This window comes from Kogia breviceps, chromosome 8 (assembly GCF_026419965.1).
Source record: "Kogia breviceps isolate mKogBre1 chromosome 8, mKogBre1 haplotype 1, whole genome shotgun sequence".
NCBI lineage: Eukaryota > Metazoa > Chordata > Mammalia > Artiodactyla > Physeteridae > Kogia > Kogia breviceps.
This window is the reverse complement of record NC_081317.1, coordinates 52,823,858-52,895,946: the sequence shown is the minus strand read 5'-3', so window position 1 is coordinate 52,895,946 and position 72,089 is coordinate 52,823,858. Positions and strand designations below refer to the sequence as shown.

General features: G+C 41.5%; 4 protein-coding genes and 4 pseudogenes across 4 annotated transcripts; all 8 read right to left on the bottom strand.

Annotated features, from left to right (window-relative positions):
• Positions 1-19,850: 19,850 nt before the first annotated feature.
• Positions 19,851-20,540, bottom strand: LOC131760813 (interferon omega-1-like). The gene is given in 1 exon segment (XM_059070922.2): positions 19,851-20,540. A coding segment is annotated over 1 exon segment (690 nt).
• A 10,821-nt stretch (positions 20,541-31,361) lies between these two features.
• On the bottom strand, positions 31,362-32,101 carry LOC131761595 (interferon alpha-1-like; annotated as a pseudogene).
• A 4,526-nt stretch (positions 32,102-36,627) lies between these two features.
• LOC131761605 (interferon alpha-13-like) lies at positions 36,628-37,140 on the bottom strand. The gene has a single exon (XM_059072518.2). It carries the CDS (start codon positions 37,138-37,140, stop codon positions 36,628-36,630), a length of 513 nt encoding a protein of 170 aa, XP_058928501.1.
• Positions 37,141-44,584: 7,444 nt separating this feature from the next.
• LOC131761594 (interferon alpha-1-like) lies at positions 44,585-45,324 on the bottom strand (annotated as a pseudogene).
• A 4,526-nt stretch (positions 45,325-49,850) lies between these two features.
• On the bottom strand, positions 49,851-50,363 carry LOC131761603 (interferon alpha-13-like). The gene has a single exon (XM_059072515.2). The coding sequence runs from the start codon at positions 50,361-50,363 to the stop codon at positions 49,851-49,853; it is 513 nt and encodes a 170-aa protein (XP_058928498.1).
• A 7,441-nt stretch (positions 50,364-57,804) lies between these two features.
• Positions 57,805-58,544, bottom strand: LOC131761593 (interferon alpha-1-like; annotated as a pseudogene).
• Positions 58,545-63,070: 4,526 nt separating this feature from the next.
• LOC131761604 (interferon alpha-13-like) lies at positions 63,071-63,583 on the bottom strand. Its single transcript, XM_059072517.2, has one exon. It carries the CDS (start codon positions 63,581-63,583, stop codon positions 63,071-63,073), a length of 513 nt encoding a protein of 170 aa, XP_058928500.1.
• A 7,399-nt stretch (positions 63,584-70,982) lies between these two features.
• On the bottom strand, positions 70,983-71,720 carry LOC131761596 (interferon alpha-1-like; annotated as a pseudogene).
• Between the last annotated feature and the right edge of the window lie 369 nt (positions 71,721-72,089).

The window sequence follows — 72,089 nt, the reverse complement described above, 5'->3', positions numbered from 1 at the left end:
ATCTCAGTTTAACAGCTAAGGAAACTGGGCCCAGTTCTCCCTCCCTCTGGTACGAACTTTAACAATAGCATCCTGGTCTCCAAGTTTCAGCAGGAACATTCAAGGCCTGGTGTAACTTTCCCATCTCTCATTTCAAGATCCCTCGTAGGGAGGAAAACTTGGTCTTGTTCCTAGCCCTTATTTCTTATATTTTTAAAATGTCCAATTTTGTCAACCCTTTCATTTAGCTCTTGCTTCCAAATGGCCTGCACAGTGTCTCTGGCCCTTTTCTCATTGTCCAGTTCTTTAAGTGTCTTTCTATATCCATCTATCAGTCCTAAAGTACCCATTCTTTGACAATGTATCTCCATTTTACAACGTGGCTCCAGGTCTGTGCGTTTGCCTTGCAAATACAGTACTTCCATTAGAACACTCATCATTCCGTTGTGTAACTGGTAGCTAATTTTTGTCTCCTCCAGCAGATTAGACTTTTAAGTCTGAATTTCGTATGCCCAGTCATTTGCACAGCACCCATGGTAGGAACTTAAGTATTGTTGATTGAATAAATGCTATGCTAGGAATTCGTGCTTTGATGAGCTTCTGACTATCAAGTTGCAAGGGGTTGTCTCAGCACTGTTTGCTGAGGGTTCATTTCATAAGTTCTCCTGACAAGAATTTGAGCACCTGATATATTCCTGAGCACATTGCTAGGCAATGTAAACAAGGGGAGAAAAATAAAAATCAAAATAGAATACAGATTAGGATTGACATATGTACACTAATACTTATAAAATAGATAACTAATAAGAACTTGCTGTATAAAAAATAAATAAAATAAAATTCAAAATAGAAATAGAATACTTTTTGTTTTGATAAAACTTAGATACTGTTTTAGACAAGTTTAGCTCCAATGCATGAGGATCTTCTTAGACTCTTTTCAGCATGGTGTGCCATCCAAAAGAAATAGAAATTCATTATCAAAAATCTTTAAAGAGCAATATAGGTCCTCACTGAAGTGTCTTGAAGAGAGAGCAAAGTGGGAAATTATGTCATAAAACTATTCAGTAAAACATGTTTAGTTCCTATTTTAATAGGACATGGAAAAGATGGAAAGTTAATCAATTCACTTTACAAAGCTGTTATAACCTGGTTAACAAAATTAGAGGAGAAAATCAAAGGACATAGTTACTTATAAACAAGAAGATAAAAATACCATGTTAAATACTAACAAATCAAACCCAAAGGTATGTTATAAATAAACAACTGGAATTTATCCAGGACATTAATGATAAATTCAAGACAAGAAAATCTGTTCACATAATTCACTACATTAGCATGTAACAAAGAGAAAAAAGCAAAACAAATCTTCATAGGTGCACCCAAACTCCTGCATTAATTAAAAAACTATACCTTAGCCTACTGAGCCTTGAAGAAAGAGTTTAAATCTGATCAATGTTATTGTATCTATTAGAAAGGCTTTCTGTTGTAAGTAACAGGCAACTCAGATAATAGAGACTAAAATAATGAAGGCAGGTACTTATCTCAAGGTGGAAGTCTGTAGGGTAATGATTGCAGGGTTAGATCAGCAGATCAAAGATGTGAGGGTGCTGGACTTGCATCTCTGTGACTCTCTTGATCTTTTTGTGATCATGGTCACAGGACGGTACAGCCATCCCAAACATCAAACATTTACAAGAGCTTCCTGGCAGAAAGAGAAGAATAAGAGTTGAAATCCTTTCTAGAAGTCTCCAGCAGACTTCCCCCCAATCTCATTATTTAGACCTGTGTCACGTGATTATATCTAGCTTACATTTGTCTCTCCCTCCCCACTTTTGATTATAGACTGAGACCCAAAGCAGCAAGGAGAACCTGTAAGGTTGTGACAGAGAGATTATGCTATTCTTCAAATGGCTTAGCTAATTTACTGAACACTCACTTATCCCACTGGTTTGAAATGCCACTTTTATTATGTGCAAAGTTTCACTCAGTTTACTTGCCTTATCTTCAACATATTCTGTTTTCTTGATCAAAATGTCTATTCTTACAATACTACCACTTGGTTTTGATTTCTATAGCCTTAGAGAATCATTTGATATTTCATAAGTTTATCTGTATCTTTCTTCCTTTCGTAGATTCCTTAGATTTTCCTGTAAATGATTTCTTCTTGATAAATTTTACAGTCAGCATGTCAAGTTCCATCTAAAAATCTTGTTGAGAGATGGGTTAGGAATGCATTGAATTTATACATTAATACCCAATGCAGCAATTTAAAACTTTGTGATCTATTTTTATGTACTAATAAAGAAAAATCTCTAAGATCTATTAGCAACTAAAAATAAATAAGTTAGATACTGATGTATATGAAATAATAATATTTATGTAATATACACTAAATATTTCTGTATGTATAGATTTACTAAATACATGGGGAAATGTCTAGGAGGATACACATTAAATTATTAACCATATGGGATTGGGGTGGATCCTCCAAGGAGTCAAGAGTAGGCTTTTATTTGTATGAATTGTTTGAAAATTTAACAATGACAATATACTCATGTGTATTTTGTAAATATAAATAAGCTTAAGAAATCCTCTTTAGTTCTTTAGAGTCACACTTATCATGACAGCTACTTATTCTGACATCTCTCTTAGCTCTCTCTCTGCAAACCCCAGCCTGCCTTGCTCTTCTTGTCTCCCTTTGAGCAGTTTATTAAGGCTCTTTTCTCCCATGAGTAACTTCAGCTGTACCTCTTCATCCATAACCCCAGTGAACCCAACACTGACTGGTAAGAAATCCAAATAGGTCATCTCCTTTACAGGGACTAAAGAAGGAACCAAGAGTACTTATACTTGAATATTTTCTTCCTGTTATATAGATTTTGAAAATGAAATATTCATTAACAGTAGAGGGCAATGCCTGATACATGTTTTATGAAAGAAGCTACAATAATTTAGAGCAGAGAGAGAATGATGACAGCTCATAATCTGAGAAGTTTCCATGAGGCCCTTGGTTAGATATTCTTCCTGCATTTATCTGTGATGAAATAGCTTCCTTAATACTGCCTTCATTTTTCTCACTACTGAATAGGGCTCAGTCTACCACTAACTCATCACTCATATTACCCTCTCCATGATCACCAAAGATCTGGTTGACAAGTTCAGTAGACTTTTCTCAATTTTAATAATAGCAATAAGAATGATCTGTTTTGCGAGCCAAGTATTGCTCTGTACTGCATGCATTATCTCATTTAATCAATTCAACAATTCTGCAAGGAAGGTAGTATCATTCCCATTTTGTAGAGAAGAAAACTGAGGCTGCTCCAAAAGGTTAAGTATATTTCCCAAAATCACACAGTTAATCAGAGGGAAGCCAAAATTTAAACACTGGTTGAGACTCTGAACAAATCCCATACCCTTACCCACAATGATATAATTCTTGGGGTCTATTCAACACTTAAAAATTTTTTTCTTAACTTAAATTGTGGTAAAATGCACAGGTGTAAATTTGCCACCTTAACCATTTTTAAGTGTATAGTTTAAAAAAGTGTATTTACATTGTTGTACAACAAATACCCTAACTATTTTCATCTTGCAAAACAGAAACCCTATACCTATTAAATAACAATTCCCCATTGTCCCCTCCCCCAACCCATGCCAAGCACCATTCCACTTTCTGTGTCTATGAATCTGGCCAATCTTGGTACCTAATACATTTGAAATTATACAGGATTTGTCTTTTTGTGACTGGCTTACTTTATTTAGCATAATGTCCTCAAGGTTCATCCATGTTGTAGCATGTATTAGATTTCTTTCCTTTTTAAAGCTGAATAATATTCCATTTTTATGGATATATCACATTTTGTTTATCCATCCACCTATCAGTAGACACTTGGGTCCTACCTTTTGTCTATTTTGAGTGATGAGTGTACAAATGCACAAAATGAACATAAGTATACAAATATCTCCTCGAGACCCTGCTTTCACTTCTTTCGGCTATATATCCAGAAGTTGAATTGTTGGATCATACGGTAATTCCATTAAATTTTTTGAGGAACTGCCATACTTTTTTCCACGACTGCTGCATTTTACATTCTCACCAATGGCACACAAGGGTTTCAATTTCTCTGCATCCCTGCCAACAGTTGTTTTTACATAGTAGCCATCCTAATGAGATACATCATAATATACCTCATTGTGGTTTTGTTTTACATTCCCCTAATGATTACTTTGGTTGAGTATCTTTTCATGTCCTTGTTGGCCATTTGTATATCTTCTTTGGAGGAATGCCTGTTCAAGTCTGTTGCACATTTTTAAAAAATTAGGTTGGATTATTTTGTTGTTGTTGTTATCTATGCAAGACTTTTAACACACTTTTATTCCTCCAAAGTCTTGTCCTTTGATTTCTGAGGCACTGTAAGTTCCCAGTTAGCTTCCCTGTTTGACCAGTTCTTTCTCCCCAGCTCCTGAAATGTAGATGCATTAACCAAAGATCAAGAGGCATCTGAATTTTTTTCTATAATGACTGCAACAAACTCAGAGGTCAACAATTAACAACAGTAATAAATCTCTTACCTTTAGTGATTCCTATGTGCCAGGTATTTTGCACCCATTACTTATTTAATCTCATAAATCTCTGAGGTAGGTATTATTATTAACCCCATAATATAGCTGTGAAATTGAGCCATAGACAGTTCAGGCAACTTGCCAAGGACCAGCAGTAAACAGTGGGAAAGGCTAAGAAGGGTTCCTGTTAACAAGAAACCTGTGTCCATAGAAGAAAAACTAGCATGCTAGAGAAAATCAGAAATAATGTGGTATTCATAAAAACGCTAATTGCTATGTCAACACAACTACTATTTATATGGATTTACTTTTTCATTTTTATTAACAACCTTTAGGACCTCCCTGTAGTGCCCTGCAAACAGGGTAAGACATTATAAGAAGGGAAGTCATGATCACTGATCTAATAGATCAGTTACTCAATATCATTTAAATATTCCTCTGCTCAAAGTTCTGGACTAGGTGATTTGGGTTAAAAGGATCTGGTATTTCCTTGCCCGTAAGGAACTTACCATCTTTTGGGAAGACATGAACATGGGAAATGATTAGAGTAATGAATGATCATCCAGATCAGCTAACCATTTTAGAATGTACAATTCAGTGGTATTTAGCACTTTCATTATGTTGTGCAACCATCACCACTATCTAGGACTTTTCATCACTGCAAACAGAAACTTCATAAGTATCTGAGAATAAGAGTTGAAATCCTTTCTAGAAGTCTCCAGCAGACTTCCCTCAAATCTCATTATTTAGACCTGTGTCTGAGCAGTTGTCACTCCCCATTCCCCCCTCCCACTCAACCCCTGGCAACCACCATCTGCTTTGTGTTTCTATGGATCTGCCTATTCTGGATATTTCGTATGAGTGGACTCAGATGATCAGTGACATTTTGTGCCTGGCTAACACTTTGCATAATGTTTTCAAGGTTCATTCCTATTGCACGTATCAGTACTTCCTTCCTTTTTATGGCTGAACAATATTCCACCACATGAATATACCACAATTTGTTGATCCATTAATCCATCAACAGGCATTAGGGTTGTTTCTACTTTTGGGTACTGTGAATAGTGCAGCTGAGAACTTTTGTGTACAAGGTTTTTTTTTGAATATGTGTTTTCAATTCTTCTGTGGTATATGTTTAGAAGTGAAATTGCTGGATTATATGGTAATTTTATGCTTAACTTTTAGAAGAACCACCAAACTGTTTTCCACAGAAGCTGAAATATTTTAAGATTCCACCAACAATGTATGAGGGTTCTAATTTCTCCACATCCTCACCAACACTTGTTATTTTCTGTTTATTTGATTATAATCATCTTAGTGTGTGTGAAGTGGCATCTCCTTGTTGTTTTGATTTGCATTTCCTTAATGACTAATTATATTGAGCATCTTTTCATGTTCTTGTTGGCCATTTGTGTATCTATCTTCTTTGGAAAAATGTCTATCCAAGTCCTCTGTCCATTGTTTAATTAGCTTGTTTGCCTTTTTATTGTTGAGTTGTGAGACTCCTTTATATATTAGACCCTTCTTAGATATGTGATTTTCAAATATTTTCTCCTATTCTGTAGACTGCCTTTTCACTTTCTTTATAGTGTTCTTTTTCTTAATTTTTGTCCATGCCACACAGCTTGCAGGATCCTCGTTCCCCAACCAGGCATTAAACCCAGGCCACAGCAGTGAAAGCACAGAGTCTTAACAAACTGGACCACCAGGGAATTCCCTATTGTGTTCTTGATAAACAAAAGTTTTTATATTTTATGAAATCCAATTTATCTTTTTTTCTCTTTTGTTGATTATGCTTTTAATGTCTTATCTAAGAATCCTTTGACAAATTTAAGGTGATGGAGATACATCCCTATATTTTCTTCTAGGAGTTTTATAAATTTAGCTTTCACATTTAGACCTTTGACCCACTCTGGATTTTTTTTCTCTATGGTGTGAGGTTGGGATCCAACGTAATTTTTTTGCAATGTGAATATCCAGTTGTCCTAGTACCTTTTGTTGAAGAGACTATTCTTTCCCCATTGAATGGTCTTGGTACCTTTGTCAAAAATCAATTGACCATTGATGTATAGGTTTAATTCTGGATTCCCACTTCTATTCCATTGGTCTATATGTCTACATTTATGCCAGTATCACAGTGTTTTGATGACTGTAGTTTAGAGTATGTTTTGAAGTCAGTAATATGAGCCTTCCAATTTTTTTTTTTTTTTCGGTACACAGGCCTCTCACTGTTGTGGCCTCTCCCACCGCGGAGCACAGGCTCCAGACGCGCAGGCCCAGCGGCCATGGCTCACGGGCCCAGCCACTCCATGGCATGTGGGATTCGCCCAGACCGGGGCACAAACCCGTGTCCCCTGCAACGGCAGGCGGACTCTCAACAACTGCGCCACCAGGGAAGCCCGAGCCTTCCAAATTTGCTCTTAGTTTTCCAGATTGTTTTGGCTATTCACAGTCCCTTGAGATTCCATGTGAATTTTAGGATTGCAAAACTGGCCATTGGAATTTAGATAGAAATTGCATTGAATCTGTAAATCACTTGGGGCAGTTTTGCCATCTAAACAGTCTTAAATATTCCAATCCCTGAATAAGGGATGTCCTTCCATTTATTTAGGTATTTGTTATGGACTGAATTGTGTCAGCTTAAAATTTATAAGTTGAAACCATAATCCCCAATGTGATTGTATTTGGAGATAAGGCTCTTAAGGAGGTTATTAAGGTTAAATGAAGTTGTAAGGGTGGGGCCCTAATCTAATAGGTTTGGTGTCCTCAGAAGAAGAGGAGAGATGCCAGAGATTTCTCCATATGTGCTCACAGAGGAAAGGCTACATGAGGACACAGCAAGAAGATGGCTCTCCACAAGCCAGGAAGAGAGGCATCACCAGAAACCAATGCCGATGGCACTGTGATCTTGGACTTCCAGCTCCCAGAACTGTGAGAAAATAACTTCTGTTGTTTAAGCCACTCAATCTGAGGTATATGGTTATGGCAGCCTTAGCTGATTAATACTGCATTCTTTAACTTATTTCAGCAATGTGTTGTCATTTCCAGTATACAACCTTGTACCTCCTTGGTCAAATTTATTGCTTAGAATTTGATTATTTTTGATGTTATTGTAAATGGAGTATTTTCCATTCATTTCCTTTTTGGATTGTTCATTGCTAGTATATAGAAATACAACTAATTTTTCCATGTTTATCTTATATCTTGAAAACTTGCTGAATTTGCTTATTAGCTCTAAATATTTTTGTGGGTAGCTTCTTTAGATTTTTTAATAATAAGATCATGGCATCTGTGATATAGAATTTTATTTCTTCCTTACCAAATTGGATCTCTTATGTCATTCACTTTTATAGGGTAGTCATCTTCAGTTAACTGAATTAGGAGCTACCAACCCCTATTCTTGGATCCTTGGGTATTCCCTCACAGTCTGGTAAATGGTAGTTTGTTTCCTACTATCTTCTCCTATCTAATCAGGAATTGATTGCAAATTTAGGCCATATACTAATAAGAATCCATTTTCAAATTGAATACTAGTGATTCTGATTCCAAGAGGTGCTGATGTCTCCTCATTCTCTTTATTTTTTAGAGGTATACCACTTGAAAACCTCACCTTTCTTCTCCTCAGGCCAGCTGTCTAGAGACCACAAACAACATGAATGCAGGAGTAAAATCTTATTCAACTTCTTGCTCTAGCACCTGGCATCACAACTAATATAAAGTACAATGTAGGAATTTGAACAATATTTGTTAAGTGAATAAGAATAGTGATGATAAAAAGTATTACAAGTAGCAGAGGGACCTTCGAGATGGGGGAGGAGTAAGATGTGGAGATCACCTTCCTCCCCAAAATACATAAAAAATACATGTATATGTGGAACAACTCCTACAGAACTGCTACTGAACACTGACAGAAGACCTCAGACTTCCTAACAGGCAAGAAAATCCCCACATATCTGGGTAGGTCAAAAGAAAAAAGAAAAAAACAGAGACAAAACAATAGAGATGGGACCTGCACCTCTGGGAGGGAGCTATGAAGGAGGAAAAGTTTCCACACACTAGGAAGCCACTTTACTGGGGGAGATGGTGGGGTGGGCCAGAGCGAAACTTTGGAGCCACAGAGGAGAGCGCAGCAACAGGGATGCAGAGGGCAAAGCAGAAAGATTCCCACACAGAGGATTGGTGCAGACCACTACTCACCAGTATGAGAGAATTGTCTGCTCACCAGCTGGGGTGGGTGGGGTCTGGGAGCTGAGGCTCAGGCTTCAAAGGTCAGATCCTAGGGAGAGGACTGGGGTTGGCTGCATGAACACAGCCTGAAGGTGGCTAGTGCACCACAGCTGGCTGGGGGGGAGTCCAGGAAAAAGTCTGGCCCTGTCTAAGAAACAAGAAACCATAGTTTTGGGGTGCACAAGGAGAGGCGATTCCTTCCCCATGTGCCCGCAGAAGGCAGAGTACCGAGTATGTGAGATCCAGAGATGGACGCAAGTTGTGGCCATCCACTTGGAGCCCAGAGATGGGCATGAAATGCTAACGCTGCTGCTGCTGTCACCAAGAATCCTGTGTGCAAGTGCAGGTCACTATCCACAACCCTGTCCCCCAGGGAGTCTGTGCAGCCAGCCACTGCCAGGGTCCTGTGATTCAGGGACAACTTCCCTGGGAGAACACACGGCATGCCTCAGGCTGCTGCAACGTCATGCCAGCCTCTGCCACTGCAGGCTAGCCCCACATTCCAATTATAACTACCGTACCCCTCCCTCCTCCTGGCCTGAGTGAGCAAGAGCACCCTAATCAGCCGTGGCTTTAACCCCCTCCTGTCTGCGCAGGGAACAGATGCCTGAGGGTGACCTACATGCAGAGATGGGGCCAAATCCAAAGCTGAACCCCGGGAACTGTGCGAACAAAGAAGAGAAAGGGAAATCTCTCCCAGCAGCCTCAGGAGCAGCGGATTAAATCTCCACAATCAACTTGATGTACCCTGCATCTGTGGATACCTGAATAGACAACGAATCATCCCAAAATTGAGGCGGTGGACTTTGGGAGATACTGTAGACTTGGGGTTTGCTGTCTGTGACTGATTAGTTTCTGATTTTTATGTTTACCTTAGTTTAGTTTTTAGCGCTTTGTATCATTGGGGGATTTGTTTATTGGATTGGTTGCTCTCTTTTTTTTTTCATTATTATTTTTTTCTAATAATTTTAAAATTTTATTTATTAAAATAATTTTTTTTCTTTCTTATTTTCTCCCTTTTCTTCTGAGCCGTGTGGCTGATAGGGTCTTGGTGCTCCAGCCTGATGTCAGGCCTGAGCCTCTGAGGTGGGAGAGCCAAGTTCAGGACACTGGACAACCAGAGACCTCCCAGCCCCATATAATATCAATCTGCGAGAGCTCTCCCAGATCTCCATCTCAACACTAAGACCCAGCTCCACCCAACAGCCAGCAAGCTCCAGTGCAGGATGCCCCATGCCAAACAACTAGCAAGACAGGAACACAACCGCACCCATTAGCAGAGAGGCTGCCTAAAATCATACTAAGTTCACAGACACCCCAAAACACAATGCCAGATGTGGCCCTGCCACCAGAAAGACAGCCACCAGAACACAGGCACCAGTCACCTCCACCAGGAAGCTTACACAAGCCACTGAACAAACCTCACCCACTGGGGGCAGACAGAAAAAACAATGGGAACTACGAATGTGCAGCCTGTGAAAAGGGGACCTCAAACAAAGTAAGTTTTAAAAAAAATGAGAAGACAGAGAAATATGCAGCAGATGAAGGAGCAAGGTAAAAACCCACCAGACCTAACAAATGAAGAGGAAATAGGCAGTCTATCTGAAAAAGAATTCAGAGTAATGATAGTAAAGATGATACAAAATATTGGAAATAGAATGGAGAAAATACAAGAAACGTTTAACAAGTACCTAGAAACTAAAGAGCAAACAAACAATGATGAACAACACAATAAATGAAATTAAAAATTCTCTAGAAGGGATCAATAGCAGGATAACTGAGGCAGAAGAATGGATAAGTGACCTGGAAGATAAAATAGTGGAAATAACTACCATAGAGCAGAATAAAGAGAAAAGAATGAAAAGAATTGAGGACAGTCTCAGAGACCTCTGGGACAACATTAAACATGACACTCGAATTATAGGGGTCCCAGAAGAAGAGAAAAAGAAACAGTCTGAGAAAATATTTGAAGAGATTATAGTAGAAAACTTCCCTAACATGGGAAAGGAAATTGTCAATCAAATCCAGGAAGCACAGAGTCCCATACAGGGTAAATCCAAGGAGAAACATGCCAAGACACACTATTAATCAAACTATCAAAAATTAAATACAAAGAGAAAATATTAAAAACAGCAAGGGAAAAGCAACAAATAACATACAAGGGAATCCCCATAAGGTTAACAACTGACCTTTCAGCAGAAAATCTGCAAGCCAGACGGGACTGGCAGGACATATTTAAAGTGATGAAAGGGAAAAACCTACAACCAAGATTATTCTTCCCAGCAAGGATCTCATACAGATTTGATGGAGAAATTAAAACCTTTACAGATAAGCAAAAGTTAAGGGAATTCAGCACCACTAAATGAGCATTACAACAAATGCTAAAGGAACTTCTCTAGGCAGGAAACACAAGAGAAGGAAAAGACCTACAAAAACAAACCCAAAACAATTAAGAAAATTGTAATAGGAATATACCTATCAATAATTACCTTAAATGTAAATGAATTAAGTGCTCCAAACAAAAGACATAGACTGGCAGAATGGATACAAAAACAAGACCCATATATATGCTGCCTACAAGAGACCCACTTCAGACCTAGGAACACAAACAGACTGAAAGTGAGGGAATGGAAAAAGATATTCCATGCAAATGGAAATCAAAAGAAAGCTGGAGTAGCAATTTTCATATCAGACAAAATAGACTTTAAAATAAAGACTATTACAAGAGACAAAGAAGGACACTACATAATGATCAAGGGATCAATCCAATAAGAAGACATAACAATTGTAACGATTTATACACCCAATATAGGAGCACCTCAGTACATAAGGGAAATGCTAATAGCCATAAAAGGGGAAATTGACAGTACACAATCATAGTAGGGGACTTTAACATCCCACTTTCACCAATGGACAGATCATCCAAAATGAAAATAAATAAGGAAACACAAGCTTTAAATGATACATTACACAAGATGGACTTAATTGATATTTATAGGACATTCCATCCAAAAACAACAGAATACACTTTCTTCTCAAGTGCACATGGAACATTCTCCAGGATAGATCATATCTTGGGTCACAAATCAAGCCTTGGTAAATTTAAGAAAATTGAAATCATTTCAAGTATCTTTTCCGACTACAATGCTATGAGACTAGATATCAATTACAGGAAAAAATCTGTAAAAAATACAAACACATGGAGCCTAAACAATACACTACTAAATAACCTGGAGAAATCAAAGAGGAAATAAAAAAATACCTAGAAACAAATGACAATGAAAACACGACGACCCAAAACCTATGGGATGCAGCAAAAGCAGTTCTAAGAGGGAAGTTTATAACAATACAATCCTACCTCAAGAAACAAGAAATATCTCAAACAATCTAATCTTATACCTAAAAGAACTAGAGAAACAAGAACAAACAAAACCCATAGTTAGTAGAAGGAAAGAAATCATAAAGATCAGATCAGAAATAAATGAAATAGAAACAAAGAAAATTATCACAAAGATCAATGAAACTAAAAGCTGGTTCTTTGAGAAGATAAACAAAATTGATAAACCTTTAGCCAGACTCATCACAAAAAAGAGGGAGAGGATTCAAATCAAGAAAATTAGAAATGAAAAAGGATAAGTTACAATGGACACTGAAGAAATACCAAGCATCATAAGAGACTACTACAAGCAACTCTATGCCAATAAAATGGACAACCTGGAAGAAACTGACAAATTCTAAGAAAGGTATAACCTTCCAAGACTGAACCAAGAAGAAATAGAAAATATGAATGGACCAATCACAAGGAATGAAATTGAAACTGTGATTATAAATATTCCAACAAGCAAAAGTCCAGGACCAGATGACTTCACAGGTGAATTCTATTAAACATTTAGAGAAGAGATAACACCCATCCTTCTCAAACTCTTCCAAAACATTTCAGAGGAAGGAACACTCCCAAACTCATTCTATGAGGCCACCATCACCCTGATACCAAAACCAGACAAAGATACTACAAAAACAGAAAATTACAGAAAATATCACTGAAAAATATATATGCAAAAATCCTCAACAAAATACTATCAAACAGACTCCAACAACACATTAAAAGGATCATACACAATGATCAAGTGGGATTTATCCCAGGGATGCAAGGATTCTTCAATATATGTACATCAGTCATTGTGATATACCATATTAACAAATTGAAGCATAAAAACCATATGATCATCTGAATAGATGCAGATACAGTTTTGACAAAATTCAACACCTATTTATGATCAAAACTCTCTAGAAAGTGAGCATAGAGGGAACCTATCTCAACACAATAAAGCCCATATATGACAAACCCACAGCCAACATCATTCTCAATGGTGAAAAACTGAAAGCATTTTCTCTAAGATCAGGAACAAGACAAGGATGTCCACACTCACCACTCTTATTCACCTTAGTTTTGGAAGTCCTAGCCATGGCAATCAGAGAAAAAAGATGTAAAAGGAATACAAGTTGGAAAAGAAGAAGTAAAATTGTCACTGTTTGCAGATGACATGATACTATATGTAGATAATCCTAAAGATGCCACCAGAAAACTACTAGAGCTAATCAATGAATTTGGTAAAGTTGCAGGATACAAAATTAATGCACAGAAATATCTTGCATTCTTATACACTAACAATGAAAGTTCAGAAAGAGAAATTAAGGAAACAATCCCATTTACCATTGCAACAAAAAGAAAAAAATACCTAGGAATAAACTTACCTCAGGAGGTAAAAGACCTGTACCCAAAAAACTATAAGACACTGATGAAAGAAATCAAAGATGACACAAAACAGATGGAGAGAGATACCATGTTCATGGACTGGAAGAATCAATATTGTGAAAATGACTATACTAGCCAAAGCAATCTACAGATTCCGTGCAATCCCTATCAAATGACCAGTGGCATTTTTTTACAGAACTAGAACAAAAAAATCTTAAAATCTGTATGGAAACACAAACGACCCCAAATAGTCAAAGCAATATTGAGAGGAAAAAATGGAACTGGAGGAATCAGACTCCCTGACTTCAGACTATACTACCAAGCTACAGTAATCAAGACAATATGGTACTGGCACAAAAACAGAAATATAGATCAATGGAACAGGTTAGAAAGCCCAGAGATAAACCCACGTACCTATGGTCAACTAATCTATGACAAAGGAGGCAAGGGTATACAATGGAGAAAAGACAGTCTCTTAAATAAGTGGTCCTGGAAAACTGGACAGCTACATGTAAAAGAATGAAATTAGAACACTCCCTAACACCATACACAAAAATAAACTCAAAATGGATTAAAGACCTAAGTGTAAGACCAGACACTATAAAACTCTTAGAGGAAAACATAGGAAGAACACTCTTTGACATAAATCACAGCAAGATCTTTTTTGACCTACCTCCTAGAGTAATGGAAATAAAAACAAAAATAAATGAATTGGACCTAATGAAACTTAAAAGCTTTTGCACAACAAAGGAAACTCTAAACAAGATGAAAAGACAACCCTCAGAATGGGAGAAAATATTTGCAAACGAATCAATGGACAAAGGATTAATCTCTAAAATATATAAACAGCTCATGCAGTTCAATATTAAAAAAACAAACAACCCAATCAAAAACTGGGCTAAATAGATACTTCTCCAAAGAAGACATACAGATGGCCAAAAGTCACGTGAAAAGCTGCTCAACATCACTAATTATTAGAGAAATGCAAATCAAAACTACAATGAGGTATCACCTCACACCAGTTAGAATGGGCTTCATCAGAAAATCTACACACAACAAATGCTGGAGAGGGTGTGGAGAAAAGGGAACCCTCTTGCTCTGTTGGTGGGAATGTAAATTGATACAGCCACTATGGAGCACAGTATGGAGGTTCCTTAAAAAACTAAAAAATAGAATTATCATATGACCCAGCAATCCCAACACTGGGCATAAACCTAGAGAAAATCATAACTGAAAAGTACATATGCATCCCAAGGTTCACTGCAGCACTGTTTACAATTGCCAGCTCATGGAAGCAACCTAAATGCCCATCAGCAGACGAATGCATAAAGAAAATGTGGTACAGGGCTTCCCTGGTGGCGCAGTGGTTGAGAATCTGCCTGCCAATGCAGGGGACACGGGTTCATGCCCCGGTCCGGGAAGATCCCACATGCCACGGAGCAGCTGGGCCCGTGAGCCATGGCCACTGAGCCTGTGTTTCCGGAGCCTGCGCTCTGCAACGGGAGAGGCCACAGCAGTGTGAGGCCCGCATACCGAAGGAAAAAAAAAAAAAAAAAAAGAAAATGTGGTACATAAAAACTTGGAGAACCTGAATAAAGTATAGACTCCATGTGATAATAAATATATCAATATTTGTTCCTTATTTGTGACAAATGTACCTTACTAAATGTAAGATGTTAATAATAGTGGGAAATGGAGGTGAGTTATATGAAAAGTCTCTGTACTATTTTTATAATTTTTCTATAAATATAAACTATTCTAAAATTAAAAGTTTATTAAATAATATAAATTTTCTAATAAAGAAAATATACCATTTTAAAAATGAAAAGGCAACTTGTAATTTGGGAGAAAATATTTACAATAAACATATCTAACAAAGGATTTTTATCCAGGATATAGAAAGGCCACCTACAAATCTGTTTATTAAAACAACTCATAGGGCTTCCCTGGTGGCGCAGTGGTTGGGAGTCCACCTGCCGATGCAGGAGACACGGGTTCGTGCCTCGGTCCAGGAAGATCCCACATGCCGTGGAGCGTCTGGGCCTGTGAGCCATGGCCGCTGAGCCTACGTGCCCGGAGCCTGTGCTCTGCAAAGGGAGAGGCCACAACAGTGAGAGGCCCGCGTACGGCAAAACAAAACAAAACAAACAAACAAAACTCATGAATGGCTATGAAAGTGTATTGAACATCATTGGCCACTGGGAAATGCAAATGAAAACCACAATGAGATACCATATTACACTAGCCAGATGCCTAAATTTAAAAGACTGACAATATTTAACAAGGATGTAGAGGAAGTGGCATTCGTTTTCTGCTGGAATGTAAAAAGTTATAATCTCTTTGGAAAACTTTATTGAAAAGTTACACATATATCTCAGATATTCCGCTTCTTGGCATTTACCTGTGAGAATGAAAACATGCCTACCAAGAGATCTTTTTTACAAGAATATCCATGACAGTTATGTTCATAGTAGCTGAAAACTGCAAACAATCCAGAAGGTCATCAACATGAAATGAGTAAATATCATTTCTTTGCATGTAAATTTTATGTAAATGTATAAGGTACAAGAAAGCAGGATTTATCTTTGCTTCCTCACCTCTGTTTCCTGAGGACAAGCACACAAACTGGCATGTGGATGCTCTCTTTTACATCTTAAAATGAATGAAGTGTTTGTCATTCTAATCTTCACCTTCTGTCTTAAAAACCTAGACTGATTGGGTTTTCATTACAAACGTTCAAAAGAAAATTTTGCTTCTAGAAAAATTTAATAGGTAAAAAGAATTAACGTAAGATGAACATGTTGTTAAGCATGTAAAAGTAAGCATGTTGTTTTATAGAAATATTTTAAATACCACAAAATGACTGTATAGATGGATTGAGACAATCAATGCATAAATCAAAGAGTAAGTAAATAAATGTAGCATGCTTATCAAAAGAATTATTCCTTTAGTCTGGATTTATTTTTTTCATGTACAGTTGTGATAATACTAAAAAATCATCTATCAAATTTAAGGCAGTGTATTTCACACTGAAAGCAGTCTTTGAAGGGAGTAAACTTTTGTTTTTTTTAGTGAAAGTTCTGGACTCTTTCCTTACCTGTTTTTAAAAAGGAAAATACCTAAAGGCATAGTTTTCATTACGGTTCACTCTGTGTGTTGTACATTTCATGGGCTTTGACAATGCATCATGACATGTATCCGCCATTATGGTATCATAGCAAAAATGTGGTCCACCTGCTCATCCTCGGCCCGCACCCCAAGCCTTGGCAGCCACTGTCTTCACAGGTTTGCCCTTTTCTAGAATGACATATTGTTGAATCATTTAGTATGTATCCTTTTCGGATTGGTATCTTTCACTTAGTAATATTTATTTAAGGTCCCTTCATATCTTTTTCATGGTTTGATAGCTCATATCTTTTAGTGCTGAATAATATTTCATTGTCTGGATGTCTCACAATTTATTGATCCATTCGCCTACAGGAGGACATCTTGGGTGTTTCCAAGTTTTAGCAATTATGAATAAAGCTGTTAGAAATATCTGTGTGCAGGATTTTGGGTGGACCTAAATTTTCCACTCATTTGGGTAAGTCCCAAGGAGCACAATTGCTAGATTATATGGTAAGAGTATGTTTGGCTTTGTCAGAAACTGCCAAACTGTCTTCCAAAGAGGCTGTACCATTTGGTATTCCCACCAACAATGAATGGTCCTCTTGCTACCCATCCTCACCAGCATTTGGTGTTGTCAGTGTTCTGGGTTTTAGCCCTTCTAATAGAAGTGTAGCGCTATCTCATTGTTCTAATTTGCATTTCCCTTAAGATTTATGATGTTGAGCAACAGTTATATGCTTATTTTCCATCCACATATCATCTTTGGTGAAGTGTCTGGATATTTTGCCCATTTTTAACTGGTGTTTTGGTTTTCTTCTTGTTAAGTTTTAAGAGTTTTTATGCATTTTGGATAATAGTCTTTTATAAGATATGAGTCTTTATGAGGCTGTGGCTTGTCTTATTCTCCTGACAGTGTCTTTCACAGAGCAGAAGTTTTAATATTAATGAAGTCCAGCTTAATCAATTTTTATTTCATAGATCGTGTCTTTGGTGCATCTAAAAAGTCATTGCCAAATCCAAAGTCAAGTATATTTTTGCTAATTTTTTAAAAACAAGATTAATGATGAAGACAAATAGCTCTTGATTTCCACTCTGACAAGTCTACTACAAAGTAATATTATTTACAACAATGATAAACTACTACCGTAGCCAAATAATGACTTAAAATAAATCAAATATTTTAAATGTTCATATTTTCCGCCATTTCATACATTCTTCAAAAATAATTCTCAGAAAACATATTGTGAAAACATATTGCAAAATCAGAAAAAAATACACAGAGATATTAAGCCACACTTTCCTCAAAGTACCACCTTATTTCTCTCCTCCACTCACAAAAATTTCCCCAAATAGTCTGTACACAGTACCCCTAAATCCCCTTCTTATGCTTCTTCTTCACTTACTCCCTTGTGGTTTCTGCCCCATTAATTCTACTAAACCAGATCCTGCTAAAGTCACCGGTGGCATCTGTTTTCAGGTCCACTGGGACAGTTCAGTCCTCACCTGCCCTGTAAGCACCGCTCTGTCTCTTAAACACACTTCTTCCCTTCAGTTTTCTCTCCCCTATTCATCCCTGTGTCCTTCTAACTGCACTGCCACTCTGCCTCAGTGCCTGTTGCAGACTCTCCTCTGCTTGACCTTTAATGCTGAGGGTCTGCAGGATTAGGTTTAGGTCCTCTTCTCGTTGTCCATTCTATTTATAAGTGACTACATCCATCCCCATGTGCTCACTACCAGATACACAGTAAAGAATTTCAATTTAATACTTGCACCCATGGCATTTGTTGTTTATTGTAGACACACTTGCCCAATAACCAGTAAAGGCTTCTACAATTACATACCTCCCAGGCACCATAGAAAGGATATCTATCTTTTTTCCCCTAAAAATTATCTGTATCTAAGTCTTCTGATGTGAGAACATAATTTCCCCTTACATTTTTTTGTATTTTTTAATATAATTGAAAATTGTAAAAAATATATTTATATTATTATTATTATTTTTTTTTTTTTGCGGTACTTGGGCCTCTCACTGCTGTGGCCTCTCCTGTTGCGGAGCACAGGCTCCGGACGCGCAGGCTCAGCAGCCATGGCTCACGGGCCCAGCCGCTCCGCGGCACGTGGGATCTTCCCAGACCGGGGCATGAATTCGTGTGCCCTGCATCGGCAGGCGGACTCCCAACCACTGCGCCACCAGGGAAGCCCTATATTATTTTTATGTCTCTTTCTCTATGACCGAAAGTTTCAACACAGAAGCTACCATATTAGGTTTATTCACCTGTGTTTCTTAAAGACAATTCCACAATCTGCCACTTTGATACTTGATTAATATATATGACATGAACTGAATGAATGAATGAGTAGCTAAGTATTACGATCCATTGCTCATTTTTTTTTAGGAAACCAGGTATTGGATTTAGGTGTAAAGAATAAGCAGACTCAGGAGTTTTCTTTGGTAAGAATTTAATAAATAAAAAATACAAATTTAATAAAATGGAAAGGTGAACATATTTTCTAAATCTTAATACAATGTAAAGACAAATATCTTTTATATAAAAATATAAATATAAATATGATAAGATACAAGAATAAACCTAAATAAATAAACAATAAATAAATAACATCAGGGCAGTCATCCCTTAGGGACTAATGACCCTGGAGCTGAACTTTTTAACATATCCTTGCTTAATACTACTGACAAAAAATTTGCTTAATTAATTCAATAAATTTTGTGGCTAAAGCAGAAATGAGAACCTTCTGAAGTGATCAAAGACATATGTACACGGGTGATACGGCATCTCAGCCAATGAGAATCATTTCAAAGTGACCCCAGGTCACCCTCCATAATTCTCTCTTTTTTTAAGATTTATTATTTAATTTATTTTTGGCTGCATCGGGTCTTAGTTGCAGCATGCGGGATCTTCATGGAGGCATGCAGGATCTTTTGTTGCTGTGCGCAGGCTTCTCTCTAGTTGTGGCAGGTGGATTTTCACTCTCTAGTTGTGACATGCAGGCTCCAGGGTACATGGGCTCTGCAATTGTGGCGCATTGGTTCCAGAGTGCACAGACTCTGTAGTTTGCAGCATGCAGGCTCTCTAGTTGAGACGCACGAGCTCAGTAGTTGTGGCACACGGGCTTAGTTGCCTTACAGCATGTGGGATCTTAGTTCCCTGACCAGGGATTGAACCCATGTCCCCTGCACTGGAAAGCGGATTCTTTATCACTGGACCACCAGGGAAGTCCCTCCATCCTTAATTCTTAACCTTTCTTGCAAGTTGGTTGATGAAGAGAAGGATCTCATGATTCCCAAGCTGACAATTTTCCAGGCACAATCACTGTATTTCTTCTCTTCAAGGTAGAGATGGATTCCCTGGAAGTACCTCCTCACGGCCAGTGTAGGGCCCACCATTCCCAAGGCAGATTCTTCCTCTCTCATTGCCTGCACCAATCAGGTGTCCAGGTCCTCCAGCTGCCGATGGAGTCCAGTATGGAGTTTGTCCAGGAGGGAGGTATCCCAGGCGGCAGAGGAGCGCTCTGTGTGGAAGAGGCGGAAGATCTGCTGGAGCATCTCGTGGAGGACAGAGGTGGCCTGGGCCTTCAGGAGCTGGCTGCCATCCACCATGTCGTGGGGGAAACTGAAGTCTTTTCTGTCCTTCAGACAGAAGCGAGGGGAGATTCTCCTCATCTGGCTCAGGAGCATGAAGTCCTTCCTGCTAACCAGCATGTGGTTCTGAGACAGGTCGCAGCCCAGAGATCCACCAGGGCCGTAGCTGAACATCACCAGGGCGGTCAGTAGAGAGAGCACGAAGGCCATGGGGCAAATGAGGCTGCTGCTGGCCTGGCTGAGATGGGCGTCTGGGGGAACCTTGCAGGTAGGTTCTCTGACGACATTCTTTCTAAGTAAGGCCATTAAACGAGGAACATTTCTCTACACTGTTTTTGGTTTCATTTATGTATTCTCCATATGATCTAAGACGATGTCCTTACTCTAAAACATTCATTTTGAAATAGAAGTTTAATTTTCCCAGTAAACTTCAGATATGTCCATCTAAATGGGTATTTATCCATCAAATAAGAAATATCTTTGTCTTAAAGTCAGAAGTGATGTAGGTGTGTAAATATATCCTCCCTCCCTCTCTCTCTCTGTCTCTCTCTCTGTCTCTCTCTCTGTCTCCTTTTCATGCATAAATATTGCTCTTCTCTGTTCCAGGAACAAATTTTTAACCTTGATCTTAGGCTCCATTTTTACCCTCTTACTTTACATCGGAAGGCAGGCTTCCTCAGTCCTTATGGTTTCTGTAGTTGCTTAGGGATTTACCAGACCACCTCTGGAAACTAAGCTTTTTATTTATTTTTTCCTCTTGCGGTATGTGGGCCTCTCACCGTTGTGGCCTCTCCCGCTGCAGAGCACAGGCTCCGGACGCGCTGGCTCAGTGGCCATGGCTCACGGGCCCAGCCGCTCCGCGGCATGTGGGATCTTCCCAGACCAGGGCACGAACCCGTGTGCCCTGCATCGGCAGGCAGACTCCCAACCACTGCGCCACCAAGGAAGCCCCAACTAAGCTTTTTGAAACAAAAAAAAAAAGCTTATTTACTGTTTGATTCACAGCAGAAGCTGATGATTATAAGTGAATAAGCTTGTCTGATGTTTCTCTTCCTTCTAGAATGCATTCGTGCAGGTGCATGTGGTTATGCTGCAGGGGACCACAAGGTGAGGACTATTACAGACATCACCCTTTCTTTCCACCATTTTCTTACTGGTGACCTATAGTCCTCCACAGGCTGGGCCAATACCCCCACCAGGAATCCTGGCCCTTTTCAGAGATTATGGGTGTGGAGATCCTAACTCCAAGAGAATTGTATTTCCCCAGCAGCACCTCACTCACAAGGGAGAGATCACTTCTAGTCACACTCACTCCTCTAGAGTGACAGAGTCCCCTTCCTAACCTCCTGGACTCCCACCCTGAGGGCAGGCTCACCACATCCCGAGGACTGTAAAATCTCTTTGCTGTGGAGGGGCTTGTTTATTTGTTGGGAAAATAATTCATCTTCCAGGACCCTCACCCTTGACCCTAGAGTGTTTGTGTAAAGGACCCTAGTCCTCAATGGTGACCTTCTCTTCTCCTGACACATGTCCCCAGGTATCAAAAATGTCAGCAGCCCTCAGATGCTGAGAGCAAAAGTGTGTTTCCTCTAAGCAGGTAGAAGAATTATCCATTTCTAATTACTTCACCTTGAGCAGACACATAATTGTTATTTTGCCAGGTATGAATTTTATTATTGAATGCTTTTACTTAAACTGTTGAACACTTGTGATGCTCAAAGTTTCTGAGCTGGGGACAGGAGATTCAATGATGAAGTTTTCTCTCATTAGATGCTTATGTCACAGAAACCAGTGACCTTCAGTTGTTCAATCAGTTGATGCCACTGGGCTTCTCTGTTCCCCTCTGTCTCCCTCTGAGAATGCAGGGCAGTGAGGCCCAGGCTATTATGTTGGGGAGAAATAACCTTCCTTCCTTTATTTGTGTGTAATTTTTCATCTAAAATTTTGTAACTTCTTTTCCATTAGTGGCTAATTGGACAAGATTTGTCTTGCTGCTCCTGCATTTAGTTAGTTCTAATTCATGATGAGGTAAGAACAATAAAGGAAAGTAAAGAAAGGCAAAGGGGCTCCAGTTTCTATCATTTTCAAACTTCAGATATTTTGTTTCTCATTGCAACTTTCTCTAGAAAGTAAAATTTGAGAGTTGCTTTGTGGGCAAAAAGAAAACAAATGTAAGTCTGATTGTCACAAAAGTGAAAGGAGGAAAGTGATTTTCTGCTGACAAAATGGTGTATTCTAACTTAGGAAACTTCAGTGCAGCACAGCTGGGGATGAGGCTATGGCAGAGGGGAAGGATGAGGCCAATATGAATAACAGGCAGGAACATGGCTACTTCTGCCAGAAGCTCAAAGAAGACCAAGTCTTGGGTCAATTGACTGCCTTCAGCTTTGCAAGACCAGCCGCCTGATTTTTCTTTCATTTAATCCACATGTGATCAGTTCTGAGGAGAGAGGGAAGAAGTCACACTCACAAGAGACTGACAACTGGAACCCCAGTTGTGAGAACACTAACCATCTCTGGAAGGATCGTGGAGATCATGATCTTGCTGAGCATCTGTCTAGGTGATAAATCCACTCAGGCAATGAGAAGAGTGCTTTGAGAAAACTAGAATTAAAGGAAGGGAATTAGATGATTCCAAAAGTTCCTGATCTTAATCTAGATATGGTGATCATGATATTAAAAAATAATAAGTGAATTGTACTGCATGATTATGGACTAGTCACTTTCTAAGTTTCTTAAAATATTAACTCAATCTTCTCAATAACCCTATTTGGATTCCATTCACTTATGTGGGATGAAATGTAAATCTGGATGGATGAACTCTTTCAAATGTACCAAAGATCCAAGTGCAAACCTTAGGGAGAGTCTTTTAATGACTTGTCTGGAAGAGCCCAGTAAAGAGAAGGATAAAAATGGAGGTGGGATTTAGGGACCAACGAGAGGCCATTGCATGAAATCAGTAAGGGAGGAGAGTGAGATGACAAAGGATCCTTGATTCTGCTTCAGATGCCAAAGGATTGCTGTCTGTTGTTTTGTAGGGCAACATAGGGTGTGGTCTGAGTTAACTGAGAGGAATTCTAAATTCTGAGGAAAAATACACAAAATCCCTATTAAATGGTTGGAAGGGAGTAGATTTTTTTGCCAATTGTAAAATGTCTAAGATTTTATGAGTGATTAACTTTTGAGTTTTCTTGTGACTTTAAGAATGAAGAAAAAGCACCTAAGAATCTCCAGCCATATGAGCTCTGACTTTTCTCCTTCAGGACCTCACTCTTCCCAGGAGACCACTTTAGGTCAGCCTCCTGTTCTCATTGTCAATGAAGACACATCCATTTCTCAACTCCAGCTCAGATGGGACATCCTGTTGTCTACTGATAGAATCCAGTGAAGAAGCTCTTCTCTTTTTTGTTCCAGGCATTGGTTCAGATGTGGGTACTGAGGAGACCTTAGGTATGACCAAGACGGAAGAGCATATGCGCTTCCTAGACAGAAGCAGTGAATGTTTTTAAAGGGCTCCTTAGCAGGGAGAGTCTTGATTGATCTCCAAAGTCAGCTACACTGCCTTGTATATTTGTTTTTATTTATTTTTCTAGCCTCAGCCTATTAAAAATCATAAAACAAAACTGTAGGGTAGGAATAAAAATATTATTAAAAACAGCATTAATTAATAAAATGAAATTTTAACAGTAATATAGAAGTGTTATTTGCTTATTTTTTGGACCCTAATTCTCAGGAATGTTTCCAAATCTTTAAATGTACCTACTCAATGCAGTTTACACCAGCTGGAAGGAGAAGAAAGATAGTTGATTCATGAATGTCCTCTTTGCACAATGCCTAAGTTAAATGATTTTTCACAAAAATCTTTGTTTCTTTTAGAAATTGTAATAAGTATGCACATTATTGATGTACATCCTACTGGGAAGCCTCTACCCCACTGGTTGCTGAATGTATTAAAATCCCTGCCTCTGTCCCTTCTAGTTAAGTATTGTTTTATTTTATTTTTTGTTGTTGTTTTTCAAAGAGGCTATATCAGGATTCATTTCAAGAGGTCCTTGGATTGCATTGTCCCCAGGAATATCTTTCCCTGCTCTGTGATAACTTGCTGGGTCCTAAGGAGGAAACAAGTTTGCAGCTGGCCATGAGTAACCTATGTCCTTTCCAAGACTCCACAGGATGCTGTGGTATCAGTGTCACCCATGCTGGGGACACTGCTAGTGGCCAGGCATTTTTGCAATAACCCTGTGCTCTCAGCATCCACTTCATCTTTTCATTCTCTGAAAAGGAGAAATACTTGCCTCAGTGCAGCTCATCTGTATTGTTCCATGTCCTGAGGACCTGCTGCTGTTCCAGTGAATGCTTTAAACATCTTTGCTGCTGACTTTCCACTCCATGTTTTCTGTACTTTGGGCTTTTGGAGCAAATGAGATCCTGAACAAGGTAAGTTCCTCCTAGTACGATCAGCACATGGAAGTGTCCAAATAGAGGTACAGATCAGCTCCCGGATTCTCTACCAGTTCAGTGTTGGGCAGGGTTCCCTCTATTTACTGTGTTTCTCTGAGAGGCTGGACAGTCTGGATCTGCAGTGCTTGGCAGGCGGAGAGGGTGGAGTCGTGGCCACCTTCACACCCTTACGCCCTGTGTGCTCACAGGATCCAGATGCTTCAAGCTGGCACTGCACTGAGATTGCCTGTCACAGCTCCAGGGGACCATGGATTCCTGTGCCCCTTCTCCAGTCATGTTGCCCAGGGACCTATGTGTGCTGCGTTAAGCCCTCACTAAGTGCAAGATACTCTGCTAAGTGCTTTCATATTTGGTGGTTCATTTAATACTCACAATAACAACTGTAAGAATACTTTTACCTTACTTTATATTTGAGGAAACTGAGGTTCAGGGAAGTTAGGTGGTTTCCTCAGGATCTCACTTATGTCCTGGTAGAATTCTTTATGATATATTATAAATAATTAAGTTTCATCTTGTGCAGTTCTCAAAACCTTTGCTTTCTTCTTCAATGCTTTCTGAAGATCCTTTTTCCCTGGTTCACTCCTAATTGCATTAGCCACTCCATCTCTGTGCCCTTTGCAGGCTTCCCTTCTCTTTCTCAGCCTTAAAAGTTGAAGGTCCTCCCTCATAAGCATCAGGTCACCTCATTCTACACCCTTCTCTTAAGGAATGACATGACATACATTACCATACCCTGATTTGCACAGTAATATCTCCAGGATGTACATTGTTGCAGATTCCAGAACCACGTATGCATCTACGAATGGGAACTGGTTTTAGATGTTTGTCAGACACTTTGTAGACTACATCTGCTTTTCCCCTTCTTGATAGGCCTCACTCAAGCTTCTGGTGAGAGAATCCCTTGTCCTCTATTTCTCATTGTAACATGAAACATAAATGAAATTCATTAAGTGTGATTACTGTTTCTATATCTTTCTTTTCCAGACTGAAAGCTCCAAGAAAACAGGCTTTGTATTTGCTTTTTTTGACCTCTGTATTCTCAGAACTATCACCAAATCTGACAGAGAAATATGCCACTTTAAAATATAACCAATTGGGAAAACGAATGAGTGGCTTGAATTCATCATCCATTTTTCAATATGGGTTGCAAATTTAGCTATTTCTTTTTGCAAGAATAGACAACCAAGATGTCTTCTGAGGAATTATTTCATAAATTAAACGAAAAATAATTTGATATAAGATAAAGGTGAACAGGGACTTCCCCAGTGGTCCAGTGGGTAAGACTCCACATTCCCAGGGCAGGAGGCCTGTGTTCTATCCCTGGTCAGGGAACTAGATCCCACGTGCATGCTGCAACTAAGAGTGCACATGCTGCAACTAGGAAGTCCGCATGCTGCAACAAAGTTTCCCACATGTGGAAATGAAGATCCTGCGTGCCGCAACTAAGACCCGGCACAGACAAAGAAAATAAATACATATCAAAAAAAAAAGATAAAGGTGAACATATGTTCTTATTATTGTATATATTATAAAGTTGAACACGATACTATATGAACAAAACAATTTTAAATACCATAAATAGTATTACTGAGATAAAGTAGATGAATGAATATCTGAATACATTACAGACCTTAGCACATTAATTACTGATATTTTAAACTCCTGGTCTGAAAATTCCAAAATCTCTACTATTACTGGCTCTAGTTCTAATGCTTGCTCTGTCTCTTCCAACTGTGTTTCAAATCTTTCAGTATGACTTGAAAGTTTCTGTTGAAAGTTGAACATGATGTACCGGGTAAAATGAACTGAAGTACATTGGCCTTTAGGGTGAGGATTTACACTTTTCTCGCTAGGATTTGGACTGTGTTTATGGTTTGCCATAGCTGTAGGTGTTAGAGGCTAAAATTTCCTCTGTGTCCATGCTTTTCTCTCCCCTGTTGTCTTTGGGTTTCCCTAGAGTCTTCTTCTTAAATAAAGACTGACCCTGCAGTTCTCTTCAGTTGTAATCCCCTGTTATACAGGAACCCTGTTGACTGTGATGGTAAGTATTGGGGAGGGGGAGCGCTCTATAATCTCATGATTATGTATCAGGTTTTGGTGAGTCTGTGGCCCTGGGCTGTGACCTTCACAAGTGTTTCTCAGATTTTTACCACCCTATTTGGTGAGGCAAGGAAATTAGAAGGATTTGGAGTTAAAGGTATTTCCCTTCCCCCAGGTGGATTAGGCTCTGGTAACAGAGTTTCCCTTGAGGGCAGACCTTTGTTAAAGAGAACACACTACTCAGAGTATTTCAAGATGACTGCTTTTCTCTCCTTCTGCTACAAAAAAGCAGGAGATATTTCTCTGATTTTCCCAGTGAGAACCTGGTGGGATTCCTACAGGTAAAACTCACAAAAGTGTGGGGCTCCACTAATTCTGGACCCCTGGAGTTTTGAACTCTCAAGCTCATCCACTAGGATCCTCCAGCAATTCTTCAATTACAGTTTTAAGTGTTCCTACCAACACTCGTTCCACCTGCAGCCTTCTGCCCCAGGTAACCTGGGATTCTCTGAATCCTCCTTTCTCTCAAGCTATCAGGGAGTGCTTTGCCCTGTGACCTCAATTTTTGATGGATTTAAGAAGAGTTGTTGTTTTCAATACATTCTGCACTTTGTTGTTGTGAGGACAAGAATGATGACTTCCAGGTGGGTTACATGTTGAACCAGAAACCAAAAGCTCCCCCAGTCTGTGGATAAATTCACAGTATCAGTATAGCTCTCTCTTGAAGAGTAATGCCCATAGAGACATACCTTTTAACAATGATTTTGAACAATTTAACTCAATGCATTTCATGGCTAAAGCAGAAATAAGAGTCCTGAAAGGGACTGAACATATGGACATGTGACTTAGTGTATAAGGTACAGAGAATCATTTCCAGGTCCCTTTCCTTACTTATTGTCTTTCAATTTTTTTTTTAAATAAATATATTTACTTAATATTTATTTTTATTTTTGGCTGCATTGGTTCTTGGTTGCTGCGCGCGGGCTTTCTCTAGTTGCGGTGAGCGGTGGCTACTCTTTGTTGCGGTGCGCGGGCTTCTCATTGTGGTGGCTTCTCTTGTTGCAGAACACAGGCTCTAGGCACACGGGCTTCAGTAGTTGTGGCATGTGGGCTCAGTAGTTGTGGCCACCAGGGAAGCCCCTCTTTCAAATTTTTGATGAGAAGAACGATCTCATGATTTCTACTCTGACAACTTCTCAGAGTCAGAGTTCCTCTATTTCTTCTCTTCAGATTGAGAGGGATTCCCTGGAAGTAAGTTGTTCATGGCCAGTGTAGGGCCCTCCATTTCCAGGACAGTCTTCCTCCCCGATCACCTGTACCAAACTGGTGTCCAGGTCTTCCAGCTGCCGACAGAGTCCAGTGGGAGTTTGTGCAGGAGGGTCGTGTTTCAGGAGCGCTGTGTGTGGAAGAGGTGGAAGGTGAGCTGGGACATCTTGTGAAACGTGCCACCACCTGCCATCTCCCAGAGGAGATGTCCTTCAGTCGGCATAACAGAGAAATCCTTCTCATTTGACTCAGAAGCATCAGGTCTTCCTGTGAACCAGTCCATGGCTCTGAGGCAGATCCCAACCCAGCCCAGGGGTCAGATGCTGATGCAGCTAACAAGAAGGAGGGCCCTCACAGGTAGTGGGCATTAGAAACCTTGGCGATTCTAGCAGCCTGAATGAGGTGTGTGTCTGTGTGAGTTTCTTTGAGGGGCTTTCTATATAAGTCTCTCAAATTCAGAACTCAGTAGTTATCATTTTTGGAATGTTCCTGTACACTTTTTATCTTTTTTTCCCTTCACGTATGCTCTAGACTAGAAGACATCAGTAATTTATATCATTCTTTCATTTTGCTTCGTTTACATTGAATTTGCCTTAAGAAACCTCAGATGTTTCAGTATAAGTGGATTCAAATGTTTCCAAAGACGAAAGTCTTTTCATTAAACTCAAACTTATGTCTACGGTGCTTTCTTGCTAACAGCAGCGCTTCACCTCTGCTCCTGGGCTCTGTGTCTGCCCTCTTTATTTTGCATGTCAGCCAAGCTGCCTTGTTCTTCTGGATTGGTCTTCTTGAAAATGGATTTATTAGACCCGTTTGACAAGTAACATCTTGTCTACATCTTGTGCACCATTGTATCATTAGCACAGAGTTCATAGTAATGTCTCAAGATAATTAGTAACAAGTAATAGTCTCACTTTTTTCCATCAGACTTCACATCAGAAGCTTCTATTAACCTCCCATCAGAACCTTATATTAAAGCGATTAATAAGCATCATTAGATCATTCAGTACCTTTTTACTGAGCCTCTTGATTCACCATTCCCATGTCGCAGTGAAGATGCAGGGTGGTGAAGATGTAAGGCATGTGATGCTAGAGAAAAGTTTCCTTCTTTTCACTGCTGGTTTCAGAGTCATAATTTTACATGTTCTTTTTTCAGTCAGTATTGTTCTGGGCAAGGGTTGTCTTGCTGCTTCTGAATTACTTTCTATCCCATTTTGAAATACGAACCAAAACAGAGAGGTAAAAGTGGAAACATAAAGGGGTCCATACCACTGTTTTCCATAATTTTCAATCCGTCATTGTTTTCTTTCTCCATTCACCTTTCTTAGAAAGCTGTCATTGGCTTTGGATGCACTGAGGTAAATGGAAAACAAATGCAAAACGGACTATGATGAGAGTGACTATGACTCTCCAGGGGAAAAAATGACAGTGGGAGTTCCTGTCTTCTCTTATAACCCTCCACCAACTCCAGTATGGTTCCGGCTGATTTATTCCACCAAATCAGCTCTCACTAAAGTCAGTTCCATCTGTTTCCCGTGTAGTGGATGACTTCAGTCTACAGAGCAGCTTACTGAAAATCAACATAACATTAATCAAGATGATGATAAATTTTCCTTGTAATTACGTATGTCATGATGTAGAGTAAATAAACTGTTAAACATGAATATGAGTTGTCAGTACATCAAATCTATGTAATCTCTTCAGAGGCAAAGATGTTTCAAAAAGGGACAACCATGCAGAGAGTAAACTGATCTAGCTTCTACTCTAGGTCCCACCCTATGTCTCTCCTCCAGTTCAGATAGCAAATATCTCAAACCTGTTTTCTCTGTATATTGTCATTATCTTCTCTTATTCATCCTTTCACCCTCTCCACAGTGGTTTCTGGAGATTAATTCTCCCAAACGTGCTCTCACTGAGGTGGCCAATGCCGTCTCTTTGCCCAGGTAGGGGGTAGTTTCTGTCTACAATTTAAATGAATGCATTGAGTCTTCTAAGCAGTTTCAGCCTTTTACACACGGTCTTCTTACCATTCTCTCTCTCGTCCTGTTAACATATGGCCATTCCACCTCGCTTTCCTTTGCTGCTCTTTCCCTCCTGTTAACATATGGCCATTCCACCTCGCTTTCCTTTGCTGCTCTCTTCCCTCCTGTTTAAGGTTAAGGTCATAGGACTCAACTTTTTTTTTTTTTTTTTTTTTTCTTCTTCGTTACGCGGGCCTCTCACTGTTGTGGCCTCTCCCGTTGCGGAGCACAGGCTCCAGACACGCAGGCCCAGCGGCCATGGCTCACGGGCCCAGCCGCTCCGAGGCACGTGGGATCCTCCCGGACCGGGTCACGAACCCGTGTGCCCTGCATCGGCAGGCGGACTCTCAACCACTGCGCCACCAGGGAAGCCCCGAGGACTCAACTTTAAGTCCTTTTCTCATTGTATTCTCTCTTCCATTTGAACACTTCTTCTGTTCCCATGCTTTACACTTCATGGAATTACTTGTAAATTGCCAAGTGCAATATCCAGTGGACATCTCCAGTTAGATACCTACCAGTGAACGGGTAGAGCGCTTCTATGACTTTTGTTTTTATATCCTCGCATGGCTTGATCCACCTTTCTCTGAGAGAATTTCACTTTCCGCCCTTCTTCTCACTATAGTCTTAAACCTAACGTATTAATTTCTAATATTAGTTAGCATTAGTTTAACCATAATTAATGTTTAATTTTCAGTTAACTGACTATTGTTTTTAAGTTCCTTTCCCTACAAAAACCAAGAGACAGAAAAGCAGGATTGGATTCATTATGGTCACCACTATATCCTGAGGGCAACATACAACCTGGCTTAGACGAAGTTTATATTTACTTCTCACTAGAGTATCCTAATGACTCTAGTGTGTCATATCATTTACACAATGATGTAAATGGATCGCACCATTCTTTAATCAGGTTGCACATTCAGGCTCGGTGTGTCGTTTTTAAGAATAAACAAATATAAAAAGTTTTCTATGGTGAAAATTTATTTCATGCACAAAGCAAAATATAAATAGACTAAATACAAAGAACGTGTTTTTTCTCGTAACCACAATTTAAAGGTGCACATAATATTATACCAACAAAAAATAAGTTAAAACTTTATAAATAGTTAAATAAATAAGTTTTTAAATAGATAAAAATAAATCATCTGTAAGGAACTAGTGCCTGCAGAGTTGGAACATGATGTTGCTTAATATTCCTGAAAACATTTGACAGATTGATTCAATTCAGGGCATGACGAGAGCAGAAATGAGAGTCTTTGACACGGCAGCACAGGTGGAAGTGTGGTCTCGTTAGTCAGCGAGAATCATTTCCGTGTTGAAGCAGGTGTGTGTCGTGTCACTCCTTCCTCCTGAGTCTTTCTTGCAAGTTGGTTGATGAAGAGAAAGACCTCATGACTTCTGCTCTGACAATCTCCCAGGCACAAGGGCTGTATTTCTTCTCTTGCAGATAGACAGTGATTCTGTGGAAGTATTTCCTCACAGCCAGGACGGAGTCCTCCTTCAGCAGGGGAGTCCCTTCCAGCCCCGCCTCCTGCATCAGACAGGCTTGCAGGTCAGTGAGCTGCTGAAAAAGTGCAGTGCAGAACTTGTCCAGGAGGGTCTCATCCCAAGCGGCCGCCGAGCCCTCGGCGCTGAAGAGCTGGAAGGTCTGCTGGATCATCTCATGGACGACAGCGACGGCTTGAGCCTTCTGGAACTGGTTGCCTCCAAACGCCTCCTGGGGGAATCCAAAGTCATTTCTGTCCTTGAGGCAGGAGAAGGGGGAGATTCTCCTCATTTGTTGCAGGAGCCTCAGGGCCCTGGTGTTAGCCAGGCTGTGGGTCTGAGGCAGGTCGCAGCCCAGAGAGCACGTGGAGTTGCAGCTGAGCAGCACCAGGGCCAGGAGTAAGGACACGGTTGGGGCCATCGGGGACCCTGCAGGTGCTGCCGGCCTGGCTGAGGTGTGGGGACTCTGAGAACCCCGCTCTCTAGGTTCTCTGAGGGCCTTCCTTCAGACCTGGGTCTTAAATAGGGACATATTCATTTCCATTTTCTGAATGTTTCTTCTTACTTTCTACTTCTGTTTTTGCTTTTCATTTTGCACTCTCCAAACGGGTTAGGGCAGCGTTTCTCAACCACTGTTTCTCATCCTTGCCTCCCCTTCTCCTGCCCACAGAGCCTTTTTAGATGTTTTTTTCCCATATGGCCCCCCCTATGAAATTTTGATACACAGATACACTGTGTACATCGATATGTACTCCATGCATATCTTTACTTTATGAATAGAAAAAGAAAGTGAAAAGTTTATTCTTTTTATTCGATGCAGGGGTGAGTGTGACCAAAATGTTTAGGCTAGAAATTAACTGTAAAAGCTACTGCAATTAATTTAACATTTTGGTTAAGTGTGCAGAATGACTTGTAATGTAATACATTTACTTAATAAATAGGAATGTATCAAATTACATATTCAATAAAAATTTATACAAATACTTCATAAGAATACCAATGTTTAGATATATTTAAAAATCTATCAAAACTGCTGAAACCATGGAAAATTTAAATGATTTTTTTCTTAACATTTATTTTTAGGTAATCATGTTTTGATTCATATCATAAAATGATTTCTAACTTCACTAGCTGCTAGATATTCATCTAGATATTGTCAGCAACTTTTTCTCTTTAGGACTAGACGTAATTATTGATCTCCTGGGTAACTTTTTTAGAATTAAATAATAAAATACAACCTATTTGTGCTTAATTCCTGATGCCCACATTACACTGAGGCTCAAACATAAGCAAAATCCACAAGACAGACAAGGACAGCTCATAAGTAAACAAAGGCCACCTCTCACATTATGACTTTGAGTTCAAGTTTATGATGGAGAGAAAGTCCTCTAATGAAACATCAAGCCACCATAGCTTGTAGCACTGATCCTGCATATTGTGTATCTTCCATGCACTCAATGTCAATGCCTCTCGTCTCGTACGCAAGAAAACCCAAAGAGAAAAATGAATACAAAGGGATGAGATTTTGCTGGATAGAGCTGAGCTTTGGAGTGCCACCCACCATTGTAGTAGCTAGGATTTGTTCACACCCCTAAGAACTAATGTTTGCACCCATGGGAGCGGTCTGCTCCCCAATGAGAATGTATGATTTAGGAATCATCATCCATTTGAATCTTTCTCTGTATTTTTGCATTGAATTTCAGATTCCCCAAAGGGCTGTCTGAGGTTCCAATCCAAGCCTATTCTTTTCAAACAAAAGAAAACCATCCTTGTAATTAATTGAGAACTGGATAAATACTGATTGGTATCATGGAAAGAATTAACTTTCAACTCTGATCATGAATTCTTTTGTTTTGCAGTGGATGTTCTGTGGCCTCAGCCCTCTCCAATTCCGATCTTTCAATAAATAATAGGTATGTGACCATCTTTGGCAAGTCAGCTCTGTAGCAACTGGAACTCTGTCGTATTCTCTGTGGTATCCTCGGCCCCAGGCCCAGTGTAATCACGCAACAGGTACTCTTAACTAAAAGCAGTCTCTCAGATGTTCTCCTCCCACTGGAAGGCAGTTACGAATGACCAAGCTATTTTCCTTTATCACGGTCATATTTGCTGCGATTATAATAGACAGTGGCTAGTATTCCCACTCTACTCCTACTGGTATCAGTCATGCCTACTGAGTTTGTTGCTAAAACCACTAGGATTCTCTTTCCTTTAAGGTGCACATGGCTCTGGGGATTCAAATTGTAAGAGCAGCACAATTTTCAGCCTTTGCCCGGCACTCCATTAAACTCAGGAGGATGGCCTCGTCTCTGATTTGTCCTCCACTGGGTCACGACAGAAAATAACCAGCTTGGTGTCACATACAGAGCCACGTGTCTGAACTCAAACTCTCCCTGATTCACACGGGTCACAGCAACCAGACAGTTAACCACGTTACTCTTTGGTGGATCTTTACAGATGGGCCATGACTACCTATATCCTGAGATTCTTTGGAGACTCCTCACAAAGTCTGATGAACAATCATTTTCATCCTGTGTCTTCATTCCCTTCCAAGGGACGATGGGGTCCATTTCAGTTTGATTTCCAGATTTTGACACATGATAATTAAAGCATTACTTCAGGTTGAAAATCGAGAGTTTGGATTCTGAGTCCTCGGTCTGCTCTTTTGGCCTGGTAAGTGGCTCATTCTTCTTTATTTACATGAATATATTCTCTCTTCTGGATGCCAGGACATGTAGCCCTCAAGGCCCTTTCTGGTCTGAATGTTTCCATCCCCACAAAATTCGTATCTGGAAGTCCTAACCCCCAAAGTGATGGTATCAGGCGGCGGGCTGTTTGGGACTTGATTAGGGTGTGAAGATGGAGGCCTCACGAATGGAATCCGTGCCCTTATCAAAGAGGTCAGAGATAAATGCCTCTCTCTCCTGCTGTATGATGACACAAGGAGAAGTCTGCAGTGTGAGACCTGAAGCAGCCTCTCAGCAGAACTGGACCACGTTCTTGGATTCCACATTCTGGACCAGATCTTGGATTTCCAGACTCTAGAACTGTGAGCAATACATTTCTGCTCTTTACAAACTACCCAGTCTATGCTCTTTTGTTGAAGAAGCCCAAATAGTAAGACATGACCTGACCTATTGTGTCCTCAGCATACCTCCCAGAAGTCTGTAAAATACCTAAAGGGAGAGACACCATCTTACTCAACCCCGTTTCCTAGACAGCTAGTCCAGTCCCTGTCATTTCCGGAGCTCACTCCATACTCATGAAGGGGAGCAGTGATGATAGTAATAGGAGAAGGAACAATAGCAACATATATTAGATATGATATGAGAGGACGATAATCTACAGAGACTTTGTAAATTCTTCATGGTTCTACAAGGGAAGTGATAATGGAATATTGTGTGAGATATTTTTTAAAGATCATTTGCAGGAATATTTTCTTCTTCAAGTTTGCATTTTCAATACTTAGAAGATCAGGATGAGAATCACGGGCCTGGACACAAATGGAAGAGTCGCTCTCCACTTTTTCTTCAGTCATCCTCAAGTACTTGCAAGGAGCCGCCTGATCATACTTTTCTCGTCTCCCTCGGGCAATAAGGAAACAACTCGTGTCTACATTTGTGGATATTTTCCTCGTAGGCTATGCCTTTGGGCATCAATTTGAATGCTTCTTTCCAACAGTCTGTGGTGCTGTGAAGTCTGAGTGACATCCGTGTCATCTTCCCCAAGCTGAACTTGTGGAATAAGAATCTGGGTCTGATTGTGGGTTTGTTTTTTTCTAATTTTCTTTATTTCAGCAAATGAACAATAAAAATACATGAAATCATCATACACTGAGTCTGAGAATAAACATCCAAACTTGACGTTTTCTTTCTTTTAAGGCAGAACTAGGGGATGAGAGTTTTTAAAACTTTTAATTTTATACTGGAGTGTATTTGATTAACAATGCTGTGCTAGCCTCAGGTGTACAGCAGAGTGATTCAGCCACACGCATTCATGCATCCATTCTTCCTCAAACACCCCTCCCATCTAGGTTGCCACATAATACTGAGCAGAGTTCCCTGTGCTACACAGTAGGTCCCTGTTGGCCATCCATCCCCAATATAGCATTGTGTACGTGTCAATCCCAAACTCCCCAACTATCCCTCCCCCGCCCTTCCCCCCTGGTAACCATAAATTGGCTCGGTTAGTCTGCGGGTCAGTTTCTGTTTTGTAAATAAGTTCATTTGTATCATTTTTTTAGATTCCACATATAAATGATATTTCTCTTTCTCTGTGGGTCAGATTGTTTTTGTAATGAAGTGTGTGCAAGCAAGCACGTTAGTTGTTCGCCTCCACCCCACCCAGAACTTCATTAGGACAAATGGCGTAAAGATGAAAAGTGGTCTTATGCACTGAACTTGTCTCCTCGTCCATTAATCATCCAGTAATTCCCCAACTTCTTTGCAGTGAGATTTCCACGAAGAGAAATCCAGGCCATGTAATGTGAGCAGAAGTGCTGTCGACCTGCATAGTGCTGGCCCTTGAAAACCACCCATGTGATGCACCAGACTTTTTCCCTTTACTAATGAGTGGAATAGACTCAAGTACTGCAGAAAAATTTGGAGTCACCTGTTGAGGATGGAAAAATCCACAAAACAGGGGGTACCCATGTCCCCGAATCACTCTTGGAGAGCAACTTAGAACATCCATCCGATCAGGAATGCCTGCCTTGTGTTCTTATACCAGGGAAAGAGAAGATTCTATTATGATCAAATTCCTGACAGCATTCTGTTTACCTGTTACAGCAGTCAGCATCAAGTTAACTGTCAAGTATCTCTAACACCACACTATCCAGAAAACCTTTCTATACTTCATATGTTGAAAATAGCAAATACCCCTCCCGAAACTTAAAGGGATCTTTTAAATTACGTTATAAAATTATTGACACTCAAGAAAAGAGATTGTGTTCTTCTGTCAAAACCTTTTGTAAAACCATGATTTTCATTTGAGACGTTTTTCAGCCTGTGAGGAAACACAAGTCGAGATTGCTTTGGACCTGAACACTAACGTAATTGAATGAAAAGCGTCACGAGTATAAAAGTATTCTGTATTTGTTGACATTTCTGTGAGGATTCTTACATAAGGGAAAGGCACCTTTCAATTTCCACTCTGACAACCTCCCAGGCACAGGGGCTGTACTCCTTTGCCTTCAGATAGACATGGATTCCGTGGAAATACTCCCGGGCAGCAAGTCCCCAATCGCGACAATCCAGATTGTCTTTTTTCATCTGCTCCAGTCGGTGCAGCCTCAGATGAAGGCGAAAGAGAAGTTTATCGAGGAGGGTGTTGTTCCAGGCAGCACGGCTGTCCTCCGTGGTGAAGAGGTTGAAGATCTGCTGGAGCATCAGATGGTGCGGACAGGTGCCTTGAGTCATCTGGATTGGGGTGATATTCTCTCTTTTCCAAGGAAATTTGAAGTCGGTTCTGTCCTTTAGGCACCACTGAGAGGGGATCCTTTGCATCTGTTGCAAATGTTGGAAGACTTGCTTGTTTTCCTGGCTATGGCTTCTAGGCAGTTTCCAGCCAAGAGAGCAAGCGGGGATGGAGCAGAGCGCCACTCCTGCCGCTAGCAAATAGATCCGGCCCATTGAGAATGAGTGATTCACTAGATGGCCGCCAGGGGGCGCGCGGGCGCCGCCAAACAATTAGTGGGAAGCTTCCTTCCCCGGAACTGTGGACAGCGTCCTTCCCTAGGCGGCCGGTGGAGGGCGAAGGGTTTGTTTGGGAAACGCCGACTATTGAGTTTGCGGTCTGCAGCTCGAGAGACAGGGCGGAAAGTAGTTACGGAGGCTGCTTTAATAATCAGCCTAGTGCGCGAAAAACCTTCGTTTTTCTCGGTGCTGAGTGCTGAAAAGGAAGCCTTGTCGCGGCCTCGCCAGAGACATGTTTGTCTGGTTGGGAACCGGAACCTGGCATTTTCGGGGCTTCCCCTGAGTTTTGCGCTTTATTTTCTCACAGAAAGTTGAACGAGGCAACTTTGGGGAAAGAAACCTTTTTCTGAGCGGTCTGAGGCGGGGAACCCCGCCTCAGAGAAAGGGGAGCCGATTTTACAGATTCGGGCTCGTTGGTGGCGCGAGGCAGCGAAGGCTCAGAGAAAGGGGAATGCGGCGGCGGCGGCGGCGGCGGCGATGGGACGACAGGACGGTGTTGGGGACGCCCTGCGGGGTGAGTCGGAGCGCGGCCACCACCGGGGCCGAGGACGCGGGAGCTGAGCGCCCCTGTAGATGCTCTGGGACTTTCACAGTGTCTTTCAAGGATACAGCGTTAAAGTGAGGGAGAAAGTATTGAATATGTGAAAAGTAGGAATATTAAGAAACTCACAGCATTTTACTTTTTATATTTCAAAATTAATTGTATAACTTAATTCATGTCATATTTAAATTAAATATTTTAAATGTTTCATCTTTTATAATATATTTTCAATATTAAGCATAGAATATTAAAATATATTTTCATATTAAAATATAGCGTTTTATTGAACTTTAAACTATATTGTCTTTATACTAAAGTAAGTATTTAATATAATTAGTTATTTGTTTATTTATTTTCGGCTGGGTTCAGTCTTCGTTCAGGTGCCCGGGCTTCTCATTGTGGTGGCTTCTCTTGTTGCAGAGCACGGGCTGCAGAGCACAGGCTCAGCAGTTGTGGCTCACGGGCTCAGTTGCTCCGCGGCATGTGGGATCTTCCCCGACTAGGGCTCGAACCCGTGTGTCCCCTGCATTGGCAGGCGGATTCTTAACCACTGGTCCACCAGGAAAGTCCCGGGTATTTAATACAGTTTTCCTTTTGTATCTTTAATGGAAGGCAACTCATTAATATTTTCAAGATTACTTTTTCAGTTGTTTTTAATTGAGGGAATTACCATGTTTGACCATTTCTAATGACCCCGTGATAGTCTTAACTGATTTTTAACTCATGTTCCTGAAATGTCATTCCCAGGAACTCACCTTGACTACATGGTTAGAAAGAAGACTTGCTGTGTACAAGCAATTGAGGACATATAGCAGGTCAGACCTTTTCATTTTTCTTTAGTAAGAATTTTATACACTGAGTGGAATTTGCCCAGATTTCATTTACGTCATGAAGGCTTACTTTGTAAGACTGTCAGGGCCATGCAAATGGAGGTCAACTTCATTTCATTACTTAAAATTTTTATATTTTGTTCCTCGTGCATATTTTGGTATTAATTTTCATTTTAAAATATTGCATTAAAACATCTTTTATCTTGATGACTTAGATTTGGTGCCTTCTTACCATTCGTGCTTAAGAGAAGTACTAGCTTAACGTTGCCCTAATGCTAACCCAGGAAATAGCTTTTGAAGTGGAGTATTGTGCTGTTCCAGGGCTGAACATCTAGGAATGCTTTAATTCTCATCACTCTCTCCCTCATATATATATTTCTAACCATTGTCCTGGTCGCTACAAAATTAGTTTGATGTCTTTTTTTTTTAAGGAAAACAAACCCCTTTTGACTGCCTTCATCTGATTTTCTCAACTCACACCCCCTTGGCTATGGTAACCACAAATCTGATCTGTTTTTCTCTGAGGTTATGTGTTTGTTTTTAAAGTATAATTTAATCTGTGTCTTAAAAATTAACACCAGAGGTGGTCTGAAACAAAATAAGGTGAGGAAAAGCACTATTTCTCTCATTTATACTAGTCACAGAGCAGCCCTTTTTTTTTTTTTTCCTTTTTTGTGGGTCAGGGTTCAAAACACTTTCTTAGATGCTGCAAAGAGCTTCAGGTGCCTTAGGATTTCTCTCCTTAATGTACCGGGCACTGCCCTAAGGGTGGAGACTAGGTCTCTACTCCTTCGCAGGCCTACAGGCAATCCCTCTCCTAGAGTTTGCATTTGGGGACCTCAACATGCAGACCCCTGAGTGTTAAGGAACCTGTAGTCAGAGCTTCTCTTGGCTGGGCTGAGGGTGGACTATACAGGTTACTATTTGTTATATTAATCCAAAAGCCTGCTATCATTTAGTCTGTTTGGATTCTCAGCCTGTAACTTGCAAACTTTATTTTATTTGATCTATGCAATGTCCTGTGTGACCACTACCAAAGTTGACTCAATTTTTTAAAAGAGGAAGTGAAAGGCTGATGTCAGTAAATTCAGGAGCCCCAGAGTTTGTCAGAGTGGAGCTTTCTGCTGCTCCCAGGCCCTCCTCTTCAGCAGCTCTGAGCACTGTTCCTCAGCTGCACTGAGCACGTGGTGCTTCCCTCATCCTAATCCTGCCTCTGAAGTCTGTCCTCCCTGCTCCCTGGAGGGCACTCACCACCCCTGCCTTACTTTCCTGGAGTCCACATTGCCTGACCTGCAGTTCTCTTCTGTTGTCATCCCCTGTTATACAGGAACCCTGTTGACTGTGATGGTAAGTATTGGGGAGGGGGAGCGCTCTATAATCCCATGATTATGTATCAGTTTTTGGTGAGTCTGTGGCCCTGGGCTGTGACCTTCACAAGTGTTTCTCAGATTTTTACCACCCTATTTGGTGAGGCAAGGAAATTAGAAGGATTTGGAGTTAAAGGTATTTCCCTTCCCCCAGGTGGATTAGGCTCTGGTAACAGAGTTTCCCTTGAGGGCAGACCTTTGTTAAAGAGAACACACTACTCAGAGTATTTCAAGATGACTGCTTTTCTCTCCTTCTGCTACAAAAAAGCAGGAGATATTTCTCTGATTTTCCCAGTGAGAACCTGGTGGGATTCCTACAGGTAAAACTCACAAAAGTGTGGGGCTCCACTAATTCTGGACCCCTGGAGTTTTGAACTCTCAAGCTCATCCACTAGGATCCTCCAGCAATTCTTCAATTACAGTTTTAAGTGTTCCTACCAACACTCGTTCCACCTGCAGCCTTCTGCCCCAGGTAACCTGGGATTTCTCTGAATCCTCCTTTCTCTCAAGCTATCAGGGGGTGCTTTGCCCTGTGACCTCAATTTTTGATGGATTTAAGAACAGTTGTTGTTTTCAATACATTCTGCACTTTGTCGTTGTGAGGTCAAGAATGATGACTTCCAGGTGGGTTACATGTTGAACCGGAAACCAAAAGTTCCCCCAATCTGTGGATAAATTCACAACATCAGTATAGCTCTCTCTTGAAGAGTAATGCCCATAGAGACATACCTTTTAACAATGATTTTGAACAATTTAACTCAATGCATTTCATGGCTAAAGCAGAAATAAGAGTCCTGAAACGGACTGAACATATGGACATGTGACTTAGTGTATAAGGTACAGAGAATCATTTCCAGGTCCCTTTCCTTACTTATTGTCTTTCAATTTTTTTTTTAAATAAATATATTTACTTATTTATTTATTTTTATTTTTGGCTGCATTGGCTCTTGGTTGCTGCGCGCGGGCTTTCTCTAGTTGCGGTGAGCGGCGGCTACTCTTTGTTGCGGTGCGCGGGCTTCTCATTGTGGTGGCTTCTCTTGTTGCAGAACACAGGCTCTAGGCACACGGGCTTCAGTAGTTGTGGCATGTGGGCTCAGTAGTTGTGGCTGGCGGGCTCTCGAGCGCAGGCTCGGTAGTTGTGGCCACCAGGGAAGCCCCTCTTTCAAATTTTTGATGAGAAGAACAATCTCATGATTTCTACTCTGACAACTTCCCAGAGTCAGAGTTCCTCTATTTCTTCTCTTCAGATTGAGAGGGACTCCCTGGAAGTAAGTTGTTCATGGCCAGTGTAGGGCCCTCCATTTCCAGGACAGTCTTCCTCCCCCATCACCTGAACCGAACTGGTGTCCAGGTCTTCCAGCTGCCGACAGAGTCCAGTGGGAGTTTGTGCAGGAGGGTCGTGTTTCAGGAGCGCTGTGTGTGGAAGAGATGGAAGGTGAGCTGGGACATCTTGTGAAACTTGCCACCACCTGCCATCTCCCAGAGGAGATGTCCTTCAGTCGGCGTAGCAGGGAAATCCTTCTCACTTGACTCAGAAGCATCAGGTCTTCCTGTGAACCAGTCCATGGCTCTGAGGCAGATCCCAACCCAGCCCAGGGGTCAGATGCTGATGCAGCTAACAAGCAGGAGGGCCCTCACAGGTAGTGGGCATTAGAAACCTTGGCGATGCTAGCAGCCTGAATGAGGTGTGTGTCTGTGTGAGTTTCTTTGAGGGGCTTTCTATATAAGTCTCTCAGATTCAGAACTCAGTAGTTATCATTTTTGGAATGTTCCTGTACACTTTTTATCTTTTTTTTCCCTTCACGTATGCTCTAGACTAGAAGACATCAGTAATTTATATCATTCTTTCATTTTGCTTCGTTTACATTGAATTTGCCTTAAGAAACCTCAGATGTTTCAGTGTAAGTGGATTCAAATGTTTCCGAAGACGAAAGTCTTTTCGTTAAACTCAAACTTATGTCTACGGTGCTTTCTTGCTAACAGCAGCGCTTCACCTCTGCTCCTGGGCTCTGTGTCTGCCCTCTTTATTTTGCATGTCAGCCAAGCTGCCTTGTTCTTCTGGATTGGTCTTCTTGAAAATGGATTTATTAGACCCGTTTGACAAGTAACATCTTGTCTACATCTTGTGCACCATTGTATCATTAGCACAGAGTTCATAGTAATGTCTCAAGATAATTAGTAACAAGTAATAGTCTCACTTTTTTCCATCAGACTTCACATCAGAAGCTTCTATTAACCTCCCATCAGAACCTTATATTAAAGCGATTAATAAGCATCATTAGATCATTCAGTACCTTTTTACTGAGCCTCTTGATTCACCATTCCCATGTCGCAGTGAAGATGCAGGGTGGTGAAGATGTAAGGCATGTGATGCTAGAGAAAAGTTTCCTTCTTTTCACTGCTGGTTTCAGAGTCATAATTTTACATGTTCTTTTTTCAGTCAGTATTGTTCTGGGCAAGGGTTGTCTTGCTGCTTCTGAATTACTTTCTATCCCATTTTGAAATACGAACCAAAACAGAGAGGTAAAAGTGGAAACATAAAGGGGTCCATACCACTGTTTTCCATAATTTTCAATCCGTCATTGTTTTCTTTCTCCATTCACCTTTCTTAGAAAGCTGTCATTGGCTTTGGATGCACTGAGGTAAATGGAAAACAAATGCAAAACGGACTATGATGAGAGTGACTATGACTCTCCAGGGGAAAAAATGACAGTGGGAGTTCCTGTCTTCTCTTATAACCCTCCACCAACTCCAGTATGGTTCCGGCTGATTTATTCCACCAAATCAGCTCTCACTAAAGTCAGTTCCATCTGTTTCCCGTGTAGTGGATGACTTCAGTCTACAGAGCAGCTTACTGAAAATCAACATAACATTAATCAAGATGATGATAAATTTTCCTTGTAATTACGTATGTCATGATGTAGAGTAAATAAACTGTTAAACATGAATATGAGTTGTCAGTACATCAAATCTATGTAATCTCTTCAGAGGCAAAGATGTTTCAAAAAGGGACAACCATGCAGAGAGTAAACTGATCTAGCTTCTACTCTAGGTCCCACCCTATGTCTCTCCTCCAGTTCAGATAGCAAATATCTCAAACCTGTTTTCTCTGTATATTGTCATTATCTTCTCTTATTCATCCTTTCACCCTCTCCACAGTGGTTTCTGGAGATTAATTCTCCCAAACGTGCTCTCACTGAGGTGGCCAATGCCGTCTCTTTGCCCAGGTAGGGGGTAGTTTCTGTCTACAATTTAAATGAATGCATTGAGTCTTCTAAGCAGTTTCAGCCTTTTACACACGGTCTTCTTACCATTCTCTCTCTCGTCCTGTTAACATATGGCCATTCCACCTCGCTTTCCTTTGCTGCTCTTTCCCTCCTGTTAACATATGGCCATTCCACCTCGCTTTCCTTTGCTGCTCTCTTCCCTCCTGTTTAAGGTTAAGGTCATAGGACTCAACTTTTTTTTTTTTTTTTTTTTTCTTCTTCGTTACGCGGGCCTCTCACTGTTGTGGCCTCTCCCGTTGCGGAGCACAGGCTCCAGACACGCAGGCCCAGCGGCCATGGCTCACGGGCCCAGCCGCTCCGAGGCACGTGGGATCCTCCCGGACCGGGTCACGAACCCGTGTGCCCTGCATCGGCAGGCGGACTCTCAACCACTGCGCCACCAGGGAAGCCCCGAGGACTCAACTTTAAGTCCTTTTCTCATTGTATTCTCTCTTCCATTTGAACACTTCTTCTGTTCCCATGCTTTACACTTCATGGAATTACTTGTAAATTGCCAAGTGCAATATCCAGTGGACATCTCCAGTTAGATACCTACCAGTGAACGGGTAGAGCGCTTCTATGACTTTTGTTTTTATATCCTCGCATGGCTTGATCCACCTTTCTCTGAGAGAATTTCACTTTCCGCCCTTCTTCTCACTATAGTCTTAAACCTAACGTATTAATTTCTAATATTAGTTAGCATTAGTTTAACCATAATTAATGTTTAATTTTCAGTTAACTGACTATTGTTTTTAAGTTCCTTTCCCTACAAAAACCAAGAGACAGAAAAGCAGGATTGGATTCATTATGGTCACCACTATATCCTGAGGGCAACATACAACCTGGCTTAGACGAAGTTTATATTTACTTCTCACTAGAGTATCCTAATGACTCTAGTGTGTCATATCATTTACACAATGATGTAAATGGATCGCACCATTCTTTAATCAGGTTGCACATTCAGGCTCGGTGTGTCGTTTTTAAGAATAAACAAATATAAAAAGTTTTCTATGGTGAAAATTTATTTCATGCACAAAGCAAAATATAAATAGACTAAATACAAAGAACGTGTTTTTTCTCGTAACCACAATTTAAAGGTGCACATAATATTATACCAACAAAAAATAAGTTAAAACTTTATAAATAGTTAAATAAATAAGTTTTTAAATAGATAAAAATAAATCATCTGTAAGGAACTAGTGCCTGCAGAGTTGGAACATGATGTTGCTTAATATTCCTGAAAACATTTGACAGATTGATTCAATTCAGGGCATGACGAGAGCAGAAATGAGAGTCTTTGACACGGCAGCACAGGTGGAAGTGTGGTCTCGTTAGTCAGCGAGAATCATTTCCGTGTTGAAGCAGGTGTGTGTCGTGTCACTCCTTCCTCCTGAGTCTTTCTTGCAAGTTGGTTGATGAAGAGAAAGACCTCATGACTTCTGCTCTGACAATCTCCCAGGCACAAGGGCTGTATTTCTTCTCTTGCAGATAGACAGTGATTCTGTGGAAGTATTTCCTCACAGCCAGGACGGAGTCCTCCTTCAGCAGGGGAGTCCCTTCCAGCCCCGCCTCCTGCATCAGACAGGCTTGCAGGTCAGTGAGCTGCTGAAAAAGTGCAGTGCAGAACTTGTCCAGGAGGGTCTCATCCCAAGCGGCCGCCGAGCCCTCGGCGCTGAAGAGCTGGAAGGTCTGCTGGATCATCTCATGGACGACAGCGACGGCTTGAGCCTTCTGGAACTGGTTGCCTCCAAACGCCTCCTGGGGGAATCCAAAGTCATTTCTGTCCTTGAGGCAGGAGAAGGGGGAGATTCTCCTCATTTGTTGCAGGAGCCTCAGGGCCCTGGTGTTAGCCAGGCTGTGGGTCTGAGGCAGGTCGCAGCCCAGAGAGCACGTGGAGTTGCAGCTGAGCAGCACCAGGGCCAGGAGTAAGGACACGGTTGGGGCCATCGGGGACCCTGCAGGTGCTGCCGGCCTGGCTGAGGTGTGGGGACTCTGAGAACCCCGCTCTCTAGGTTCTCTGAGGGCCTTCCTTCAGACCTGGGTCTTAAATAGGGACATATTCATTTCCATTTTCTGAATGTTTCTTCTTACTTTCTACTTCTGTTTTTGCTTTTCATTTTGCACTCTCCAAACGGGTTAGGGCAGCGTTTCTCAACCACTGTTTCTCATCCTTGCCTCCCCTTCTCCTGCCCACAGAGCCTTTTTAGATGTTTTTTTCCCATATGGCCCCCCCTATGAAATTTTGATACACAGATACACTGTGTACATCGATATGTACTCCATGCATATCTTTACTTTATGAATAGAAAAAGAAAGTGAAAAGTTTATTCTTTTTATTCGATGCAGGGGTGAGTGTGACCAAAATGTTTAGGCTAGAAATTAACTGTAAAAGCTACTGCAATTAATTTAACATTTTGGTTAAGTGTGCAGAATGACTTGTAATGTAATACATTTACTTAATAAATAGGAATGTATCAAATTACATATTCAATAAAAATTTATACAAATACTTCATAAGAATACCAATGTTTAGATATATTTAAAAATCTATCAAAACTGCTGAAACCATGGAAAATTTAAATGATTTTTTTCTTAACATTTATTTTTAGGTAATCATGTTTTGATTCATATCATAAAATGATTTCTAACTTCACTAGCTGCTAGATATTCATCTAGATATTGTCAGCAACTTTTTCTCTTTAGGACTAGACGTAATTATTGATCTCCTGGGTAACTTTTTTAGAATTAAATAATAAAATACAACCTATTTGTGCTTAATTCCTGATGCCCACATTACACTGAGGCTCAAACATAAGCAAAATCCACAAGACAGACAAGGACAGCTCATAAGTAAACAAAGGCCACCTCTCACATTATGACTTTGAGTTCAAGTTTATGATGGAGAGAAAGTCCTCTAATGAAACATCAAGCCACCATAGCTTGTAGCACTGATCCTGCATATTGTGTATCTTCCATGCACTCAATGTCAATGCCTTTCGTCTCGTACGCAAGAAAACCCAAAGAGAAAAATGAATACAAAGGGATGAGATTTTGCTGGATAGAGCTGAGCTTTGGAGTGCCACCCACCATTGTAGTAGCTAGGATTTGTTCACACCCCTAAGAACTAATGTTTGCACCCATGGGAGCGGTCTGCTCCCCAATGAGAATGTATGATTTAGGAATCATCATCCATTTGAATCTTTCTCTGTATTTTTGCATTGAATTTCAGATTCCCCAAAGGGCTGTCTGAGGTTCCAATCCAAGCCTATTCTTTTCAAACAAAAGAAAACCATCCTTGTAATTAATTGAGAACTGGATAAATACTGATTGGTATCATGGAAAGAATTAACTTTCAACTCTGATCATGAATTCTTTTGTTTTGCAGTGGATGTTCTGTGGCCTCAGCCCTCTCCAATTCCGATCTTTCAATAAATAATAGGTATGTGACCATCTTTGGCAAGTCAGCTCTGTAGCAACTGGAACTCTGTCGTATTCTCTGTGGTATCCTCGGCCCCAGGCCCAGTGTAATCACGCAACAGGTACTCTTAACTAAAAGCAGTCTCTCAGATGTTCTCCTCCCACTGGAAGGCAGTTACGAATGACCAAGCTATTTTCCTTTATCACGGTCATATTTGCTGCGATTATAATAGACAGTGGCTAGTATTCCCACTCTACTCCTACTGGTATCAGTCATGCCTACTGAGTTTGTTGCTAAAACCACTAGGATTCTCTTTCCTTTAAGGTGCACATGGCTCTGGGGATTCAAATTGTAAGAGCAGCACAATTTTCAGCCTTTGCCCGGCACTCCATTAAACTCAGGAGGATGGCCTCGTCTCTGATTTGTCCTCCACTGGGTCACGACAGAAAATAACCAGCTTGGTGTCACATACAGAGCCACGTGTCTGGACTCAAACTCTCCCTGATTCACACGGGTCACAGCAACCAGACAGTTAACCACGTTACTCTTTGGTGGATCTTTACAGATGGGCCATGACTACCTATATCCTGAGATTCTTTGGAGACTCCTCACAAAGTCTGATGAACAATCATTTTCATCCTGTGTCTTCATTCCCTTCCAAGGGACGATGGGGTCCATTTCAGTTTGATTTCCAGATTTTGACACATGATAATTAAAGCATTACTTCAGGTTGAAAATCGAGAGTTTGGATTCTGAGTCCTCGGTCTGCTCTTTTGGCCTGGTAAGTGGCTCATTCTTCTTTATTTACATGAATATATTCTCTCTTCTGGATGCCAGGACATGTAGCCCTCAAGGCCCTTTCTGGTCTGAATGTTTCCATCCCCACAAAATTCGTATCTGGAAGTCCTAACCCCCAAAGTGATGGTATCAGGCGGCGGGCTGTTTGGGACTTGATTAGGGTGTGAAGATGGAGGCCTCACGAATGGAATCCGTGCCCTTATCAAAGAGGTCAGAGATAAATGCCTCTCTCTCCTGCTGTATGATGACACAAGGAGAAGTCTGCAGTGTGAGACCTGAAGCAGCCTCTCAGCAGAACTGGACCACGTTCTTGGATTCCACATTCTGGACCAGATCTTGGATTTCCAGACTCTAGAACTGTGAGCAATACATTTCTGCTCTTTACAAACTACCCAGTCTATGCTCTTTTGTTGAAGAAGCCCAAATAGTAAGACATGACCTGACCTATTGTGTCCTCAGCATACCTCCCAGAAGTCTGTAAAATACCTAAAGGGAGAGACACCATCTTACTCAACCCCGTTTCCTAGACAGCTAGTCCAGTCCCTGTCATTTCCGGAGCTCACTCCATACTCATGAAGGGGAGCAGTGATGATAGTAATAGGAGAAGGAACAATAGCAACATATATTAGATATGATATGAGAGGACGATAATCTACAGAGACTTTGTAAATTCTTCATGGTTCTACAAGGGAAGTGATAATGGAATATTGTGTGAGATATTTTTTAAAGATCATTTGCAGGAATATTTTCTTCTTCAAGTTTGCATTTTCAATACTTAGAAGATCAGGATGAGAATCACGGGCCTGGACACAAATGGAAGAGTCGCTCTCCACTTTTTCTTCAGTCATCCTCAAGTACTTGCAAGGAGCCGCCTGATCATACTTTTCTCGTCTCCCTCAGGCAATAAGGAAACAACTCGTGTCTACATTTGTGGATATTTTCCTCGTAGGCTATGCCTTTGGGCATCAATTTGAATGCTTCTTTCCAACAGTCTGTGGTGCTGTGAAGTCTGAGTGACATCCGTGTCATCTTCCCCAAGCTGAACTTGTGGAATAAGAATCTGGGTCTGATTGTGGGTTTGTTTTTTTCTAATTTTCTTTATTTCAGCAAATGAACAATAAAAATACATGAAATCATCATACACTGAGTCTGAGAATAAACATCCAAACTTGATGTTTTCTTTCTTTTAAGGCAGAACTAGGGGATGAGAGTTTTTAAAACTTTTAATTTTATACTGGAGTGTATTTGATTAACAATGCTGTGCTAGCCTCAGGTGTACAGCAGAGTGATTCAGCCACACGCATTCATGCATCCATTCTTCCTCAAACACCCCTCCCATCTAGGTTGCCACATAATACTGAGCAGAGTTCCCTGTGCTACACAGTAGGTCCCTGTTGGCCATCCATCCCCAATATAGCATTGTGTACGTGTCAATCCCAAACTCCCCAACTATCCCTCCCCCGCCCTTCCCCCCTGGTAACCATAAATTGGCTCGGTTAGTCTGCGGGTCAGTTTCTGTTTTGTAAATAAGTTCATTTGTATCATTTTTTTAGATTCCACATATAAATGATATTTCTCTTTCTCTGTGGGTCAGATTGTTTTTGTAATGAAGTGTGTGCAAGCAAGCACGTTAGTTGTTCGCCTCCACCCCACCCAGAACTTCATTAGGACAAATGGCGTAAAGATGAAAAGTGGTCTTATGCACTGAACTTGTCTCCTCGTCCATTAATCATCCAGTAATTCCCCAACTTCTTTGCAGTGAGATTTCCACGAAGAGAAATCCAGGCCATGTAATGTGAGCAGAAGTGCTGTCGACCTGCATAGTGCTGGCCCTTGAAAACCACCCATGTGATGCACCAGACTTTTTCCCTTTACTAATGAGTGGAATAGACTCAAGTACTGCAGAAAAATTTGGAGTCACCTGTTGAGGATGGAAAAATCCACAAAACAGGGGGTACCCATGTCCCCGAATCACTCTTGGAGAGCAACTTAGAACATCCATCCGATCAGGAATGCCTGCCTTGTGTTCTTATACCAGGGAAAGAGAAGATTCTATTATGATCAAATTCCTGACAGCATTCTGTTTACCTGTTACAGCAGTCAGCATCAAGTTAACTGTCAAGTATCTCTAACACCACACTATCCAGAAAACCTTTCTATACTTCATATGTTGAAAATAGCAAATACCCCTCCCGAAACTTAAAGGGATCTTTTAAATTACGTTATAAAATTATTGACACTCAAGAAAAGAGATTGTGTTCTTCTGTCAAAACCTTTTGTAAAACCATGATTTTCATTTGAGACGTTTTTCAGCCTGTGAGGAAACACAAGTCGAGATTGCTTTGGACCTGAACACTAACGTAATTGAATGAAAAGCGTCACGAGTATAAAAGTATTCTGTATTTGTTGACATTTCTGTGAGGATTCTTACATAAGGGAAAGGCACCTTTCAATTTCCACTCTGACAACCTCCCAGGCACAGGGGCTGTACTCCTTTGCCTTCAGATAGACATGGATTCCGTGGAAATACTCCCGGGCAGCAAGTCCCCAATCGCGACAATCCAGATTGTCTTTTTTCATCTGCTCCAGTCGGTGCAGCCTCAGATGAAGGCGAAAGAGAAGTTTATCGAGGAGGGTGTTGTTCCAGGCAGCACGGCTGTCCTCCGTGGTGAAGAGGTTGAAGATCTGCTGGAGCATCAGATGGTGCGGACAGGTGCCTTGAGTCATCTGGATTGGGGTGATATTCTCTCTTTTCCAAGGAAATTTGAAGTCGGTTCTGTCCTTTAGGCACCACTGAGAGGGGATCCTTTGCATCTGTTGCAAATGTTGGAAGACTTGCTTGTTTTCCTGGCTATGGCTTCTAGGCAGTTTCCAGCCAAGAGAGCAAGCGGGGATGGAGCAGAGCGCCACTCCTGCCGCTAGCAAATAGATCCGGCCCATTGAGAATGAGTGATTCACTAGATGGCCGCCAGGGGGCGCGCGGGCGCCGCCAAACAATTAGTGGGAAGCTTCCTTCCCCGGAACTGTGGACAGCGTCCTTCCCTAGGCGGCCGGTGGAGGGCGAAGGGTTTGTTTGGGAAACGCCGACTATTGAGTTTGCGGTCTGCAGCTCGAGAGACAGGGCGGAAAGTAGTTACGGAGGCTGCTTTAATAATCAGCCTAGTGCGCGAAAAACCTTCGTTTTTCTCGGTGCTGAGTGCTGAAAAGGAAGCCTTGTCGCGGCCTCGCCAGAGACATGTTTGTCTGGTTGGGAACCGGAACCTGGCATTTTCGGGGCTTCCCCTGAGTTTTGCGCTTTATTTTCTCACAGAAAGTTGAACGAGGCAACTTTGGGGAAAGAAACCTTTTTCTGAGCGGTCTGAGGCGGGGAACCCCGCCTCAGAGAAAGGGGAGCCGATTTTACAGATTCGGGCTCGTTGGTGGCGCGAGGCAGCGAAGGCTCAGAGAAAGGGGAATGCGGCGGCGGCGGCGGCGGCGATGGGACGACAGGACGGTGTTGGGGACGCCCTGCGGGGTGAGTCGGAGCGCGGCCACCACCGGGGCCGAGGACGCGGGAGCTGAGCGCCCCTGTAGATGCTCTGGGACTTTCACAGTGTCTTTCAAGGATACAGCGTTAAAGTGAGGGAGAAAGTATTGAATATGTGAAAAGTAGGAATATTAAGAAACTCACAGCATTTTACTTTTTATATTTCAAAATTAATTGTATAACTTAATTCATGTCATATTTAAATTAAATATTTTAAATGTTTCATCTTTTATAATATATTTTCAATATTAAGCATAGAATATTAAAATATATTTTCATATTAAAATATAGCGTTTTATTGAACTTTAAACTATATTGTCTTTATACTAAAGTAAGTATTTAATATAATTAGTTATTTGTTTATTTATTTTCGGCTGGGTTCAGTCTTCGTTCAGGTGCCCGGGCTTCTCATTGTGGTGGCTTCTCTTGTTGCAGAGCACGGGCTGCAGAGCACAGGCTCAGCAGTTGTGGCTCACGGGCTCAGTTGCTCCGCGGCATGTGGGATCTTCCCCGACTAGGGCTCGAACCCGTGTGTCCCCTGCATTGGCAGGCGGATTCTTAACCACTGGTCCACCAGGAAAGTCCCGGGTATTTAATACAGTTTTCCTTTTGTATCTTTAATGGAAGGCAACTCATTAATATTTTCAAGATTACTTTTTCAGTTGTTTTTAATTGAGGGAATTACCATGTTTGACCATTTCTAATGACCCCGTGATAGTCTTAACTGATTTTTAACTCATGTTCCTGAAATGTCATTCCCAGGAACTCACCTTGACTACATGGTTAGAAAGAAGACTTGCTGTGTACAAGCAATTGAGGACATATAGCAGGTCAGACCTTTTCATTTTTCTTTAGTAAGAATTTTATACACTGAGTGGAATTTGCCCAGATTTCATTTACGTCATGAAGGCTTACTTTGTAAGACTGTCAGGGCCATGCAAATGGAGGTCAACTTCATTTCATTACTTAAAATTTTTATATTTTGTTCCTCGTGCATATTTTGGTATTAATTTTCATTTTAAAATATTGCATTAAAACATCTTTTATCTTGATGACTTAGATTTGGTGCCTTCTTACCATTCGTGCTTAAGAGAAGTACTAGCTTAACGTTGCCCTAATGCTAACCCAGGAAATAGCTTTTGAAGTGGAGTATTGTGCTGTTCCAGGGCTGAACATCTAGGAATGCTTTAATTCTCATCACTCTCTCCCTCATATATATATTTCTAACCATTGTCCTGGTCGCTACAAAATTAGTTTGATGTCTTTTTTTTTTAAGGAAAACAAACCCCTTTTGACTGCCTTCATCTGATTTTCTCAACTCACACCCCCTTGGCTATGGTAACCACAAATCTGATCTGTTTTTCTCTGAGGTTATGTGTTTGTTTTTAAAGTATAATTTAATCTGTGTCTTAAAAATTAACACCAGAGGTGGTCTGAAACAAAATAAGGTGAGGAAAAGCACTATTTCTCTCATTTATACTAGTCACAGAGCAGCCCTTTTTTTTTTTTTTCCTTTTTTGTGGGTCAGGGTTCAAAACACTTTCTTAGATGCTGCAAAGAGCTTCAGGTGCCTTAGGATTTCTCTCCTTAATGTACCGGGCACTGCCCTAAGGGTGGAGACTAGGTCTCTACTCCTTCGCAGGCCTACAGGCAATCCCTCTCCTAGAGTTTGCATTTGGGGACCTCAACATGCAGACCCCTGAGTGTTAAGGAACCTGTAGTCAGAGCTTCTCTTGGCTGGGCTGAGGGTGGACTATACAGGTTACTATTTGTTATATTAATCCAAAAGCCTGCTATCATTTAGTCTGTTTGGATTCTCAGCCTGTAACTTGCAAACTTTATTTTATTTGATCTATGCAATGTCCTGTGTGACCACTACCAAAGTTGACTCAATTTTTTAAAAGAGGAAGTGAAAGGCTGATGTCAGTAAATTCAGGAGCCCCAGAGTTTGTCAGAGTGGAGCTTTCTGCTGCTCCCAGGCCCTCCTCTTCAGCAGCTCTGAGCACTGTTCCTCAGCTGCACTGAGCACGTGGTGCTTCCCTCATCCTAATCCTGCCTCTGAAGTCTGTCCTCCCTGCTCCCTGGAGGGCACTCACCACCCCTGCCTTACTTTCCTGGAGTCCACATTGCCTGACCTGCAGTTCTCTTCTGTTGTCATCCCCTGTTATACAGGAACCCTGTTGACTGTGATGGTAAGTATTGGGGAGGGGGAGCGCTCTATAATCCCATGATTATGTATCAGTTTTTGGTGAGTCTGTGGCCCTGGGCTGTGACCTTCACAAGTGTTTCTCAGATTTTTACCACCCTATTTGGTGAGGCAAGGAAATTAGAAGGATTTGGAGTTAAAGGTATTTCCCTTCCCCCAGGTGGATTAGGCTCTGGTAACAGAGTTTCCCTTGAGGGCAGACCTTTGTTAAAGAGAACACACTACTCAGAGTATTTCAAGATGACTGCTTTTCTCTCCTTCTGCTACAAAAAAGCAGGAGATATTTCTCTGATTTTCCCAGTGAGAACCTGGTGGGATTCCTACAGGTAAAACTCACAAAAGTGTGGGGCTCCACTAATTCTGGACCCCTGGAGTTTTGAACTCTCAAGCTCATCCACTAGGATCCTCCAGCAATTCTTCAATTACAGTTTTAAGTGTTCCTACCAACACTCGTTCCACCTGCAGCCTTCTGCCCCAGGTAACCTGGGATTTCTCTGAATCCTCCTTTCTCTCAAGCTATCAGGGGGTGCTTTGCCCTGTGACCTCAATTTTTGATGGATTTAAGAACAGTTGTTGTTTTCAATACATTCTGCACTTTGTCGTTGTGAGGTCAAGAATGATGACTTCCAGGTGGGTTACATGTTGAACCGGAAACCAAAAGTTCCCCCAATCTGTGGATAAATTCACAACATCAGTATAGCTCTCTCTTGAAGAGTAATGCCCATAGAGACATACCTTTTAACAATGATTTTGAACAATTTAACTCAATGCATTTCATGGCTAAAGCAGAAATAAGAGTCCTGAAACGGACTGAACATATGGACATGTGACTTAGTGTATAAGGTACAGAGAATCATTTCCAGGTCCCTTTCCTTACTTATTGTCTTTCAATTTTTTTTTTAAATAAATATATTTACTTATTTATTTATTTTTATTTTTGGCTGCATTGGCTCTTGGTTGCTGCGCGCGGGCTTTCTCTAGTTGCGGTGAGCGGCGGCTACTCTTTGTTGCGGTGCGCGGGCTTCTCATTGTGGTGGCTTCTCTTGTTGCAGAACACAGGCTCTAGGCACACGGGCTTCAGTAGTTGTGGCATGTGGGCTCAGTAGTTGTGGCTGGCGGGCTCTCGAGCGCAGGCTCGGTAGTTGTGGCCACCAGGGAAGCCCCTCTTTCAAATTTTTGATGAGAAGAACAATCTCATGATTTCTACTCTGACAACTTCCCAGAGTCAGAGTTCCTCTATTTCTTCTCTTCAGATTGAGAGGGACTCCCTGGAAGTAAGTTGTTCATGGCCAGTGTAGGGCCCTCCATTTCCAGGACAGTCTTCCTCCCCCATCACCTGAACCGAACTGGTGTCCAGGTCTTCCAGCTGCCGACAGAGTCCAGTGGGAGTTTGTGCAGGAGGGTCGTGTTTCAGGAGCGCTGTGTGTGGAAGAGATGGAAGGTGAGCTGGGACATCTTGTGAAACTTGCCACCACCTGCCATCTCCCAGAGGAGATGTCCTTCAGTCGGCGTAGCAGGGAAATCCTTCTCACTTGACTCAGAAGCATCAGGTCTTCCTGTGAACCAGTCCATGGCTCTGAGGCAGATCCCAACCCAGCCCAGGGGTCAGATGCTGATGCAGCTAACAAGCAGGAGGGCCCTCACAGGTAGTGGGCATTAGAAACCTTGGCGATGCTAGCAGCCTGAATGAGGTGTGTGTCTGTGTGAGTTTCTTTGAGGGGCTTTCTATATAAGTCTCTCAGATTCAGAACTCAGTAGTTATCATTTTTGGAATGTTCCTGTACACTTTTTATCTTTTTTTTCCCTTCACGTATGCTCTAGACTAGAAGACATCAGTAATTTATATCATTCTTTCATTTTGCTTCGTTTACATTGAATTTGCCTTAAGAAACCTCAGATGTTTCAGTGTAAGTGGATTCAAATGTTTCCGAAGACGAAAGTCTTTTCGTTAAACTCAAACTTATGTCTACGGTGCTTTCTTGCTAACAGCAGCGCTTCACCTCTGCTCCTGGGCTCTGTGTCTGCCCTCTTTATTTTGCATGTCAGCCAAGCTGCCTTGTTCTTCTGGATTGGTCTTCTTGAAAATGGATTTATTAGACCCGTTTGACAAGTAACATCTTGTCTACATCTTGTGCACCATTGTATCATTAGCACAGAGTTCATAGTAATGTCTCAAGATAATTAGTAACAAGTAATAGTCTCACTTTTTTCCATCAGACTTCACATCAGAAGCTTCTATTAACCTCCCATCAGAACCTTATATTAAAGCGATTAATAAGCATCATTAGATCATTCAGTACCTTTTTACTGAGCCTCTTGATTCACCATTCCCATGTCGCAGTGAAGATGCAGGGTGGTGAAGATGTAAGGCATGTGATGCTAGAGAAAAGTTTCCTTCTTTTCACTGCTGGTTTCAGAGTCATAATTTTACATGTTCTTTTTTCAGTCAGTATTGTTCTGGGCAAGGGTTGTCTTGCTGCTTCTGAATTACTTTCTATCCCATTTTGAAATACGAACCAAAACAGAGAGGTAAAAGTGGAAACATAAAGGGGTCCATACCACTGTTTTCCATAATTTTCAATCCGTCATTGTTTTCTTTCTCCATTCACCTTTCTTAGAAAGCTGTCATTGGCTTTGGATGCACTGAGGTAAATGGAAAACAAATGCAAAACGGACTATGATGAGAGTGACTATGACTCTCCAGGGGAAAAAATGACAGTGGGAGTTCCTGTCTTCTCTTATAACCCTCCACCAACTCCAGTATGGTTCCGGCTGATTTATTCCACCAAATCAGCTCTCACTAAAGTCAGTTCCATCTGTTTCCCGTGTAGTGGATGACTTCAGTCTACAGAGCAGCTTACTGAAAATCAACATAACATTAATCAAGATGATGATAAATTTTCCTTGTAATTACGTATGTCATGATGTAGAGTAAATAAACTGTTAAACATGAATATGAGTTGTCAGTACATCAAATCTATGTAATCTCTTCAGAGGCAAAGATGTTTCAAAAAGGGACAACCATGCAGAGAGTAAACTGATCTAGCTTCTACTCTAGGTCCCACCCTATGTCTCTCCTCCAGTTCAGATAGCAAATATCTCAAACCTGTTTTCTCTGTATATTGTCATTATCTTCTCTTATTCATCCTTTCACCCTCTCCACAGTGGTTTCTGGAGATTAATTCTCCCAAACGTGCTCTCACTGAGGTGGCCAATGCCGTCTCTTTGCCCAGGTAGGGGGTAGTTTCTGTCTACAATTTAAATGAATGCATTGAGTCTTCTAAGCAGTTTCAGCCTTTTACACACGGTCTTCTTACCATTCTCTCTCTCGTCCTGTTAACATATGGCCATTCCACCTCGCTTTCCTTTGCTGCTCTTTCCCTCCTGTTAACATATGGCCATTCCACCTCGCTTTCCTTTGCTGCTCTCTTCCCTCCTGTTTAAGGTTAAGGTCATAGGACTCAACTTTTTTTTTTTTTTTTTTTTTCTTCTTCGTTACGCGGGCCTCTCACTGTTGTGGCCTCTCCCGTTGCGGAGCACAGGCTCCAGACACGCAGGCCCAGCGGCCATGGCTCACGGGCCCAGCCGCTCCGAGGCACGTGGGATCCTCCCGGACCGGGTCACGAACCCGTGTGCCCTGCATCGGCAGGCGGACTCTCAACCACTGCGCCACCAGGGAAGCCCCGAGGACTCAACTTTAAGTCCTTTTCTCATTGTATTCTCTCTTCCATTTGAACACTTCTTCTGTTCCCATGCTTTACACTTCATGGAATTACTTGTAAATTGCCAAGTGCAATATCCAGTGGACATCTCCAGTTAGATACCTACCAGTGAACGGGTAGAGCGCTTCTATGACTTTTGTTTTTATATCCTCGCATGGCTTGATCCACCTTTCTCTGAGAGAATTTCACTTTCCGCCCTTCTTCTCACTATAGTCTTAAACCTAACGTATTAATTTCTAATATTAGTTAGCATTAGTTTAACCATAATTAATGTTTAATTTTCAGTTAACTGACTATTGTTTTTAAGTTCCTTTCCCTACAAAAACCAAGAGACAGAAAAGCAGGATTGGATTCATTATGGTCACCACTATATCCTGAGGGCAACATACAACCTGGCTTAGACGAAGTTTATATTTACTTCTCACTAGAGTATCCTAATGACTCTAGTGTGTCATATCATTTACACAATGATGTAAATGGATCGCACCATTCTTTAATCAGGTTGCACATTCAGGCTCGGTGTGTCGTTTTTAAGAATAAACAAACATAAAAAGTTTTCTATGGTGAAAATTTATTTCATGCACAAAGCAAAATATAAATAGACTAAATACAAAGAACGTGTTTTTTCTCGTAACCACAATTTAAAGGTGCACATAATATTATACCAACAAAAAATAAGTTAAAACTTTATAAATAGTTAAATAAATAAGTTTTTAAATAGATAAAAATAAATCATCTGTAAGGAACTAGTGCCTGCAGAGTTGGAACATGATGTTGCTTAATATTCCTGAAAACATTTGACAGATTGATTCAATTCAGGGCATGACGAGAGCAGAAATGAGAGTCTTTGACACGGCAGCACAGGTGGAAGTGTGGTCTCGTTAGTCAGCGAGAATCATTTCCGTGTTGAAGCAGGTGTGTGTCGTGTCACTCCTTCCTCCTGAGTCTTTCTTGCAAGTTGGTTGATGAAGAGAAAGACCTCATGACTTCTGCTCTGACAATCTCCCAGGCACAAGGGCTGTATTTCTTCTCTTGCAGATAGACAGTGATTCTGTGGAAGTATTTCCTCACAGCCAGGACGGAGTCCTCCTTCAGCAGGGGAGTCCCTTCCAGCCCCGCCTCCTGCATCAGACAGGCTTGCAGGTCAGTGAGCTGCTGAAAAAGTGCAGTGCAGAACTTGTCCAGGAGGGTCTCATCCCAAGCGGCCGCCGAGCCCTCGGCGCTGAAGAGCTGGAAGGTCTGCTGGATCATCTCATGGACGACAGCGACGGCTTGAGCCTTCTGGAACTGGTTGCCTCCAAACGCCTCCTGGGGGAATCCAAAGTCATTTCTGTCCTTGAGGCAGGAGAAGGGGGAGATTCTCCTCATTTGTTGCAGGAGCCTCAGGGCCCTGGTGTTAGCCAGGCTGTGGGTCTGAGGCAGGTCGCAGCCCAGAGAGCACGTGGAGTTGCAGCTGAGCAGCACCAGGGCCAGGAGTAAGGACACGGTTGGGGCCATCGGGGACCCTGCAGGTGCTGCCGGCCTGGCTGAGGTGTGGGGACTCTGAGAACCCCGCTCTCTAGGTTCTCTGAGGGCCTTCCTTCAGACCTGGGTCTTAAATAGGGACATATTCATTTCCATTTTCTGAATGTTTCTTCTTACTTTCTACTTCTGTTTTTGCTTTTCATTTTGCACTCTCCAAACGGGTTAGGGCAGCGTTTCTCAACCACTGTTTCTCATCCTTGCCTCCCCTTCTCCTGCCCACAGAGCCTTTTTAGATGTTTTTTTCCCATATGGCCCCCCCTATGAAATTTTGATACACAGATACACTGTGTACATCGATATGTACTCCATGCATATCTTTACTTTATGAATAGAAAAAGAAAGTGAAAAGTTTATTCTTTTTATTCGATGCAGGGGTGAGTGTGACCAAAATGTTTAGGCTAGAAATTAACTGTAAAAGCTACTGCAATTAATTTAACATTTTGGTTAAGTGTGCAGAATGACTTGTAATGTAATACATTTACTTAATAAATAGGAATGTATCAAATTACATATTCAATAAAAATTTATACAAATACTTCATAAGAATACCAATGTTTAGATATATTTAAAAATCTATCAAAACTGCTGAAACCATGGAAAATTTAAATGATTTTTTTCTTAACATTTATTTTTAGGTAATCATGTTTTGATTCATATCATAAAATGATTTCTAACTTCACTAGCTGCTAGATATTCATCTAGATATTGTCAGCAACTTTTTCTCTTTAGGACTAGACGTAATTATTGATCTCCTGGGTAACTTTTTTAGAATTAAATAATAAAATACAACCTATTTGTGCTTAATTCCTGATGCCCACATTACACTGAGGCTCAAACATAAGCAAAATCCACAAGACAGACAAGGACAGCTCATAAGTAAACAAAGGCCACCTCTCACATTATGACTTTGAGTTCAAGTTTATGATGGAGAGAAAGTCCTCTAATGAAACATCAAGCCACCATAGCTTGTAGCACTGATCCTGCATATTGTGTATCTTCCATGCACTCAATGTCAATGCCTCTCGTCTCGTACGCAAGAAAACCCAAAGAGAAAAATGAATACAAAGGGATGAGATTTTGCTGGATAGAGCTGAGCTTTGGAGTGCCACCCACCATTGTAGTAGCTAGGATTTGTTCACACCCCTAAGAACTAATGTTTGCACCCATGGGAGCGGTCTGCTCCCCAATGAGAATGTATGATTTAGGAATCATCATCCATTTGAATCTTTCTCTGTATTTTTGCATTGAATTTCAGATTCCCCAAAGGGCTGTCTGAGGTTCCAATCCAAGCCTATTCTTTTCAAACAAAAGAAAACCATCCTTGTAATTAATTGAGAACTGGATAAATACTGATTGGTATCATGGAAAGAATTAACTTTCAACTCTGATCATGAATTCTTTTGTTTTGCAGTGGATGTTCTGTGGCCTCAGCCCTCTCCAATTCCGATCTTTCAATAAATAATAGGTATGTGACCATCTTTGGCAAGTCAGCTCTGTAGCAACTGGAACTCTGTCGTATTCTCTGTGGTATCCTCGGCCCCAGGCCCAGTGTAATCACGCAACAGGTACTCTTAACTAAAAGCAGTCTCTCAGATGTTCTCCTCCCACTGGAAGGCAGTTACGAATGACCAAGCTATTTTCCTTTATCACGGTCATATTTGCTGCGATTATAATAGACAGTGGCTAGTATTCCCACTCTACTCCTACTGGTATCAGTCATGCCTACTGAGTTTGTTGCTAAAACCACTAGGATTCTCTTTCCTTTAAGGTGCACATGGCTCTGGGGATTCAAATTGTAAGAGCAGCACAATTTTCAGCCTTTGCCCGGCACTCCATTAAACTCAGGAGGATGGCCTCGTCTCTGATTTGTCCTCCACTGGGTCACGACAGAAAATAACCAGCTTGGTGTCACATACAGAGCCACGTGTCTGGACTCAAACTCTCCCTGATTCACACGGGTCACAGCAACCAGACAGTTAACCACGTTACTCTTTGGTGGATCTTTACAGATGGGCCATGACTACCTATATCCTGAGATTCTTTGGAGACTCCTCACAAAGTCTGATGAACAATCATTTTCATCCTGTGTCTTCATTCCCTTCCAAGGGACGATGGGGTCCATTTCAGTTTGATTTCCAGATTTTGACACATGATAATTAAAGCATTACTTCAGGTTGAAAATCGAGAGTTTGGATTCTGAGTCCTCGGTCTGCTCTTTTGGCCTGGTAAGTGGCTCATTCTTCTTTATTTACATGAATATATTCTCTCTTCTGGATGCCAGGACATGTAGCCCTCAAGGCCCTTTCTGGTCTGAATGTTTCCATCCCCACAAAATTCGTATCTGGAAGTCCTAACCCCCAAAGTGATGGTATCAGGCGGCGGGCTGTTTGGGACTTGATTAGGGTGTGAAGATGGAGGCCTCACGAATGGAATCCGTGCCCTTATCAAAGAGGTCAGAGATAAATGCCTCTCTCTCCTGCTGTATGATGACACAAGGAGAAGTCTGCAGTGTGAGACCTGAAGCAGCCTCTCAGCAGAACTGGACCACGTTCTTGGATTCCACATTCTGGACCAGATCTTGGATTTCCAGACTCTAGAACTGTGAGCAATACATTTCTGCTCTTTACAAACTACCCAGTCTATGCTCTTTTGTTGAAGAAGCCCAAATAGTAAGACATGACCTGACCTATTGTGTCCTCAGCATACCTCCCAGAAGTCTGTAAAATACCTAAAGGGAGAGACACCATCTTACTCAACCCCGTTTCCTAGACAGCTAGTCCAGTCCCTGTCATTTCCGGAGCTCACTCCATACTCATGAAGGGGAGCAGTGATGATAGTAATAGGAGAAGGAACAATAGCAACATATATTAGATATGATATGAGAGGACGATAATCTACAGAGACTTTGTAAATTCTTCATGGTTCTACAAGGGAAGTGATAATGGAATATTGTGTGAGATATTTTTTAAAGATCATTTGCAGGAATATTTTCTTCTTCAAGTTTGCATTTTCAATACTTAGAAGATCAGGATGAGAATCACGGGCCTGGACACAAATGGAAGAGTCGCTCTCCACTTTTTCTTCAGTCATCCTCAAGTACTTGCAAGGAGCCGCCTGATCATACTTTTCTCGTCTCCCTCAGGCAATAAGGAAACAACTCGTGTCTACATTTGTGGATATTTTCCTCGTAGGCTATGCCTTTGGGCATCAATTTGAATGCTTCTTTCCAACAGTCTGTGGTGCTGTGAAGTCTGAGTGACATCCGTGTCATCTTCCCCAAGCTGAACTTGTGGAATAAGAATCTGGGTCTGATTGTGGGTTTGTTTTTTTCTAATTTTCTTTATTTCAGCAAATGAACAATAAAAATACATGAAATCATCATACACTGAGTCTGAGAATAAACATCCAAACTTGATGTTTTCTTTCTTTTAAGGCAGAACTAGGGGATGAGAGTTTTTAAAACTTTTAATTTTATACTGGAGTGTATTTGATTAACAATGCTGTGCTAGCCTCAGGTGTACAGCAGAGTGATTCAGCCACACGCATTCATGCATCCATTCTTCCTCAAACACCCCTCCCATCTAGGTTGCCACATAATACTGAGCAGAGTTCCCTGTGCTACACAGTAGGTCCCTGTTGGCCATCCATCCCCAATATAGCATTGTGTACGTGTCAATCCCAAACTCCCCAACTATCCCTCCCCCGCCCTTCCCCCCTGGTAACCATAAATTGGCTCGGTTAGTCTGCGGGTCAGTTTCTGTTTTGTAAATAAGTTCATTTGTATCATTTTTTTAGATTCCACATATAAATGATATTTCTCTTTCTCTGTGGGTCAGATTGTTTTTGTAATGAAGTGTGTGCAAGCAAGCACGTTAGTTGTTCGCCTCCACCCCACCCAGAACTTCATTAGGACAAATGGCGTAAAGATGAAAAGTGGTCTTATGCACTGAACTTGTCTCCTCGTCCATTAATCATCCAGTAATTCCCCAACTTCTTTGCAGTGAGATTTCCACGAAGAGAAATCCAGGCCATGTAATGTGAGCAGAAGTGCTGTCGACCTGCATAGTGCTGGCCCTTGAAAACCACCCATGTGATGCACCAGACTTTTTCCCTTTACTAATGAGTGGAATAGACTCAAGTACTGCAGAAAAATTTGGAGTCACCTGTTGAGGATGGAAAAATCCACAAAACAGGGGGTACCCATGTCCCCGAATCACTCTTGGAGAGCAACTTAGAACATCCATCCGATCAGGAATGCCTGCCTTGTGTTCTTATACCAGGGAAAGAGAAGATTCTATTATGATCAAATTCCTGACAGCATTCTGTTTACCTGTTACAGCAGTCAGCATCAAGTTAACTGTCAAGTATCTCTAACACCACACTATCCAGAAAACCTTTCTATACTTCATATGTTGAAAATAGCAAATACCCCTCCCGAAACTTAAAGGGATCTTTTAAATTACGTTATAAAATTATTGACACTCAAGAAAAGAGATTGTGTTCTTCTGTCAAAACCTTTTGTAAAACCATGATTTTCATTTGAGACGTTTTTCAGCCTGTGAGGAAACACAAGTCGAGATTGCTTTGGACCTGAACACTAACGTAATTGAATGAAAAGCGTCACGAGTATAAAAGTATTCTGTATTTGTTGACATTTCTGTGAGGATTCTTACATAAGGGAAAGGCACCTTTCAATTTCCACTCTGACAACCTCCCAGGCACAGGGGCTGTACTCCTTTGCCTTCAGATAGACATGGATTCCGTGGAAATACTCCCGGGCAGCAAGTCCCCAATCGCGACAATCCAGATTGTCTTTTTTCATCTGCTCCAGTCGGTGCAGCCTCAGATGAAGGCGAAAGAGAAGTTTATCGAGGAGGGTGTTGTTCCAGGCAGCACGGCTGTCCTCCGTGGTGAAGAGGTTGAAGATCTGCTGGAGCATCAGATGGTGCGGACAGGTGCCTTGAGTCATCTGGATTGGGGTGATATTCTCTCTTTTCCAAGGAAATTTGAAGTCGGTTCTGTCCTTTAGGCACCACTGAGAGGGGATCCTTTGCATCTGTTGCAAATGTTGGAAGACTTGCTTGTTTTCCTGGCTATGGCTTCTAGGCAGTTTCCAGCCAAGAGAGCAAGCGGGGATGGAGCAGAGCGCCACTCCTGCCGCTAGCAAATAGATCCGGCCCATTGAGAATGAGTGATTCACTAGATGGCCGCCAGGGGGCGCGCGGGCGCCGCCAAACAATTAGTGGGAAGCTTCCTTCCCCGGAACTGTGGACAGCGTCCTTCCCTAGGCGGCCGGTGGAGGGCGAAGGGTTTGTTTGGGAAACGCCGACTATTGAGTTTGCGGTCTGCAGCTCGAGAGACAGGGCGGAAAGTAGTTACGGAGGCTGCTTTAATAATCAGCCTAGTGCGCGAAAAACCTTCGTTTTTCTCGGTGCTGAGTGCTGAAAAGGAAGCCTTGTCGCGGCCTCGCCAGAGACATGTTTGTCTGGTTGGGAACCGGAACCTGGCATTTTCGGGGCTTCCCCTGAGTTTTGCGCTTTATTTTCTCACAGAAAGTTGAACGAGGCAACTTTGGGGAAAGAAACCTTTTTCTGAGCGGTCTGAGGCGGGGAACCCCGCCTCAGAGAAAGGGGAGCCGATTTTACAGATTCGGGCTCGTTGGTGGCGCGAGGCAGCGAAGGCTCAGAGAAAGGGGAATGCGGCGGCGGCGGCGGCGATGGGACGACAGGACGGTGTTGGGGACGCCCTGCGGGGTGAGTCGGAGCGCGGCCACCACCGGGGCCGAGGACGCGGGAGCTGAGCGCCCCTGTAGATGCTCTGGGACTTTCACAGTGTCTTTCAAGGATACAGCGTTAAAGTGAGGGAGAAAGTATTGAATATGTGAAAAGTAGGAATATTAAGAAACTCACAGCATTTTACTTTTTATATTTCAAAATTAATTGTATAACTTAATTCATGTCATATTTAAATTAAATATTTTAAATGTTTCATCTTTTATATATTTTCAATATTAAGCATAGAATATTAAAACATATTTTCATATTAAAATATAGCGTTTTATTGAACTTTAAACTATATTGTCTTTATACTAAAGTAAGTATTTAATATAATTAGTTATTTGTTTATTTATTTTCGGCTGGGTTCAGTCTTCGTTCAGGTGCCCGGGCTTCTCATTGTGGTGGCTTCTCTTGTTGCAGAGCACGGGCTGCAGAGCACAGGCTCAGCAGTTGTGGCTCACGGGCTCAGTTGCTCCGCGGCATGTGGGATCTTCCCCGACTAGGGCTCGAACCCGTGTGTCCCCTGCATTGGCAGGCGGATTCTTAACCACTGGTCCACCAGGAAAGACCCGGGTGTTTAATACAGTTTTCCTTTTGTATCTTTAATGGAAGGCAACTCATTAATATTTTCAAGATTACTTTTTCAGTTGTTTTTAATTGAGGGAATTACCATGTTTGACCATTTCTAATGACCCCGTGATAGTCTTAACTGATTTTTAACTCATGTTCCTGAAACGTCTTTCCCAGGAACTCACCTTGACTACATGGTTAGAAAGAAGACTTGCTGTGTACAAGCAATTGAGGACATATAGCAGGTCAGACCTTTTCATTTTTCTTTAGTAAGAATTTTATACACTGAGTGGAATTTGCCCAGATTTCATTTACGTCATGAAGGCTTACTTTGTAAGACTGTCAGGGCCATGCAAATGGAGGTCAACTTCATTTCATTACTTAAAATTTTTATATTTTGTTCCTCGTGCATATTTTGGTATTAATTTTCATTTTAAAATATTGCATTAAAACATCTTTTATCTTGATGACTTAGATTTGGTGCCTTCTTACCATTCGTGCTTAAGAGAAGTACTAGCTTAACGTTGCCCTAATGCTAACCCAGGAAATAGCTTTTGAAGTGGAGTATTGTGCTGTTCCAGGGCTGAACGTCTAGGAATGCTTTAATTCTCATCACTCTCTCCCTCATATATATATTTCTAACCATTGTCCTGGTCGCTACAAAATTAGTTTGATGTCTTTTTTTTTTAAGGAAAACAAACCCCTTTTGACTGCCTTCATCTGATTTTCTCAACTCACACCCCCTTGGCTATGGTAACCACAAATCTGATCTGTTTTTCTCTGAGGTTATGTGTTTGTTTTTAAAGTATAATTTAATCTGTGTCTTAAAAATTAACACCAGAGGTGGTCTGAAACAAAATAAGGTGAGGAAAAGCACTATTTCTCTCATTTATACTAGTCACAGAGCAGCCCTTTTTTTTTTTTTTCCTTTTTTGTGGGTCAGGGTTCAAAACACTTTCTTAGATGCTGCAAAGAGCTTCAGGTGCCTTAGGATTTCTCTCCTTAATGTACCGGGCACTGCCCTAAGGGTGGAGACTAGGTCTCTACTCCTTCGCAGGCCTACAGGCAATCCCTCTCCTAGAGTTTGCATTTGGGGACCTCAACATGCAGACCCCTGAGTGTTAAGGAACCTGTAGTCAGAGCTTCTCTTGGCTGGGCTGAGGGTGGACTATACAGGTTACTATTTGTTATATTAATCCAAAAGCCTGCTATCATTTAGTCTGTTTGGATTCTCAGCCTGTAACTTGCAAACTTTATTTTATTTGATCTATGCAATGTCCTGTGTGACCACTACCAAAGTTGACTCAATTTTTTAAAAGAGGAAGTGAAAGGCTGATGTCAGTAAATTCAGGAGCCCCAGAGTTTGTCAGAGTGGAGCTTTCTGCTGCTCCCAGGCCCTCCTCTTCAGCAGCTCTGAGCACTGTTCCTCAGCTGCACTGAGCACGTGGTGCTTCCCTCATCCTAATCCTGCCTCTGAAGTCTGTCCTCCCTGCTCCCTGGAGGGCACTCACCACCCCTGCCTTACTTTCCTGGAGTCCACATTGCCTGACCTGCAGTTCTCTTCTGTTGTCATCCCCTGTTATACAGGAACCCTGTTGACTGTGATGGTAAGTATTGGGGAGGGGGAGCGCTCTATAATCCCATGATTATGTATCAGTTTTTGGTGAGTCTGTGGCCCTGGGCTGTGACCTTCACAAGTGTTTCTCAGATTTTTACCACCCTATTTGGTGAGGCAAGGAAATTAGAAGGATTTGGAGTTAAAGGTATTTCCCTTCCCCCAGGTGGATTAGGCTCTGGTAACAGAGTTTCCCTTGAGGGCAGACCTTTGTTAAAGAGAACACACTACTCAGAGTATTTCAAGATGACTACTTTTCTCTCCTTCTGCTACAAAAAAGCAGGAGATATTTCTCTGATTTTCCCAGTGAGAACCTGGTGGGATTCCTACAGGTAAAACTCACAAAAGTGTGGGGCTCCACTAATTCTGGACCCCTGGAGTTTTGAACTCTCAAGCTCATCCACTAGGATCCTCCAGCAATTCTTCAATTACAGTTTTAAGTGTTCCTACCAACACTCGTTCCACCTGCAGCCTTCTGCCCCAGGTAACCTGGGATTCTCTGAATCCTCCTTTCTCTCAAGCTATCAGGGAGTGCTTTGCCCTGTGACCTCAATTTTTGATGGACTTAAGAACAGTTGTTGTTTTCAATACATTCTGCACTTTGTCGTTGTGAGGTCAAGAATGATGACTTCCAGGTGGGTTACATGTTGAACCGGAAACCAAAAGTTCCCCCAATCTGTGGATAAATTCACAACATCAGTATAGCTCTCTCTTGAAGAGTAATGCCCATAGAGACATACCTTTTAACAATGATTTTGAACAATTTAACTCAATGCATTTCATGGCTAAAGCAGAAATAAGAGTCCTGAAACGGACTGAACATATGGACATGTGACTTAGTGTATAAGGTACAGAGAATCATTTCCAGGTCCCTTTCCTTACTTATTGTCTTTCAATTTTTTTTTTTTAATAAATATATTTACTTATTTATTTATTTTTATTTTTGGCTGCATTGGCTCTTGGTTGCTGCGCGCGGGCTTTCTCTAGTTGCGGTGAGCGGCGGCTACTCTTTGTTGCGGTGCGCGGGCTTCTCATTGTGGTAGCTTCTCTTGTTGCAGAACACAGGCTCTAGGCACACGGGCTTCAGTAGTTGTGGCATGTGGGCTCAGTAGTTGTGGCCACCAGGTAAGCCCCTCTTTCAAATTTTTGATGAGAAGAATGATCTCATGATTTCTACTCTGACAACTTCCCAGAGTCAGAGTTCCTCTATTTCTTCTCTTCAGATTGAGAGGGATTCCCTGGAAGTAAGTTGTTCATGGCCAGTGTAGGGCCCTCCATTTCCAGGACAGTCTTCCTCCCCCATCACCTGTACCAAACTGGTGTCCAGGTCTTCCAGCTGCCGACAGAGTCCAGTGGGAGTTTGTGCAGGAGGGTCGTGTTTCAGGAGCGCTGTGTGTGGAAGAGATGGAAGGTGAGCTGGGACATCTTGTGAAACTTGCCACCACCTGCCATCTCCCAGAGGAGATGTCCTTCAGTCGGCATAACAGGGAAATCCTTCTCACTTGACTCAGAAGCATCAGGTCTTCCTGTGAACCAGTCCATGGCTCTGAGGCAGATCCCAACCCAGCCCAGGGGTCAGATGCTGATGCAGCTAACAAGCAGGAGGGCCCTCACAGGTAGTGGGCATTAGAAACCTTGGCGATGCTAGCAGCCTGAATGAGGTGTGTGTCTGTGTGAGTTTCTTTGAGGGGCTTTCTATATAAGTCTCTCAGATTCAGAACTCAGTAGTTATCATTTTTGGAATGTTCCTGTACACTTTTTATCTTTTTTTTCCCTTCACGTATGCTCTAGACTAGAAGACATCAGTAATTTATATCATTCTTTCATTTTGCTTCGTTTACATTGAATTTGCCTTAAGAAACCTCAGATGTTTCAGTATAAGTGGATTCAAATGTTTCCGAAGACGAAAGTCTTTTCGTTAAACTCAAACTTATGTCTACGGTGCTTTCTTGCTAACAGCAGCGCTTCACCTCTGCTCCTGGGCTCTGTGTCTGCCCTCTTTATTTTGCATGTCAGCCAAGCTGCCTTGTTCTTCTGGATTGGTCTTCTTGAAAATGGATTTATTAGACCCGTTTGACAAGTAACATCTTGTCTACATCTTGTGCACCATTGTATCATTAGCACAGAGTTCATAGTAATGTCTCAAGATAATTAGTAACAAGTAATAGTCTCACTTTTTTCCATCAGACTTCACATCAGAAGCTTCTATTAACCTCCCATCAGAACCTTATATTAAAGCGATTAATAAGCATCATTAGATCATTCAGTACCTTTTTACTGAGCCTCTTGATTCACCATTCCCACGTCGCAGTGAAGATGCAGGGTGGTGAAGATGTAAGGCATGTGATGCTAGAGAAAAGTTTCCTTCTTTTCACTGCTGGTTTCAGAGTCATAATTTTACATGTTCTTTTTTCAGTCAGTATTGTTCTGGGCAAGGGTTGTCTTGCTGCTTCTGAATTACTTTCTATCCCATTTTGAAATACGAACCAAAACAGAGAGGTAAAAGTGGAAACATAAAGGGGTCCATACCACTGTTTTCCATAATTTTCAATCCGTCATTGTTTTCTTTCTCCATTCACCTTTCTTAGAAAGCTGTCATTGGCTTTGGATGCACTGAGGTAAATGGAAAACAAATGCAAAACGGACTATGATGAGAGTGACTATGACTCTCCAGGGGAAAAAATGACAGTGGGAGTTCCTGTCTTCTCTTATAACCCTCCACCAACTCCAGTATGGTTCCGGCTGATTTATTCCACCAAATCAGCTCTCACTAAAGTCAGTTCCATCTGTTTCCCGTGTAGTGGATGACTTCAGTCTACAGAGCAGCTTACTGAAAATCAACATAACATTAATCAAGATGATGATAAATTTTCCTTGTAATTACGTATGTCATGATGTAGAGTAAATAAACTGTTAAACATGAATATGAGTTGTCAGTACATCAAATCTATGTAATCTCTTCAGAGGCAAAGATGTTTCAAAAAGGGACAACCATGCAGAGAGTAAACTGATCTAGCTTCTACTCTAGGTCCCACCCTATGTCTCTCCTCCAGTTCAGATAGCAAATATCTCAAACCTGTTTTCTCTGTATATTGTCATTATCTTCTCTTATTCATCCTTTCACCCTCTCCACAGTGGTTTCTGGAGATTAATTCTCCCAAACGTGCTCTCACTGAGGTGGCCAATGCCGTCTCTTTGCCCAGGTAGGGGGTAGTTTCTGTCTACAATTTAAATGAATGCATTGAGTCTTCTAAGCAGTTTCAGCCTTTTACACACGGTCTTCTTACCATTCTCTCTCTCGTCCTGTTAACATATGGCCATTCCACCTCGCTTTCCTTTGCTGCTCTTTCCCTCCTGTTAACATATGGCCATTCCACCTCGCTTTCCTTTGCTGCTCTCTTCCCTCCTGTTTAAGGTTAAGGTCATAGGACTCAACTTTTTTTTTTTTTTTTTTTTTCTTCTTCGTTACGCGGGCCTCTCACTGTTGTGGCCTCTCCCGTTGCGGAGCACAGGCTCCAGACACGCAGGCCCAGCGGCCATGGCTCACGGGCCCAGCCGCTCCGAGGCACGTGGGATCCTCCCGGACCGGGTCACGAACCCGTGTGCCCTGCATCGGCAGGCGGACTCTCAACCACTGCGCCACCAGGGAAGCCCCGAGGACTCAACTTTAAGTCCTTTTCTCATTGTATTCTCTCTTCCATTTGAACACTTCTTCTGTTCCCATGCTTTACACTTCATGGAATTACTTGTAAATTGCCAAGTGCAATATCCAGTGGACATCTCCAGTTAGATACCTACCAGTGAACGGGTAGAGCGCTTCTATGACTTTTGTTTTTATATCCTCGCATGGCTTGATCCACCTTTCTCTGAGAGAATTTCATTTTCCGCCCTTCTTCTCACTATAGTCTTAAACCTAACGTATTAATTTCTAATATTAGTTAGCATTAGTTTAACCATAATTAATGTTTAATTTTCAGTTAACTGACTATTGTTTTTAAGTTCCTTTCCCTACAAAAACCAAGAGACAGAAAAGCAGGATTGGATTCATTATGGTCACCACTATATCCTGAGGGCAACATACAACCTGGCTTAGACGAAGTTTATATTTACTTCTCACTAGAGTATCCTAATGACTCTAGTGTGTCATATCATTTACACAATGATGTAAATGGATCGCACCATTCTTTAATCAGGTTGCACATTCAGGCTCGGTGTGTCGTTTTTAAGAATAAACAAACATAAAAAGTTTTCTATGGTGAAAATTTATTTCATGCACAAAGCAAAATATAAATAGACTAAATACAAAGAACGTGTTTTTTCTCGTAACCACAATTTAAAGGTGCACATAATATTATACCAACAAAAAATAAGTTAAAACTTTATAAATAGTTAAATAAATAAGTTTTTAAATAGATAAAAATAAATCATCTGTAAGGAACTAGTGCCTGCAGAGTTGGAACATGATGTTGCTTAATATTCCTGAAAACATTTGACAGATTGATTCAATTCAGGGCATGACGAGAGCAGAAATGAGAGTCTTTGACACGGCAGCACAGGTGGAAGTGTGGTCTCGTTAGTCAGTGAGAATCATTTCCGTGTTGAAGCAGGTGTGTGTCGTGTCACTCCTTCCTCCTGAGTCTTTCTTGCAAGTTGGTTGATGAAGAGAAAGACCTCATGACTTCTGCTCTGACAATCTCCCAGGCACAAGGGCTGTATTTCTTCTCTTGCAGATAGACAGTGATTCTGTGGAAGTATTTCCTCACAGCCAGGACGGAGTCCTCCTTCAGCAGGGGAGTCCCTTCCAGCCCCGCCTCCTGCATCAGACAGGCTTGCAGGTCAGTGAGCTGCTGAAAAAGTGCAGTGCAGAACTTGTCCAGGAGGGTCTCATCCCAAGCGGCCGCCGAGCCCTCGGCGCTGAAGAGCTGGAAGGTCTGCTGGATCATCTCATGGACGACAGCGACGGCTTGAGCCTTCTGGAACTGGTTGCCTCCAAACGCCTCCTGGGGGAATCCAAAGTCATTTCTGTCCTTGAGGCAGGAGAAGGGGGAGATTCTCCTCATTTGTTGTAGGAGCCTTAGGGCCCTGGTGTTAGCCAGGCTGTGGGTCTGAGGCAGGTCGCAGCCCAGAGAGCACGTGGAGTTGCAGCTGAGCAGCATCAGGGCCAGGAGTAAGGACACGGTTGGGGCCATCGGGGGCCTTGCAGGTGCTGCCGGTGTGGCTGAGGTGGGGACTCTGAGAACGCTGCTCTCTAGGTTCTCTGAAGGCCTTCCTTCAGGCCTGGGTCTTAAATAGGGACATATTCGTTTCCATTTTCTGAATGTTCCCTCTTACTTTCTACTTCTGTTTTTACTTTTCATTTTGCACTCTCCAGATAGGTTAGGGCAGTGTTTCTCAACCATTTTTTCCCCCATTATTGCCTCTTCGCCTGCCCACAGAGCCTTTTTAGATAGTTTTTTTTCCTAATTGCCCCCAGCATGAAATTTTGATAACACAGATATACTGTGTATCTATTTTTGTACTCCATGGATATCTTTACTTTATATGTAGAAAGAGAAAGTGCAAAGCTTACTGTTTGTATTCTATGCAGGGTTAAGAATGACGTAAAATTTAAAGCTATAAATTAAGTGGAAAAGCTATTGAATTTTGTTATAACATTATGACTAAATTTGTAGAATGATTTTTGAGGTAGGATATTTACTTATATAAATAGTAATGTATCAAATTAC

Coding starts and splice junctions, on each gene's coding strand:
- LOC131761605 (XM_059072518.2), bottom strand. CDS start 37,140: ATGGGCCGGATCTATTTGCTAGCGGCAGGAGTGGCGCTCTGCTCCATC.
- LOC131761603 (XM_059072515.2), bottom strand. CDS start 50,363: ATGGGCCGGATCTATTTGCTAGCGGCAGGAGTGGCGCTCTGCTCCATC.
- LOC131761604 (XM_059072517.2), bottom strand. CDS start 63,583: ATGGGCCGGATCTATTTGCTAGCGGCAGGAGTGGCGCTCTGCTCCATC.